Below are 72,089 nucleotides of genomic sequence, written 5' to 3' on the forward strand. Positions count from 1 at the left end.
AAATTCTTAGGAACCAAGTGCTTGAGACAGATAAGATACTTTAAAGTTCAAGTGCTTGGCTTTGGGTATTAAAATCCAAGGTCCTGAAGGTGATAAGGCATGGAGATTATGCCAAAATCAAAGAATGTATGATGATGTAAGAGTTAATGAGAGAGACTCAAATCCTGCTCTGTATTCCCTTACTCCCACACCCTAAGCAGAAGGAAATTGGTACATCACTTCCCAGGGTTCCAAGATGTAACCAGGGAGACTGGAATACTGTTAGAAGCCCCTTGGGGGCTTCCCTGGTTGTCCAGTGGTTAAGAATCCACCTTGCAATGCAAGGGACACCAGTTCAATCCCTGGTCTTGGAAGAGCCCATGTGCCACAGAGCAACTAAGCCTGTGTGCCATAATTACCGAGCCTACACATTACAGCTACCGAAGCTTGCGCACCCTAGAGCCTGTACTGTACAACAAGAGAAGCTTGTGCACTGCAATGAGGAGTAGCCCCCACTGGCTACAACTAGAGAAAGCCTGTGTGCAGCAGTGAAGACCCAGCACAGCCTAAAAATAAAGAGAAACCCCTTGTTTATCATGAGGCTGAAGTAGCAGACCAGCCATGGGCTGATGAAGAGCCTTATGTAATATCTCTGAGGATCTCCTCTGAGTCTTGTGTACCCCAAGAGTGAGAGAAAGGATCCAGTGGAGGTGCAGAGATCCAATGGACTTGAAAGAACTTGGACATGAAAGGAAGACGTGGAGTGTGTATGTGTTTGTATGTGTTTGCTAGAGGCCGTTTCACACTAGCACCTGCCAGCCCATGACAGTAAACACCTGTTGAAGAGATTTATAGCCCAGCAGCTCCCAGACACTGAAATAGTTACTTTTTCTTGGTAGGATTGGTGTAAATTCCCAGTTGTGGGTGAGTAATTTGAATAGTTAATTTTGGCAGACACTCTTTTTTTCTTTAATGACTCCTTCTTTAGAACAGAAGGAGTCTTGCAGTCTTCAAGTAAATGGACAGCGTGGTAATACTCAGCTGATTGCAGCACTACCCCACTGTAAGCTCAGTGGATTTAAGAGAATCTAGTGACCATTTCCTGTTGATGGCCCTTCCAACAGCATGAGTCTATTCAGTGTTTCCCAACCAACTTAGCCAGCTCCTCCCCAAGAAACCATTGCACAAGCTTTTGTGGAGGCCAGCAGAAGTATCCCTCTCTCGGAGACCTGCTGCTTCGTTAGGACTTGCAGCCCTCAGTAACATCAACCTTCTTATCACTGTAATCTGGGAAAGCACATGTTGTTCTCAACAATCTTGGCAACAGGCTTTATGAGAAAATTTTGTGGAAGTTGTCTTTTCCGGTTATAGTTAAACCACCAGGGTCAGTTTCTACTTTGCACTCATGATCCAATGATGAATATAGTTGCAAAGTCTGTAATATCCAGAGGTAAAATGCTCTAAATGCTGAATCATGTGCAACTCAGAAGAGAAGCACTATAGGGGAAGTGGTATAGGGGAGTAATTCTAAGAGGGAGTATTACCAGATTATCTAGTTTCTTGAACCTAGCTCCAAGTTACCAGCTCTGAGGTCCAGAAAGATATTTTACTTCTCTGTTCTTCAGTTTTGTGTTCTAGAAGATAGACAAAAAAGCACTTTCTCTGGATTTGGGTTTAAATGTCAAGTGGCTACAATGCACAGTGACTGGCTTTTTGTGAGCTCTCAATGAATGTCAGCCACTATTATCATACGTATTATTTCTAGCATTTCTGATGGTATCAGAAAATGTTGGTTGCTTAGCTATAGTCACATCCTGCTTCTCTATCTTCCTTTTAACCTGAGTATTGATTTTGTGTATTTATCTGGGAGCCATGTGCTGATAAATCTTGATTGAAAACCTTCTCACTAATACTTCCCCTCTATTTCTGATGGCACTTCCCTACCTGCTTGAAGGTAGGCACAGCCATATGACTTGCTGTGGCAAAAGAAATGAGAGATGATGCTTGTTACCTCAGTCAGTGGCATTCCAGAAAGTTCCAGCTGAGAAAAATGGATACAGAAACCCCTGCCAAAATGTAAGATACTTAGCATGCATGAAAAATAAACTTTTCAGTTTCACACCACTGAAGTAACTGGAATGTATTTGTCATCTGTTACCATAGCTTTCCTTGGTCTACCCCGACTAGTATAGACAAGCAGATTCCATAAAACCTATTTCACTCTTAGATAACTGTTTTGTATTGCATACTGAGGTCACTTAAAAAGTTCATTTTTTAAAGAAATCAATGGTTGATATATTTTCACAATCAACTATTTTTTTGTATTCAGTTCAGTTCAGTCGCTCAGTCGTGTCCGACTCTTTGTGACCCCATGAATTGCAGCACGCCAGGCCTCCCTGTCCATCACCATCTCCTGGGATTCACTCAAACTCACGTCCATCGAGTCGGTGATGCCATCCAGCCATCTCATCCTCCGTGGTCCCCTTTTCCTCCTGCCCCCAATCCCTCCCAGCATCAGAGTCTTTTCCAATGAGTCAACTCTTCGCATGAGGTGGCCAAAGTACTGGAGTTTCAGCTTTAGCATCATTCCTTCCAATGAACACCCAGGGCTGATCTCCTTTAGAATGGACTGGTTGGATCTCCTTGCAGTCCAAGGGACTCTCAAGAGTTTTATCCAACACCACAGTTCAAAAGCATCAATTCTTCGGTGCTCAGCTTTCTTCACAGTCCAGCTCTCACATCCATACATGACCACAGGAAAAACCATAGCCTTGACTAAACGAACCTTTTTTTGTGTAAATTCCCATAAATTATTAATTCATAATTGTTTTGTTCATATCATATCACACTGATTTTAGCTTTTGCTTTGAGAGTTTTGTGGCCATTATTTCTAACAACCTCAGTTTGAGTGTGTCAAAATTTGCAGATATGAATTCCAGTAGGAAGATGTGAATATTCCTTAATATTTTAATCAATAATAAAGGAAGTAGTACATAGAAAGGGAGCAGTACATAAAACAAACTCAGGTACTTGATGGATGGATTCCAAAACTGCCTCTGTCACTAGTGGCTGTGTTACTTGGGATAAGTTTCTTAACTTTCTCTGTTTTACTGCTCTCATCTATTAAAAAAGTGTGGGGGAAGGGTAATATTAGTACCTAACTCATGCTGCTGCTGCTGCTGCTAAGTCACTTCAGTCGGGTCCGACTCTGTGCGACCCCATTGACGGCAGCCCACAAGGCACCCCCGTCCCTGGGATTCTCCAGGCAAGAACACTGGAGTGGGTTGCCATTTCCTTCTCCAATGCATGGAAGTGAAAAGTGAAAGTGAAGTCGCTCAGTCGTGTCTAACTCTTAGCGACCCCATGGACTGCAGCCCACCAGGCTCCTCCATCCATGGGATTTTCCAGGCAAGAGTAAAGGAGTGGGCTGCCATCGCCTTCTCTGACCTAATTCATAGGCTGTTTTATAATGGCCTATGATAATTCTGTGATTAATTCTATGATAATTAATAGTTCATCTTATTGCATTTTGCTTTATTGCACTTTGCGGATACTACTTCTGTTACAAATGGAAGATTTGTGGCAATTTTGTGTCGATCAAGTTTATCAATACCATTTTTTCAACAGCATTTGCTCACTTCGTGTCTCTGTATTACATTTTGCTAATTCTTGCAATATTTCAAATGTTATCATTATTATATTTGTCATGGTGATCTGTCATCAGTGATCTTTGATGTCACTATTATAATCTTGGCATTTTTTAGCATTAAAGTATTTTAAAATTAAGGTATGTACATTTTTTAAGGCATAATGCTACTGCATACTTAATAGTTTACAGTATAGTATACACATAATTTTTGCAATATATATATTGGGAAATCAAAAACATTGTGTGACTCACTTTATTGCAATATTCATTTTATTGCAGTGGTCTGGCACCGAACTCAAAATATCTCTGAGGTATGCCTGTAAGACACAGGAGATGTGGGTTCAATCCCTGGGTCAGGACAATCCCTTGGAGGGGGAAATGGCAACCCACTGCAGTATTGTTGACTGAAAAATTCCTTGGTCAGAGGAGCCTGGAAGACTACAGTCCATGGGATCACAGAGAGCTGGACGCAACTGAGCGACTGAGCACAAAAACATGCCTGTAAACTATGTTTTTGTTAAAGCTTTCAGAGTAGTGGCTGGAACTATATAAAAAAAAGCTATTAAGTATTTTTAAGTGAAAAAAATACAGAGACTTAAGACTGTTAACTTAAATTTTTTATTATTTATTTGTATAAAGTACAATTGTTACTTTCTCTGCTCTTGTAGCTATTGTTGTTGTTCAGTTGTTCAGTCGTGTCTGACTCTGCTACCCTGTGGACTGCAGCACACCAGGCTTCCCTGTCCTTCACCATCTCCTGGAGTTTGCTTAAACTCATGTCCATTGAGTCGGTGATGTCATCCAACCATCTCATCCTCTGTCGTCCCCTTCTCCTCCTGCCTTCAGTCTTTCCCAGAATCAGGGTCTTTTCCAATGAGTCAGCTCTTCACATCAGGTGGCCAAAGTATTGGAGTTTCAGCTTTAGCATCAGTCCTTCCAATGAATATTTAGGATTGACTTCCTTTAGGATTGACTGGTTTGATCTCCTTGCAGTCCAAGGGACTCTCCAGAGTCTTCTTCAACACCACCATTTGAAAGCATCAATTCTTCGGCGCTCAGCCTTTTTTATGGTCCAAATCTCACATCCATACATGACTATTGCTCCTTGTAGCTATAAGTTCTGTTAATAAATTTAGTCAGTTTTTAACCTATAAAAGGGCTTCCCAAGTGGCTCAGTGATAAATAATCTGCCTGCCAATGCAGAAGATGCCAGAGAGGTGATTTCAATCCATCAGGAAGATCCTCTGGAAGAGGGAATGGCAACCCACTCCAGTACAATGCTGGGAAAATCCCATGGACAGAAGAGCCTAGTGGGCTACAGTGCATGGAGTTGTAAAGGGTCAGACACCACTGAGCAACTGAGCACACAACCTGTAAAAATTGTATAGTGTATAAAATACATTGATTTCTAGTAGTAATATTTATTATAAATTATTTAAAATGTTGTACATAAATTTTAGCTTAATTGTGAGAAAGCTGATAATTTCCCACAAATGGTTTAGTATTATTCTATGTCCTGGGTTGCTGTGCTTAGTCTCTCAGTCATGTCTGACTCTTTGTGACCCCCATGGACGGTAGCCTGCCAGACTTCTGTGTCCATGGGGATTCTCCAGGAAATAATACTGGAGTGCGTTGCCCTCCTCCAGGGGATCTTCCCAACTGAGGGATTGAACCCAGGTCTCCCGAATTGTAGGCAGGTTCTTTACCATCTGAGCCACCAGGGAAGCCCGTGTCCAGGATTGCCTTACTATAAATAAATATAACTTTCTGTATACTTTAAATCACTTTGCAGCCTGTGTCCTTTTGAAACACAAAACAAGCAGCAGAGTCAGAATGTCAGATCAAATAGCACTGGGATCAAAAAGGCAGGCTAGAAAGAGATAGAATCAAAATTTCCTTCCCCCCCGTATATGTATACATCTTCTGCACATTCATTCAATCATTATTTAGTTGTCCAACAGATGGTCATTCAGTGTCTCTCTGCTATATGCCAGCCATTATTCTAAGCATTGGAGATAAACATCAATGAACGAAAGACAAAGCCTTTGTCTCAGGGAGCTTCACTTATTTTACCATTTAAAATTTTATTTATTTATTTATTTTTCTAATTTTATTTTTAAACTTTACATAATTGTATTAGTTTTGCCAAATATCAAAATGAATCCGCCACAGGTATACATGTGTTCCCCATCCCGAACCCTCCTCCCTCCTCCCTCCCCATACCATCCCTCTGGGCCGTCCCAGTGCACCAGCCCCAAGCATCCAGCATCGTGCATCGAACCTGGACTGGCAACTCGTTACCTACGTGATATTTTACATGTTTCATTGCCATTCTCCCAAATCTTCCCACCCTCTCCCTCTCCCACAGAGTCCCTAAGACTGTTCTATACATCAGTGTCTCTTTTGCTGTCTCGTACACCGGGTTATTGTTACCATCTTTCTAAATTCCATATGTATGCGTTAGTATACTGTATTTATGTTTTTCCTTCTGGCTTACTTCACTCTGTATAATAGGCTCCAGTTTCATCCACCTCATTAGAACTGATTCAAATGTATTCTTTTTAATGGCTGAGTAATACTCCATTGTGTATATGTACCACAGCTTTCTTATCCATTCATCTGCTGATGGACATCTAGGTTGCTTCCATGTCTTGGCTATTATAAACAGTGCTGCGATGAACATTGGGGTACACGTGTCTCTTTCCCTTCTGGTTTCCTCAGTGTGTATGCCCAGCAGTGGGGTTGCTGGATCATAAGGCAGTTCTATTTCCAGTTTTTTAAGGAATCTCCACACTGTTCTCCATAGTGGCTGTACTAGTTTGCATTCCCACCAACAGTGTAAGAGGGTTCCCTTTTCTCCACACCCTCTCCAGCATTTATTATTTGTAGACTTTTGGATCGCAGCCATTCTGACTGGTGTGAAATGGTACCTCATAGTGGTTTTGATTTGCATTTCTCTGATAATGAGTGATGTTGAGCATCTTTTCATATGTTTGTTAGCCATCTGTATGTCTTCTTTGGAGAAATGTCTATTTAGTTCTTTGGCCCATTTTTTGATTGGGTCATTTATTTTTCTGGAGTTGAGCTGTAGGAGTTGCTTGTATATTTTTGAGATTAGTTGTTTGTCGGTTGCTTCATTTGCTATTATTTTCTCCCATTCTGAAGGCTGTCTTTTCACCTTGCTAATAGTTTCCTTTGATGTGCAGAAGCTTTTAAGGTTAATTAGGTCCCATTTGTTTATTTTTGCTTTTATTTCCAATATTCTGGGAGGTGGGTCATAGAGGATCCTGCTGTGATGTATGTCGGAGAGTGTTTTGCCTATGTTCTCCTCTAGGAATTTTATAGTTTCTGGTCTTACATTTAGATCTTTAATCCATTTTGAGTTTATTTTTGTGTATGGTGTTAGAAAGTGGTCCAGTTTCATTCTTTTACAAGTGGTTGACCAGATTTCCCAGCACCACTTGTTAAAGAGATTGTCTTTAATCCATTGTATATTCTTGCCTCCTTTGTCAAAGATAAGGTGTCCATATGTGCGTGGATTTATCTCTGGGCTTTCTATTTTATTCCATTGATCAATATTTCTGTCTTTGTGCCAGTACCATACTGTCTTGATAACTGTGGCTTTGTAGTAGAGCCTGAAGTCAGGTAGGTTGATTCCTCCAGTTCCATTCTTCTTTCTCAAGATAGCTTTGGCTATTCGAGGTTTTTTGTATTTCCATACAAATTGTGAAATTATTTGTTCTAGCTCTGTGAAGAATACTGTTGGTAGCTTGATAGGGATTGCATTGAATCTATAAATTGCTTTGGGTAGTATACTGATTTTCACTATATTGATTCTTCCAATCCATGAACATGGTATATTTCTCCATCTATTAGTGTCCTCTTTGATTTCTTTCTCCAGTGTTTTATAGTTTTCTATATATAGGTCTTTAGTTTCTTTAGGTAGATATATTCCTAAGTATTTTATTCTTTCCGTTGCAATGGTAAATGGAATTGTTTCCTTAATTTCTCTGTTTTCTCATTATTAATGTATAGGAATGCAAGGGATTTCTGTGTGTTGATTTTATATCCTGCAACTTTACTATAGTCATTGATTATTTCTAGTAATTTTCTGGTGGAATCTTTAGGGTTTTCTATGTAGAGGATCATGTCATCTGCAAATAGTGAGAGTTTTACTTCTTCTTTTCCAATTGAAAACTACAGGCCAATATCACTGATGAACATAGATGCAAAAATCCTTAACAAAATTCTAGCAATCAGAATCCAACAACACATTAAAAAGATCATACACCATGATTAAGTGGGCTTTATCCCAGGGATGCAAGGATTCTTCAATATCCGCAAATCAATCAATGTAATACACCACATTAACAAATTGAAAAATAAAAACCATATGATTATCTCAATAGATGCAGAGAAAGCCTTTGACAAAATTCAACATCCATTTATGATAAAAACTCTCCAGAAAGCAGGAATAGAAGGAACATACCTCAACATAATAAAAGCTATATATGACAAACCCACAGCAAACATTATCCTCAATGGTGAAAAATTGAAAACATTTCCTCTAAAATTTTATTATTGGTGTATAATTTCTTTACAGTGTCATGTTATTTTCTGTGGTACAACAAAGTGAATCAGCTACATGTGTACATATGCATACCCTTTGAGCCTCCTTCCCACCCCAACTGGCATTCTACTTAGGTCATCACAGAGCACTGAGCTGGGTAGCTTGTATTTTGAATGGTGGGGAAATAAAAGCAAAAAATACATATTTAGGCAGCAATTAAGTGATCTGAAGAAAAGTAAAGCAGAATAGCAAAGATGGGCAAAGTCTGGGTGTGAAGCTGGGAAAGGCAGGAGAGCAAGCCAATCATTAAATAGAAGAAGAATGCTTCAGATGGAGGAACAACTCCAAGATCCTGACATGGGAGGCTACTTGGTTCATTTAAAGTAGACCAGAGACATGTAGGACCTAGTAAGGCATTTATGTAGTATGGGAAGATAATGGATGTTTTCAAGTAGGGGAATGACATTATCTGAGTGAATGGGCTAGGAGCTAGACTGCCTCCATTGAATTTTGCTTCCCTGAGGTTAGCGGTGACGTTGGGCAAGTTAATTTTTTTTTTCTGTGTCTGTTAAATGGGATGACCATGGCACATGTAGCATGAGATTAGAATGAAGATCAAAGTAATTTATATCTTTAAAGTACATTGAATAGCTCCTGGTACATACTAAGTGCTATGGAAATGTTTACTACATTAGTGATATTTTGAAAACTATCACTCTGACTGTAATGTAAATAATTTATTGTGTGTATGACTATTACATGGAAGACACTCTGTGGCTGATATTCAACTCCAGTGATTTTAAAATATGGACTGCATCTGATTCTGAAGTATCGAAGACATAATTAAGGAAACAAGGAATACTGGAAAAAATAATGAAATTGGAACTGAAAGACCTAAACTCTCGATGTTACTTTTTAATTGAGGTTCTAATTTATCCAAAGTCATGTAGTTGGCCTATGATTGGTGTGGAGAAATTAACAAGATGGCACCAGTCAGGCTTTCTCGCCCTATGTTCTGTAAACAATAACTGCACAGTTATGTAACTGCTGAGATCACTTGTAGCACTGTGCATGCATGTCACGGGCTACTGTGAGTGGTATGCCTGTATGAGCTTCACCATGGAAGCCCTGGCTGCTGCTGCACTGAGGTTATGTTATGGCTCCATTATGGTTATGTTGTGGCTGCTGCTATGGCTGCTGTGTCAGCTAGGAGAGAGAATGTGTTATGGCTGCTGTGCCAGCCAGGAGAGAATAAACATGTCTGCAGTTCCTACAGCTCCTCGAGTTTCCTTCCAGCCTTTCAGCTCCAGCCTTTCTTACCCTGGGTTCAGCGAACAGTGTGAACAGCAAGACGGTTGGCATCACTGACAGGATCAGCAATACAGTTGGCTTCTGTGGTTTTCATATTTAGAACTTTGGATAATATAAGATTTTTTTTTTTTTTTTTTTCAGTAAGTGATTTGAAATGGAGCAAAGAGCAATGTCTTTGCTTTTTTCTTTGTTGAGGAATATTGTGGCAGTGGACATGATGAGGTGGAGTGCTGTAATTATATCCAGATGGATAGGGGAAATCTGGGGAGATGTGTGGCCTGGTGGCCTGCTTCCTTGGCAAGGCATCTAGGGTATTCTATACATTTAAACTCCAGAGTTACACATCCTGATTCAGAGCCAAAATGCAGGATTAGCAAAGGGAGATTTCTAGATATACAAAACTGAGGTAAAGTTTTCTGGTTCCTCATAGTGTACCCTGGCATGCAAGGGATTCAGAGGGAATGAGAATATAAGAGAATTCTCATTATATGTGTGGGTGTATACCTTGTATAACTATTCTTTTAGGCCAGAAAAGAAATTTAATATGTTTAATTGATTTTTTTCCTCTTGATATATAGCAGTGTATGACTTGAGAACAAGATCAAATCAGTTACAGAATAAAGTGAATCTCCTTTTATTTGTATATGTCCTTGTAAAAGTTTGCAGGCCCTCTCCAATTACTGTTGTTGTTCAGTCACTAAGTCCTGTCCGACTCTTTGCAACCCCATGAACAGCAGCATGCCAGGCTTTCCAGTCCTTCACTATTACCTAGAGTTTGCTCAAACTCATGTCCATAGATGCCATCCAATCACCTCATCCTCTGTCGTCCCCTTCTCCTCTTGCTCTCAGTCTTTCCCAGCATCAGGGTCTTTTCCAGTGAGTTGGCACTTTGAATCAGGTGGACAAAATATTGGAGCTTCAGCTTCAGCATCAGTCCTTCCAGTGAATATTCAGGGTTGATTTCCTTTAGGATTGACTGGCTTGATCTTGCAGTCCAAGGGACTTTCCAGAGTCTTCTCTAGCACCACAGTTTGAAAACACCAGTTCTTTGGAGCTTAGCCTTCTTTATGGTCCAACTCTCACATCCGTATATGACTACTGGAAAAACCATGGCTTTGACTAGATGGACCTTTGTCAGTAAAGTAATGTCTCGGCTTTTTAATATGCTGTCTATGTTTGTCATACCTTTTCTCCCAAGAAGCAAGCATCTTTTAATTTCCTGGCTGCAGTGATCCATAGTGATTTTGGAGCCCAAGAAAAAGAAATCTGTCACTGTTTCCACCTTTTCCCCATCTACTTGTCATGAAGTGATATAGCTACTTTAATGTCTTTCTTGTTCTAATAGTTACTATACAGCTGTGTTTTCTTGTTTGTTTTTGTGAAAGTGAGCTAGATATTAGTTTATTTGAAAATCTCTAAAAATGCTTTAAATAACTCCATAGCTTGATATAAATAACATATTTAAAAAGTCATATATCTAGAGTTAGAGCTACGTTATTATCCATCTACTTACCTACTTGTATATATTTTTTCCCAAGCATTTTACTTATAATTCTTCTAAAATGTATCTATCTTAGAAACTATTGACTCCTAGGATTTTGGAGTCATTCAACTTTTGAGAATCTGATAAAAGCTAAGGACCCTGTTTCTAGAACATACTCACCAAATCATGCATACATTTTTAGTGATCCTCTGAACTGCAGTTACATACACATTTACCCTACTAGTTGATACCCTACTAGCAACCACAAAAAAAATTTTAATTCCCTGTTGGTTTGTATACATTTTGACAGTACATTAGCTGACTCATATTTCTGTCTGTTTTGCTACAACTTTAAGTGTCAGGGATATACTTTTCAATAATGTTGAGGAATGTTAATTTTTTTAGGAAGGTCATTGGGTCCCTTTGCTTGACACTTTATCACCCTTTATTCTACTTGCCAATTCAGATGTCTGCCTCCTCTCTTTTAAATCATAAACCTCTCAAGGCCAGAGGCAGTGTCTGGTTTTAACAGATGTCTCTAGCTCTGAAGATTATGCCTGGCCTTATGCTCCAGTCCTTCCTGAATGAGCAAATCAGCAAAGTATTATTCTCATAAAACACTCAAAAAGCTGAACTTGTTTGAAGTACAGTAATTTGCCCAAAGTCATATAGCTAATAGGTGGCATAGTTAATATGACACCCAAAGACTGCTTACTCCCTGTCTAAGGATTTTTCCAAATCTTTACTTGCCAGGGATAAAAAGATGAACTGCAGAGTAAGTTACTGCCATTGTGTGACTCCTTATCAGAATTAAGGTCTCAGCAGCTTGGCTCTGACCATAAGGATGGCATATAACTGTGCAAAGTTCCTTAATATATGTTCTAAAGGGGAAAGGCAAAGGAAGCTTGAGATCAAGAGGGGCTTTTAGAGAGTAAGATAATACATGTGTTAGGAAACTGTCATATTCCTCAAAACAGTGGCACATCTAGGATATATAGAATATTGAATCAAAAAGTAGTTTGATCTCCTTAAAAATTAAAAGTATTTAAGAATGTGAGATACTTAAGTGTTTTACTCTTTAATTATTTTAAACATCTCAGACATCAGATTCCAAGTCCAGTTTACTGGTTAACTAGCTGACCCCAGTTAAATTCTCCTATTGTCTCATGTCTTTCACCCACATCCGACATCCAGTTTCTAGAGGAGATCTCTTTAATGACTTTTGTTCATGATGTATTTGTGTTTCTATAATTTTTGTGAAGTCATGGACATGTTATTCCTTGTTTTATAAATGAGAATTTTGAATGTGAATACAGAAGATGAACTTTATTGATGCCTTAGTCTTTATTAGCTTAATCAACTTAATTGACACAAATGGTCTCTTTGTGGTGAGTGGCACGGAAGACCCAAAATACCTTGTTTTAACAGTGGAAACAACCCTTCAAGTCACTGATTGTTTTTCTTAATTTAATTCCATCTAAATTTCTATAAGATAGGCTTCTTGAAATTTACCACTTTGCTTAAAATAGAAAACAAGCCAATAGCGAATGTTTCTCAGAAAAGCCAGCCACTAATGTAAGCAATCTTGGTTTGTACATATTACTGTAAATTTACTTCAAAGGGTGATCTCATACTTAGCATGAAAAACTTCTAAATGGAAAAGGTTGAAGGAATGCTGTGCAAAGAATAAATATTAGAGGAATTTCAATCATTTCCTGTTTTGGAGATACACAGATAGGCAGGAAAGTTGTGCTTTTGTTGACTTTGGTTAAAAGTGTGATTTCATCTCTTCCTTTCTCTGTTTAGCTTAATTTCATAATCTTTAGGTAATCATCTTTTGACAGTGAACATTCACCTCCCCAAAGTAACAGCAATAGTTGTGAAATAACTCTTTACATATAAGCATGTTTCTAGAATAGAATCAGACTTAATTTGTTTTAGGATTGGACTTAGCAATACATGGTGTGAACTTCTGTGGGCACAAAAATGTTGTACAATTTCTCATTGAGAAGCCCATCTCACGCAAGTGAGATGCCTGAAATTGCCATCACTGATTTTTTAAGTAATTTCCACTTCTTATTAATAGATATGGAGATCTGTGAAGTGCTGCATACATACACATTTTTTAAAAAATACATATTTATTTATCTGTGGCTGTGTTGAGTCTCATTTGGGTCATCATTTCTTGCAGCACGTGGTTCCAGCACACAGGACAGTAAATTAAGGTAAATTTAAAATGCTAAGAAGAATAACCTTATAAACATAATTGTTAAGACACCTACAGGATAAAATTAAGTCTTATCCAACACTTAAAAGTCGTATCTAGGTTCTGTAGTTGGTCTAAAATATAACATTTTTTGTTATTTAGAAGGGCAAAATATTAGACCATTGGTTCCTATTAGCTCAATAGCAAAATTGCTTTGTAAGATTAGCTGGCCAATGCAAGGGCACTGAGAGAAAAAGAACATGGAACATACAAGTTTAGTTATCTTTCTCTGTTGCAGTCCCAGAGAAGCTGGAGGAGAAAGAGTATCTGTGACAGTCTAGATTTTGTCAGAGAGGGGATTAATGGCTGGGATGAGGAGCCTAGAGTGGAAATTTCAAGAGGGGAGCATGCATGTGTGCTAAGTCGCTTCATTTGTGTCCGACTCTTTGTGAACCTATGGACTGTAGCCTGCCAGGCTCCTCTGTCCCTGGGATTCTCCAGGCAGGAATACCAGAGTGGGTCACCATGCTCTTCTCCAGGGGATCTTCCTGACCCAGGGATCCAACCCTAGTCTCTTATGTCTCTTGCATTGGCAGGTGGGTTCTTTACCACTTGCATCACTTGGGAACGTGTTCTCAGGTGGAAAGAGTGGAAATTTCAAGAGGAAAGCAGGCAATGCCAGTCAGCATTGTGGCCTTCTTTAACACTGCGCTGAGCTCCAAGCTATAGAGAAGGTACACCTCAAAGGAACAAATGAGACTTGAATATATTATCAGGAGTCACTAGAACTGTGTGAAGCCACAGCAACATCACTGCCACTTTCTCTTTGTTTGCCAGGCAGGTAGAAAGGCACTGAAAAGAGCAATTTGAACAAAAATAAAAAGGAGGGATGGTGATGGACTGAGAAAAAGAGGGCTTTCCAGATAGATGAGAGAGGACACTTAAGAATGGGGTCTTTGTAATAGTCAAAGGGAGTCTTAAAATGTGTGAAGCACTTCTGTAAGTGTTTTTCTCATGATATCCTTTAGATAAACCATATGAGACAGATCATATTTTTATTTCCATGTTATAGAAGAAAACATTGACAATTAAAGATACTAAGTAACTTTTCCAGGGTCTTTAATGTTTTTAGACTTATAAAGCTAGAATGACAAAGCTGGCAAGTAGCAGAGCTAGGATTAAAATATAATGAAGAGCAAGGCAATTTTCACTAAAATTTCGAAGGAGGAACATAACTTAAAAGGGAGTTTAAAAAATATTTGTAGCCCTGGAGGGTAGAAGAGGTACAGATAGGAATGAAAGGGAAATTAGACAAAAAAGTATATTTCAGTGCATCATAAGGAAAGGTTTTCTAAAATTTGAATTAATACTAGTAAAAGGAGTCTTTGTGAAGCTAAGCTTCCTATTATAATACTAGACATGTTAAAGTGAGCATTCGAGATGGCCATATGTTAGAGAAGCTGTAGAGGAATTTCAGGTATGAGTGGGGATGGCAGACTAGGTGAACTTCACTCCTTGAGATTGAAAATTATCACCCTTGAGAGCTCCTAAATGCCAGAGTTCATATGCATTTTGGGGCCTAGAAAGTAAGAGTTTAAAGTCAAGTCTAATCCTGATTTTCCTGAGAGAAAAAACAAAAAGGGCAAATGCATTCTTAAGTTGATAAACAGAAATTTAGTTTATCAATGCAAGTGAACCTTTTCTTCACCCTAAAACATCTATTTCTGCTTTATTGACTATGCCAAAGCCTTTGACTGTGTGGATCACAACAAATTGTGGAAAAATTCTTAAAGAGATGGGAATACCAGACCATCTGACCTGCCTCTTGAGAAATCTGCATTCAGGCCAAGAAGCAACAGTTAGAACTGGACATGGAACAACAGACTGGTTCCACATTGGGAAAGGAGTACGTCAAGGCTATATACTGTCACCCTGCTTATTTAATTTATATGCAGAGTACATCATGAGAAATGCTGGGCTAGATGAAGCACAAGCTGGAATCAAGATTGCTGGGAGAAATATCAATAACCTCAGATATGCAGATGACTCCATTCTTATGACAGAAACCAAAGAAGAACTGAAGAGCTTCTTGATGACAGTGAAAAAGGAGAGTGAAAAGCTGGCTTAAAATTCAACATTCAGAAAGCTAAGATCATGGCATCTGGTCCCATCACTTCATGGCAAATAGATGGGGAAACAATGGAAACAGTGAGAGACTTTATATTTTTGGGCTCCAAAATCACTGCAGATGGTGACTGCAGCCATGAAATTAAAAGACACTTGCTCCTTGGAAGAAAAGTTATGACCAACCTAGATAGCATATTAAAAAGCAGAGACAAAGGTCCATCTAGTCAAAGCTATGGTTTTTCCAGTAGTCATGTATGGATGTGAGATTTGGACTACAAAAAAAGCTGAATGCCGAAGAATTGATGCTTTTGAGCTGTCGTGTTAGAGAAGACTCTTGAGAGTCCCTTGGACTGAAAGGAGATCCAACCAGTCTATCCTAAAGGAAATCAGTCCTGAATATTCATTGGAAGGACTGATGCTGAAGCTCCAATACTTTGGCCACCTGATGTGATGAACTGACTCATTTGAAAAGACCCTGATGCTGGGAATGATTGAAGACAGGAGGAGAAGGGTACGACAGAGGATGCTATGGTTGAATGGCATCACCGACTAGATGGACATGAGTTTGAGTAAGCTCTGAGAGTTGGCGATGGACAGGGAAACCTGGTGTGCTGCAGTCCACGGGTCGCAAAGATTCGGACACGACTGAACTGAATCTCAGAGGGCAGTTGAATGTGAAGTGTCTTAATCAATGAAAGAAGTATGGAATAACAGCGATTTTTAAATTATTTTAAATTATAAATGTTGTCAGCCTTGTTTGCATTTGTATCCTTGTGTCATTGATCACCATTTTTGATTGACATCTAGGGCCCAATTTCTGACACATGCTTATTCAGTATGTCTCAGGGCCTGAGAAACATATTCTTTAAAAATCATATATTTATCAAATATTTACAAGTTAAATAAATTGACTCAAATAAATGATGTCTCATTAGCACTATCTGTATAACTTTAACAACAAAGTGATACTCATTATCAGAGAAATGCAAATCGAAACCACAATGACATACCATTTCATGTCAGTCAGAATGGCTGCTATCCAAAAGTCTACAAGCAATGAATGCTGGAGAGGGTGTGGAGAAAAGGGAACCCTCTTACACTGTTGGTGGGAATGCAAACTAGGATGCCACTATGGAGAACAATGTGGAGATTCCTTAAAAAACTGGAAATAGAACTGCCATATGACCCAGCAGTCCCATTGCTGGGCATACACACCAAGGAAACCAGAATTGAAAGAGACATGTGTACCCCAGTGTTCATCGCAGCACTGTTTATAATAGCCAGGACATGGAAGCAACCTAGATGTCCATCAGCAGATGAATGGATAAGAAAGCTGTGGTACATATACACAATGGAACGTTACTCAGCCATTAAAAAGAATACATTTGAATCTGTTCTAATGAAGTGGATGAAACTTGAGCCTATTATACAGAGTGAAGTAAGCCAGAAAGAAAAACACCAATACAGTATACTAATGCATAAATATGGAATTTAGAAAGGTGGTAATGATAACCCTGTATGCAAGACAGCAAAAGAGACACAGATGTATAGAACAGTCTTATGGACTCTGTGGGAGAGGGCGAGGTCGGGATGATATGGGAGAATGGCACTGAAACATGTAAATTATCATATGTGAAATGAATCGCCAGTCCAGGTTTGATGCATGATACAGGGTGCTTGGGGCTGGTGCACTAGGATGAACCAGAGGAATGGGATGGGGAGGGAGGTGGGAGGAGGGTTCAGGATGGGGAACACATGTACATGAATGGCATATTCAAGTCAATGTATGGCAAAAACAGTACAATATTGTAAAGTAAATAAAGGAAACAACAACAACAACAACAAAGTGATAATATGAATGACTAGTGCTCAGCTCAGTTGAGCTCTTGAGCTCTTTAAAATCCATAGTGGCATAGTAGTCACAGCAGGTGAAAGATTGAAGGTGCTTCCTGTCCCATAATTGTTCGTGAGCTGAATCTGGTCCTTTTTAAATAAGAAAATACTTTGTTGCCCACTCTCTTTGAAAGACTTATTTATTTGCAGTGAAAATGTCAGAGGAATGAGATCTATATAATCAGGGATAGACTGACTTTATAGTTAGTCTATAGGCAAGAAGGAATTATATTTAACACTGCTTGGTTGAACAAAATAAAATAGTGAGCATATATCTTATGGGTTATACATTTTATAGCAATTGCCTGTTATTCAGCTAATGGAGAAATCAAATGAAATGTGATATAGATAAGACTAGAAACATAGTTATTTATTCTATTTTTTTGCCAATTCAATAGTAAAGAAAAAATTCCTTGATAATGTTCCTAAGGAATAAGGAAGGTTTTTAACCACAAAAAATAGTACATATTTTTTGAGAGTAAGGCCTACTAATTTAGTTCAACTAAAAAAATTAAAAATATTCTGCATGAAATCCTCATTTTTACCCTATGTGAAGGAAAGTGAAGTCGCTCAGTCGTGTCTGAGTCTTTGAGACCCCATGGACTAAAGCCTACCAGGTTCCACCATCCATGGGACTTGCCAGGCAAGAATACTTACTGGAGTGGGTTGCCATTTCCTTCTCCAGGAGATCTTCCTGACCCAGGGATTGAACCTGGGTCTCCCTCATTGTAAGCAGATGCTTTACCATCTGAGCCACCAGGGAAGTCATTTTGACCCTAAAGAAGATGTAAAATCAAACATAATACCCCAGAGCTTCACGAAGTTTACAATCTAGTACAGGATCAATCAAATGAACCAATAGGGGTGTAAACAAAGTTCAGTGAGATTCAAAGAGAATACTCATTTCTATTTGGGGTAGGTAAAAGATATATGTCTTCATGGAAGAAATGACATTTGAAAAACAGATGGGATGTTTACAGGTGAAAAAAGGGATAGAGGGCATACCAAGGAGACAAAGGATTAAAAGCAAGATGACAGGCAAGTGTGAGTTGTTTCTGGGAAAATGTGCTAACTAGAGTGGTGCATAGGTATGTAAAAAGGTAGGAAATAGGAAATAATACAGAAGATGCAGGCTGATGCCAAGTATGATGAGCTTCCTGTACTAAGCTGACAGGTGTGCGTTTATTTTCACAGGTGATGGAGTTGTTAAAATGTATAGAGTTGAGGAACACTAGGGTCATAGGGCTGCCCAGTGTTGTACGCAGATTTTCCACTGAAAATCTTAGAGGGTGCCATTCACATGGAAACTCTTTACATTTCTATATTTTTTGTGACCGTGTTTCAGTCATTGTAAATATGTTATGATAAGTTTCCTGACAGATAAGTCAAATGTATTGAAGGTAGGATGTCTTTTCTGATTTATACAAAAGCATCAAATGGGCTAGTAGTAGCTTGGGACAGGTGTGCTGAAGGGGGATGCATCTTATAGCAGATTATAGGACCAGTTGCTTCAAGGAGGGACTGAAGGCTTTAACAATAGTAGACACAAAAATAGGAGCTTAGCTTGGTAAAGACAGGCTGATGTAGCATCTACATGGATGAAGGACCCATACTATGATTTCAAAGATGGGGGACAGATAATAATGGCAAATAGGAAACAGAAAAGTAAGAAGGGATGGGACTTCCCTGGTGATCCAGTGGTTATGACTTTGCCTTCCAATGTAGTGGATGCAGGTTTGATCATTGGGGAGCTAAGATTCCACATTTCTAGCATATCTACTTTTTTGATTGGTTATTACAATAGATCAAAAGAATGTCTCAAGGTTGTAAAGATCTTACTAGACCCACTCCTGTCACTTCATGGGAAATAGATGGGGAAACAGTGGAAACAGTGTCAGACTTTATTTTTTTGGGCTCCAGAATCAGTGCAGATGGTGATTGAAGCCATGAAATTAAAAGACGCTTACTTCTTGGAAGGAAGGTTATGACGAAACAGGATAGTATATTGAAAAACAGAGATATTACTTTGCCAACAAAGGTCTGTCTAGTCAAGGCTATGGTTTTTCCAGTGGTCATGTATGGATGTGAGCGTTGGACTGTGAAGAAAGCTGAGTGCTGAAGAATTGATGCTTTTGAACTGTGGTGTTGGAGAAGACCCTTGAGAGTCTCTTGGACTGCAAGGAGATCCAACCAGTCCATTCTAAAGGAGATCAGTCCTGGGTGTTTATTGGAAGGACTGATGCTGAAGCTGAAACTCCAGTACTTTGGCCACCTCATGCGAAGAGTTGACTCATTGGAAAAGACCCTGATGCTGGGAGGGACTCGGGGCAGGAGGAGAAGGGGACGAAAGAGGATGAGATGGCTGGATAGCATCACGGAATCGATGGACATGAGTTTGGGTGAACTCCGGGAGTTGGTGATGGACAGGGAGGCCTGGCGTGCTGTGATTCATGGGGTTGCAAAGAGTCAGACAGGACTGAGCGACTGTACTGAACTGAGACCCACTCCCATAATTTACATTTTAAGATAACAGAATTAGCCAGAAGGCTTTCAGGAAGGAGAAACTGTCCTCAAGCAGGATACATTGTTGTGGTATAATCCTTAGTACAGAGTTTAAGTTGTTGTGTAATCATCAGTTCCAGGCTTAAAGAAAAAAAAAAAAAAAGTTTTATGTGACTAAGACGAAGGAATGTAGAGAGAAAAAAAAAGTTTATCTTTTCCTCCTCCTCGAGAACCCCAGACCCCTCTCTCTTTAGGGGCCCCTGGACTTCTTATCAACCTGCCTAGGAATTGACTCTGTCAAAGGGAAGGATAAATTAGCAGTTTGGGATTAAAATATGCACATGAATATATATAAAGTAGATAACCAAAAAGGACCTACTGTATATCATAGGGAAATATATTCACTATCTTATAATAACTTATAATGGAAGAAAATGTAAGAAAAGAATATATATAATGTACATTTATAACTAAATCACTTTGCTGTACACCTGAAATTAACATAGCATTGCAAATTAACTATATTTCAATAAAAAGTAAAAAGAAAATGGTACTACAATTAATTTGTTCCATTAGGCTGAAAAATTAATGGTAAAGGATAGTCCAGAAGTGCACTGGGTTGCAGATAATTAGGAGATGAGAATGTTTGCCTTATGTAAGTCTTATGTAGAGAGTGAAGGCTTATTCTAAATGGCTGTCACAGACTTGTCTTCTCATGTTTTTTGACTGTCTGGAAGGAATATTGCTTGGTATTCATGCTCTCATAGTTACTTTGTTAGGATGATCTCAGAAGCCAAGAAGACATCAGTGCTCTGACAGTTAGATGGAAGTTAATATTTAAATATGATCTATTGTCAACTCATCCTATCCCCTGTTTTATGCTAATTACTTAATTATTTTTTATTTTTGGCTGTGCTGGGTCTTTGCTGCTACAAGCTGGCTTTCCCTAGTGTGGCAAGCAGCGACTACTCTCGTGGTTCATGGACTTCTCATTGCCTCATGCGGTGGCTTCTCCTGTTGCGGAGCACAGGATCTAGGGTGTTCAGTTTTCAGTAGTTGCAGCAAAGTTGGGCTCAGTAGTTGTGGCTTGCAAGCTCTAGAGTGAAGGCTTAGTAGTTATGGCACATGAGCTTAGTTGCCCTGCAGCACGTGGAATCTTCTTGGACCAGGGATTGAACCCATGTCCACCACATTGCAAGGTGTATCTTAGCTACTGTACCACCAGGGAAGCCCTTTATTGCTATATTAATGTACACCAGGGTCCAGTCTAATCCAGGAGTTACAAAAAATTGGTTTTTCTGTGTCTTCAAAGAAATTTAAAAAAAGGGGAGCAGTATATAAATCATCATCACTATTTCTTTGATGTTAATATTTTAAATACTAACATGATGTTGCTTTGTTTCTTGAACTTTTCAGGGAAGTAGAAGAGTATTTTGTGTCTATATATCTAGGTTTATAGAGGAAATTTTAATATATCAGTCTATTTAAAATTTAACATTTAGTCACTGCATTTGAATGTTGTATGCCTGCTTTTGGTACTCAGTATTCTAGCTGATATTCCTATTGAACTAGAATGACTTTTTTTCTTCAGTAAGCTGTATGTAAGAATATTATTAGTGTAGTAGAGAGATTAAATCGGAGAAGGCAATGGCACCCCACTCCAGCACTCTTGCCTGGAAAATCCCATGGACGGAGGAGCCTGGTAGACTGCAGTCCATGGGGTCGCTAAGAGTCAGACACGACTGAGCGACTTCGCTTTCACTTTTCACTTTCATGTATTGGAGAAGGAAATGGCAACCCACTCCAGGGTTCTTGCTTGGAGAATCCCAGGGATGGCGGAGCCTGGTGGACTGCCATCTATGGGGTCACACAGAGTCGGACACGACTGACGTGACTTAGCAGCAGCAGCAGTAGCAGAAAGATTAAATATTTAATCATCATTCTAACCTACAAACAGAAATACGTTACTTTTAAAATAATGTTTCATGTAGATCAATATTTGTAAGATAATCAAGGGGAAAAACTTGGGCCTTTGTAAACAGTATTTGGCGTGTAAAGTTCATGAATTTGCTTCTACATTTAAAAATACGATAGTTGGGAACATCAAATATGTGTGAACAGAGATGTGCTTATTAAATGGTAAACTGGTCTCAAATTATGTTTAAAGTTGAGCAATCTTATTTTCTCATCCATTTAGAAATTGTTCTGAATTATTGTCTTGTATTTTTCTATTTTATGGATTTAAAAATGTGCCGAATCTCATATTATTGAAAAGGGAATATATTTGGTACATCAGTTCAGTTCAGTCTCTCAGTTGTGTCCAACTCTTTGCTGCCCCATGGACTGCAGCACGCCAGGCCTCCCTGTCCATCACCAACTGCCAGAGTTTACTCAAAGTCATGTCCATTGAGTCAGGGATGCCATTCAACCATCTCATCCTCTGTTGTCCCCTTCTCCTCCCGCCTTCAGTCTTTCCCAGCATCAGGGTCTTTTCAAGTGAGTCAGTTCTTCGCATCAGGTGGCCAAAGTATTGGAGTTTCAGCTTCAGCATCAATTCTTCCAGTGAATATTCAGGATTGATTTCCTTTAGGATGGACTGGTTGGATCTCCTTGCTGTCCAAGGTACTCTCAAGAGTCTTCTCCAACACCACAGTTCAAAAGCATCAATTTTTCAGCGCTCAATTTTCTTTATAGTCCAACTCTCACATCCATACATGACCACTGGAGAAACCGTAGCCTTGACTAGATGGAAAAGTAATGTCTCTGCTACATAGCTCTTCATAAATTATAGAAATTTATGAATTGGGTTGTTTTCCTTAATTCTGTCAAATTCCATTAACAGAAACTAAACCAACAAATAAACACATTTATTTAGGCTCTTAACTTAAAAATAGCTCTTGTGCTGTCTTTTGTTAAGAATATATGTGTATGTTATGCACAATTAATGCAGCTGGCCTTCATAAATATTTACTGAATGTTAGTGATACTGAGAAAATTAGTGTGTTCAAGCATATAATTTTCTTAAGAATTTAAATCAGTTAAAAATTCAGAAGAGAAAATAAATGGCTATTGAGTGTATTACAGAAGTGACTATAAAATGAACAAGGAAAAGAGAAAACATACCTGGTTTCCAGGGGTCAAAATTAAGTCACCTTTTAATTTACAATATTAAAATAAAAACTTCTGAAATAGTCCTACAGTTTTTTAAAAATTTCTTTTAAAAATACTTAGGGATGTCCCAGTCCAGGGTAAGTCTGGAGGCCAGAATATTAAAACCTTTTGAAGAAAAGTTTTGCTCTCAGACTTCCCCAAGGAAATGTTGTGAAATCTCTTGGGAACAATCTTGAAGAATTATAGAGATGTTCTTCCAAACTTTCACTTGGCCCTGACAGCCTGGTTTTTGATGTTTTTATTTTCCCTGCTACTGAGTAAAATATAGAATAGTTAACCAATCATCCAACTAACCAACCAAACAAAAAAAAGCTACATCTGTAGAAATGTATAATTTGTGAAATCATAAGTGGCTGGTGATGCTGAGAACATGAAAGAATTACATTCTCTTATTTTCCCTCAGTTCAGTCATGTCTGACTCTTTGTGACCCCATGGACTGCAGCACACCAGGCTTCCCTGTCCATCATCAACTCCCAGAGCTTGTTCAAACTCTTGTCCATTGAGTTTATTATCCCTGGCTGATAGCATATGACCTGAACCATTCACCCATAAGTTCTGTTTTTCTTTAGCAAAAGCCACATGTACAATTAACTAAGACATTAAACAGTGTGATTGTTATGGACTGAATTGTGTTCCTTCTATATTTGTATGTTGAAGCCTTAAACCCTGTTACCTTAAAGACTATTACTGTGTTTGGAGATAGGGCTTTTAAAGAGTTAATTATGATTAAGTGAGGCTATTATGGTGAGCCGTAATCCAATCTGACTGGTATCCTTATAAGAAAAGATTAGGACAGATAGAGAACCACATCAGGGAGGCATGTGCACTGAGAAAAGTCCGCCTGGAAGCCAAGGAGAGAGAACTGAGGAGAAAGCAGACCTGTTGCATCTTGATCTTGGGCTTTCAGCCTTAAGAATTGTAAGAAAAAAATCTGTGTTTTTTTGTTATGGCTATCTTAGCAACTGATACAGTGATAATAATGAAGTAGGTCCTAATCTTTAAAGAAAATTACTTCCATTTAAATCTCTTATAAAGGTACATATCCTGACATTTGAACTACAGGCTACTGTGTATATTGGTGCTTATATAACAGTTCTGGTTTCTTACCATGTTATTATCATTTAACACATATTACTATCAATACTTGTTCATCTCACCACTTCATTCCACCTGGATTGCTTACTGTTTGTTCCTTTCAATCTCCTCCAGGTACATGTTTCAGTAAAAACATCTTAAAAAATCTAGATACGTGTTCTCTCTTCACTTCTTAAAAATTGTTATAAAAAACACATGATGTAAAATTCATCATCTTAACCATTTTTAAATGTATAGTTCAGTAGTGTTAGGTGTATTCACATTATTGTGCAATGGATCTGCAGAAATTTTAATATATGGCCAAATTGCCAACATCCACTGGATCATGGAAAAAGCAAGAGAGTTCCAGAAAAACATCTATTCCTGCTTTATTGACCATGCCAAAGCCTTTGACTGTGTGGATCACAATAAACTGTGGAAAATTCTGGTAGAGATGGGAATACCAGACCACCTGACCTGCCTCTTGAGAAATCTGTATGCAGGTCAGGAAGCAACAGTTAGAACTGGACATGGAACAACAGACTGGTTCCAAATAGGAAAAGGAGTATGTCAAGGCTGTATATTGTCACCCTGCTTATTTAACTTACATGCAGAGTACATCATGAGAAACGTTGGACTGGAAGAAACACAAACTGGAATCAAGATTGCTGGGAGAAATATCAAGAACCTCAGATATGCAGATGACATGACCCTTATGGCAGAAAGTGAAGAGGAACTCAAAAGCCTCTTGATGAAAGTGAAAGTGGAGAGTGAAAAAGTTGGCTTAAAGCTCAACATTCAGAAAACGAAGATCATGGCATCCGGTCCCACCATTTCATGGGAAATAGATGGGGAAACAGTGGAAACAGTGTCAGACTTTGTTTTTTTGGGCTCCAAAATCACTACAGATGGTGACTGCAGCCATGAAATTAAAAGACGCTTACTCTTTGGAAGGAAAGTTATGACCAACCTAGATAGCATATTCAAAAGCAGAGACATTACTTTGCCAACAAAGGTTCGTCTAGTCAAGGCTATGGTTTTACCTGTGGTCATGCATGGAAGTGAGAGTTGGACTGTGAAGAAGGCTGAGTGCCAAAGAATTGATGCTTTTGAACTGTGGTGTTGGAGAAGACTCTTGAGAGTCCCTTGGACTGCAAGGAGATCCAACCAGTCCATTCTGAAGGAGATCAGCCCTGGGATTTCTTTGGAAGGAATGATGCTAAAGCTGAAACTCCAGTACTTTGGCCACCTCATGGGAAGAGTTGACTCATTGGAAAAGATTCTGATGCTGGGAGGGATCAGGGGCAGGAGGAGAAGGGGACGACAGAGGATGAGATGGCTGGATGGCGTTGCTGACTCGATGGATGTGAGTCTAAGTGAACCCCGGGAGTTGGTGATGGACAGGGAGGCCTGGCATGCTGCAATTCATGGGGTCGCAAAGAGTCGGACACGACTGAGTGACTAAACTGAACTGAACTTAGTTATTTTGATATCATTTCCCTCTATTTCTAAGTTTGTTGAGTTTTTTAATTGTGAAAAGGTGTTGAATTTTGTCAAATTCTTTTTCTGCATCAATTGAGATAATTTTTTGCCCTTCATTTTGTCTTGTGGTGATTACATTTGATTGATTTTTGTATGTTGAACTATCTTTGCATTGTAAGAATAAATAAACCAGATTCCACTTGGTGGTAATGATGTATAAGTTTTTTAATGCATCATTGAATTTGGTTTGCTAGTGTTTTGTTGAGGATTTTTGCATCAGTATTAACTGGAGATCATGATTTTTAGGGTTTTTTTTTGGTAGTGTGTTTTCTGGCTTTGGTATCAAGGGTTATTCTGACATAAAATGAGTTTAGAAGTGTTCCTTCTTTTTTGGAAGAGTTTAAATAGGGTTGATATTAATTCTTTAAATGTTTGGTAGAATTCACCTGTGAAGCTCTGGCCCTTGGTTCTTCTCTTATTGGGAGATTTTTAAATTACTGATTCATCCTCCTTCAGATCAGATCAGGTCAGTCGCTCAGTCATGTCCGACTCTTTGCGACCCCATGAATCGCAGCATGCCAGGCCTCCCTGTCCATCACCAACTCCCGGAGTTCACCCAGACTCAGGTCCATCGAGTCAGTGATGCCATCCAGCCATCTCATCCTCTGTCGTCCCCTTTTCCTCCTGCCCCCAATCCCTCCCAGCATCAGAGTCTTTTCCAATGAGTCAACTCTTCGCATGAGGTGGCCAAAGTACTGGAGTTTCAGCTTTAGCATCATTCCTTCCAAAGAAATCCCAGGGCTGATCTCCTTCAGAATGGACTGGTTGGATCTCCTTGCAGTCCAAGGGACTCTCAAGAGTCTTCTCCAACACCACAGTTCAAAAGCATCAATTCTTTGGCACTCAGCCTTCTTCACAGTCCAACTCTCACATCCATACATGACCACAGGAAAAACCATAGTCTTGACTAGACGAACCTTTGTTGGCAAAGTAATGTCTCTGCTTTCAATATGCTATCTAGGTTGGTCATAACTTTCCTTCCAAGGAGTAAGCGTCTTTTAATTTCATGGCTGCAGTCACCATCTGTAGTGATTTTGGAGCCCAGAAAAATAAAGTCTGACATTGTTTCCACTGTTTCCCCATCTATTTGCCATGAAGTGATGGGACCAGATGCCATGATCTTCGTTTTCTGAATGTTGAGCTTTAAGCCAACTTTTTCACTCTCCACTTTCACTTTCATCAAGAGGCTTTTGAGTTCCTCTTCACTCTCTGCCATAAGGGTGGTGTCATCTGCATATCTGAGGTTATTGATATTTCTCCTGGCAATCTTGATTCCAGTTTGTGTTTCTTCCTGTCATCCTCCTTACTAGTTATAAATCTGTTCATATTTTCTGTTTCTTCATATTCAGTCTTGGTACTTTGTATGTTTTTAGAAATTACCTATTTATCCTGGATTGTGCAGTTTTTAGGTACAATTGTTCATAATAGTCCCCTGTGACCTTTTTTTATTTCTGTGGTATTAGTTATAATATCTTCTGTTTCATTTCTGATTTTAGTTGTCTTCTCTCTTTTTATCTTAATCTTGTCTTGTGTTTATCACTTTAATTTCTATTTAAGCACACCCATTTTTAATAGTTGGGAAACATACTACCTAAGGGCTTCCCCGGTGGCTCAACCGTAAAGAATCTGCTTGCAGTGCAGTAGATGCGTGGGATGTGGGTTCAATCCCTGGGTCAGGAAGATCCCCTTGAGGAGGGCATGGCAACCCACTTCAGTATTCTTGCCAGGAAAAGCCCATGAAGAGGAGAGCCTGGCAGTTTATCATCCATAGAGTTGCAGAGTTGGACACAACTGAAGCTACTGAGCATGCATACATGCATGTCACTTAAACTGTGGAAGTTTTCATCTGTTCACCTTAAAATGAGCATATCATTACTGTGTCAATTTGTTGTTTCCTACTTACATTAAACTCTTTACTGTCACATTCCTGGTGCTTAATAAATGGGCTTCCCTGGTAGCTCAGAGGGTAAAGTGTCTGCCTGCAATGGGGGAGACTTGGCTATTATTTTAAATTATTTAAGTAAAAGAGGGATTCCTCTCCTCCTATAGATCACAAATCCCTTTCTCATTCTTTTTCAAAAGAATCATGAACTGTAAGTTCACATGTATCATTAGTATTCACTGCTTAGTAATTTAAATCTTTCTGCTTTTTGTCTTTTATCATTCCTATATAATTCTCCTTTTAATTTTAAGGCCCTTCTGTGCACATGTTTAACTCCATGAAGATAGACTGCTTCTAGAAGGTTTTCATTTTGCATTTACTTATGCATAACCATGGGTTGATACCTTACTGGTAGAATTTTTTCTCAGAGTTAAGTGTTTTTCCAACTGTATTTTCTATTAAATAGAGTAGTTCCATGGTCATTCCATATAATATGGGACCTATTTTCATATATAACTCTCCTGTAAATTTAAAGAACTTGAGTAAAGTGAAAGCTTATTCATTCCCTGTGTACCCGTTTTTAGTAGTTGTGGTTTCAGTTTTTAGAATGAAAATGAACATAGCTTTTTTTATTATTATTTCTGGATTGCTTTTCATGCCTGTTGGTTGGGAAAGCTCTTGTTTGAGTTACAGCTTGATTAAATATAGCTGAGTTTTAATTTTGACATAATTAGCTGTCTGAAAATAATTATAGGCATGGATAAAGCATACTAGATTTTTTCTTATTAAATCTCAACTCAAAAGCAGAATTTGGCTTCATGAACAAAGGGAAAATCACTTGATTCTCATGACTAAACACTATATAGTGAATTTTATTGACACTGATGTTAACCACTGATTGTCCCTATGAATCATGGCGGGTAAAGCATTTACCTTTGGAGAGTGAAGAAAGGAAATTGGTTATAGAGTGAGGAAACATAGCATTATTGTACTTTTTCAAAGTTATACAGACGTATTGCAAGACTATTAGTGGCTTTAACAATTCCTACCTTTAAGTTTATTTTCTAATCCAAAGCTATTCAAGGGTAATATTGCAGGGATATGATTTAGAGTCAAATCAGTGTAGATTTGATTTACAGTTTCAGCTTCTGCTATGTCAACAAGTAACCCCCAAAAACCTGAGGCTTACAACAGTAAACATTTATTTCTTGTTCATGTTTACATGAGGCCTGTGGGTTGGTTGTTGGCTTTGTTGGTATCAGGTGGACTTCATGTCTCTTCTAATGTCTGGCCGTTCTCTTCTCATGATGAAGAGAGATCAAGGGAGTAAACCATGTAAGTACATTGGACCCTCATAATCCATTGACCAAAGCAGGGCATGTCACCTAGCCCCAAATCATAGGGGCAGAGAAGTGAACTCAGCCTCCAGGAAAGCACAGTAAGGATGTGGAGGTAGTGACATGAATAATAATTCAGCCTATCATAAGAACTTCTCTTGGAATTACTGTGGATTCTTTCTGTGCAATCCCATAATAAGCTCAACTTGTTGATTCAGACTACAAATTTTTGAAATATTTGAAACAGAAAATATTTGAAACACAAAAGAATTTTAAAGTAACAAATTCTTTAATTCAAAGTAATATTGTATTTTGAGGCTCAAAAGTAAACTGATTGAAGTGGGAGTGGAGGACCCAATGTCCTTCTTGCTGAGTGCTTCCTGATCTTCACCTACATTTTGCAGAGCATAGTTTGAAAACCACCAGTGCAGCATTTCTCAATACAGGTTCCATAGATGTTTAGGGATGTTAGGTCATAAAAAATAGTCTGTATAGGTTGAACACAATTAAACAGAGCTGCAGGAATCCTCAGGAACTTTACTGTGTTAACGCTCCTTGTGGATTTCCAAGCGAGCTATATAGTCTATTATATAGTCTCTCTCTCTATATATATATAGTCTTGCCCAAACTTTTTGTGAAGCATTTTAGTGCTTTGGAATATATCTTATGAACTTCTGCACTAGACAACTGTTTTTTTATTAAAAAATTATATCTGAGGCAGAGACTTGAGGTGGAAAATCAGCTGAGTTTTTCCTCATCTATTTAGTAGCAGAAATCAGATTAAAATTAAGGTTTCCCCATTCCCTTCCCTGGAGTTATGTTGCTGAGTTTGTTCCTATGACTGGGACATACTTTAAAAATGATGTAGTGGTTCATGGGGTATTTTAACCTTTGAAAACAAAAGGCCTGGTGAATGCCTCTGTTAGAGTCCAATAAGAAAGAAAATGAAATTGAGTGACCATGAGTAACTGGTTTCACAAAGTGAATGAAGGATTGTATGATCTGATGTGAAGCAACTGTTGGAATAAACCACAGCATTAGCAAGTGTTCAGGGATTTTTTTTCTCCAGTGAATTTAAGGTTTCATTTGTTAAGAAAATCACAGATATGGAAAATTGTAATTTTTCACTGAATTCAAACTGCTCTTTTCTTTCCTTTTGTCATTTGCTCACAAATAAATGACTGTCATGAGTCTGTATAACATATCCTAGGTTTTTGTCTGACCAGTTCTCTAAGAGTAAATGATGTAGAACTCTCTAAGAGTAATGATACAGAAGTACAAGTACAATATACAAATTGACCCCAATTCTCTTTAAGAGCTTTATTGCTATTATATATGTAGAGGGGATAATTGTTATCAATTGTATGTTATCTAAGAAAAATCCATGAGGATAGAATGGAAGAGAACCTTATCCTTGTATAATTACTTGCGATTTAGAAATCCAACATTTCAAGTGGATATCAGTATAAAAAATATAATATATTTTTATAGTAAATGGGAAATACCCAGAAGAATTAGGATGAACATTTGGAAGAAGTTGTTTCATGTCTGAAAGTATCTAAAATACAAAGAGTAGAGAAAAGCACAGCAAAATGAGTCTCCAAAGAGAAATATTTTTACTGTAGCTTAGATTATTTCATAACTATTAAGTACAACTTCAGATTTTTCTCCATTGTTCTTATAGAGTAAGCATCCTGCTCCTTTTATTTTTTGCTTGATAGATGAAAGATGCAAACACATTGTTTATAGTTTTATGAGCACTTGCCTTAGGCATTGATTGAAATTGCAAAAGAGCAAATATAAAACTTTCCAGGTGTGTGTAAATTAAGACCATATGTGAAGATAAAGTTATGATTAAAATACAGATTAAAGGATGACACTGATTTTCAAAATCTGCAGTTAAGGTGAAATTTTATTTTAGGTAAACACAATGATTTCTGATTTTATTGGCTTTCATGTACTTCTTGAAAATCCTCCTATTATTTAAAATAAGTAGCATGCTTGGGAATGGCTTCCTAACTGATTCACAATTCTGTAAAAGCTGCTCTAAATTTTCCTTTTAAAATATTGTTCTCTTGTGTCCCATAAAAGTATATCTGAATTTTCCTGGACTTGATTTTTTTCTTCTCAAACTAAAAAATGCCAAACAAATTTTAATTGGCATTTTCATATTATATACCAACAAAAAAGTTTCTGCAAATTATAAGCATATACTTGATGAAAATTTCACACATTTAAGACACCATATAAAATATACCCCTGGAGGACCCCTTCATATTTCCTACTATATGCTCACAAACTTTTGTATATAAAAGCAAAATTTGTAGGCCCATTAATCTCCAGTTGAGTCATTCAAAGTTTAGAATTTTTACCCTCCTTTGGAAATTGATAGCATTGCGAATTTGATTGTACAATTTGCCCCAATAAGTTTGTCTGCTTATTCTATAAATACTGCTTGAAATTACTCTGATATTTTTCCTAGAACTAGGTGTACCCACTAGTGCTCAAGATTCTTCTATCAACTTGGAAGCCTCTGATCTTGAACGCAGATACCCATTTGAGTTTGCTTGTTTGCCCAAATTTCAGCTGTTATATTTAGATTGCATAAATAATAACCAAGATTAAATAATTCTGTTTTAGAAGTAGATATACCTATATATAACTAGTATATGGGATATGCTCTTCTCTCTTCATCTTCTGGTCTCTCATGAAAGGTTAAACTCTTCTCTTACCTGAAAGGACAGGTCGTTAAGAATCCAGCAGTAATGTTATATTTCATAGTAAAACCAGTCTTTTGAAAGTTGATTTTAGTTGTTTGCCATTAATCATTGGACAATAATCCCTCTATAGTAATATATCTGTATATATTATTATATATCACTATATAATATCACATGTATAATGATATTAAAGTTTAAATTTATTTAAACTGTTAGAAAAGAATTTGTTTCTCTGTTGCTTGTTCTTGGAACATACCTTCCTTAGAAAGATCATTTTTGATCTCTTAACTCAAAAAGTAGTTGGCCACTTGGCTCTATTGTTCTTTCTTAGAACAAGCCTTGTGTTCTTTTCCCATATGATACTTACTGAAATATGTAAGAAAAGATTTGAGTTTGTTACTTAATGTCAGTAATATTTTAAAGAGCAGACCGTATGTATTTTTTTCATGGTGTATCTGTAGTGCTTAACATTATGCTCCTCCTATAGTACAGATTCAGTAAATACTTGTTTCATGAATGAATGTTTGAACAATATGAGTATATCCTTTAAATAAAGGACACTATAGGTACTGTATCTTCTACTTGCATGGCAAGAGCCATCTGCTTTCTATTCAGAGCTCAGCCACAACCCTAGGTACCTTCCTGACCTGAGTTTGGGCTTCACGTTCCTCTTATTTTCTTCCTTCTGGCTTTGCCCGTGGGTATGATTCAGAGAACCAGTCTTTAGTCTCTTCTCCCCACTGGATTGTCCCTTCTGGTATGTGGAAATGAAGGATTACAGAAGTGCTGAGTGCCCAGAGCCTCTTCTGTGAGCACTTGCATCCATTTTCTTTGTAAACCTAGAAGCAAGGAGGGTAAAATGCACTGTACTAGTGTTTCTTGTCGTAATACACTTTCAATACCCCAGTAACTCTAGTACTGAATTGTTGTGCTACTTTTCATAGCCATGGACTCAGAGACTGGAATTTAATCTTGAGCCATGGCTAGGTGACTGAGTTGCTACTCTATGCTGATGGATTTCTCCAGTTTTAGCTGTCAGCCTCTCTACCTAAGCTGCTTCCTATGACTGCTCACCTTGCCTTGTGGTTGATTAATGAATTGAGGTCAGATTCCCAGATGCGAACTGTTTACAAACTGTGGTGCCGTACTCCCTTGGATGCCATGCCTTGGCTGCCAAATAAAATCATTGTTTCTTTCACAGCTTGGTCTTTCCCTCTCTAAGCAATTCCAGATTCAAACTGTGACTTCTTGTGTGTACCTATGTGGCAGCAGGGCTGAACTATGTGATGTTTAGAGAAATGATATTCATGTCATTCATGAATTGTATTCTTCACCCCTGCACCTCATTCATCATCTGTCATAAAAAGAAAGCACTCCAAACTCATTTACACTAATGTGGAGGTGATTGATACATTTAAAAGATCAATATTTCCAGTAGTACCTGTTTTTTGCCATGGTTCGTTTTATCTATTGAAACTAATATGAAACTATAATAGTGGATATACAAGCCTTTGCTTGTAAATGGGCTCTTGTTTTTCTAGGCAAGGCAATGGCACCCCACTTTAGTACTCTTGCCTGGAAAATCCCATGGATGGAGGAGCCTGGTAGGCTTCAGTCCATGGGGTCGCTAAGAGTTGGACACGACTGAGCGACTTCACTTTCACTTTTCACTTTCCTGCATTGGAGAAGGAAATGGCAACCCACTCCAGTGTTCTTGCCTGGAGAATCCCAGGGACGGGGGAGCCTGATGGGCTGCCGTCTATGGGGTCGCACAGAGTCGGACACGACTGAAGCGACTTAGCAGCAGCAGCAGGCTTTCTTGTTATTTTTGAAATGCACTCTAAAGTGACTTGTCGAGGGGAGAGGCGGCGGGCAAGGTTGCAAAAAAAAAAAAAGTGACTTGTCTCCATGGCCCAGGTTAAGATGCTCTGTGATTATGGCGTTTGACCTTTATTTTAATTTGAGTCACCCAAAAGGGCATGAGTTTCCAGATCTCAGTTTCAGAGGAAATGTATTGGCCCAGTATTACTTATTTGCATATAGAAGCACATCCTCCAGAAGATGGCAATAAAGATTTAAGCATGTGTAAGCTAGCAGAACCAATGTGCAAAGTATAGAGTCAGGTTTTGCAACTTCAGACAGGACATCTTACCTCCCTGGACTAATTACAGAGTAATTGTTTAAAGGAAGCATTGTGTTTAAATTGCACAATTTGATATTTTAGTTATTAAAAATATAATTTTAGTAAATTGATTAAATAAAATAATTGGATATATTTGATCTTTTATTCCTTAGGGTGATCCCATGATATGTCCCCTCTGTTGTTCTGATGACTGTGCCAGGTTTTACAGAAGGCATATTAATCACCTTTTGTGAAAAACACATGTTATCATGTACTGTTGAGATCAGAGTGAGGGAGGCTTATGGGGTTTGATGAAGTAAGCAACCCTAGGACAAATATAAATGTACACTATGTAGAGTAAAAATAAAATATTTTTATGGGGATTTATTAACATTACTAACATACTTTTTATAGTTATTCAAAGGAAATTATGTGGCAGGTACTGTTAATTATTTTTTCTAACAGCCATTTCCCTTGCTCTCTCCCTTGGGTACTTTCTTGAAGCTAAGCATCTATTTCCAATTATTTTTGATATTGAACTGCATGAGCTGTTTGTATATTTTGGAGATTAATACCTTGTCAGTTGCTTCATTTGCCAGTATTTTCTCCCATTCTGAGTATTGTGTTTTCATATTGTTATGGTTTCCTTTGCTGTGCAAAAGCTTTGAAGTTTGCTTAGGTCTAATTTGTTTATTTTGGTTTTTATTTGCATTGTTCTAGGAGGTGAGTTAAACAAGATCTTGCTGTGATTTATGTCAAAGAATAGTCTGCCTGTGTTTTCTTCTTAGGTTTATATAGTGTTTGGCCTTATATTTAGGTCTTTAATCCACTTTCAATTTATCTTTGTGTATGGTGTTAGGGAGTGTTTCAATTTCATTCTTTTATATGTAGCTGTCCAATTTTCTCAGCACCACTTATCAAGGAGACTGTCTTTTCTCCATTGTATATTCTTGCCTTCTTTGTCATAGATTAGGTGACCATACGTGTCTGGCTTTATTTCTGGACTTCTGTTCTATTCCATTGATCTGTATTTGTGCCAGTACCATGCTGTTTTGATGATGGTGGCTTTGGTATAGTCTGAAGTTAGGGAGCCTGATTGCTCCAGTTCCATTTTTCTTTCTCAGGATCACTTTGGCTATTTGAGGTCTTTTGTGTTTCCATACAAATTGTGAATTTTTTTACTCTAATTCTGTGAAAAATGCCATTAGGAATTTGATAGAGATTGCATATTTTCAGTTAATGAAACCTGGGGGTGAGGCTGGCTAGAAAACATTAATGTGATGATCAGATCTAAGGAAGCCGTCTTGTAACCATGAGTTTATTATCATAAGAAAAAGGCTATGAGTCTAATAGAGATGTGACCCTCATAGTGTTGAGTCATTGAGCACATGTGTGCAGGTGCCCACCTTCAGCAACTTGGTATATGAGTTCAAGATGTTGCTACTCTAGAAGTCTGGTACTTGGAGCCCAAAGCATGGTTAAATATTATATGCTGTGAAAGTTATACACATTCTATTAAATTTCACTCTTACCATGTGATGAGCTAACTGCTGCTGCTGCTGCTGCTTAGTCACTTCAATTGTGTCTGACTCTGTGCGACCCTATGGACTGTAGCCCACCAGGCTCTTCTGTCCATGGAATTCTCCAGGCAAGAGGACTGGAGTGGGTTGCCATGCCCTCCTGCAGGGGATCTTCCCAGCTATTATGTATGAATGAAGTAAAGAGATGAGGAGAGGTTAATTCATTTGCTCTTCTGTGATCGTTCCTGCATTGAAGTGAGTGAAGTCGCTTAGTCATGTCCGACTCTTTGCGACCCCATGGACTGTAGCCTACCAGGCTCCTCTGTCCATGGGATTTTCCAGGCAAGGGTACTGGACTGGGTTGCCATTTCCTTCTCCAAGGGATCTTCCCCTCATGTATTGTGTTGGAATTCAAAATCAAGTTGTCAGATTCTAGCATATAATGCTGATAAATACCCTCATGGAATTCATACAAACATTGTATGTTTTGGAGTCTAGATGCAGTAGAACTCCCTTCATTGGATTTTCGTCCCTAAATGGTTCCACGACAAAGCTACCCACATTTATGAAATATATACTTTGGTCAGAGCAGCTTAAGAAAGCATGGTAAGCAGACAACTCAACTTGTTTTATTTATATTGTTTGCTTATAAGCCCCTCTAGTTGTAGTGAAGCGAACCCCTACCCCAAGTGCTTCTTCCTGACTCAGGTTTGAAAAGCAGAAGGAAGAGGTGGGTATTTGAAACCCAAGGAGATGAATCTAAGAAAATGTGGTACTTATAGTTTATTTGGCTTGTTCAGATCAGATGAGTCGCTCAGTCGTGTTCGACTCTTTGCGACCCCATGAATCGCAGCATGCCAGGCCTCTCTGTCCATCACCAACTCCCAGATTTCACTCTGACTCACGTCCATCGAGTCAGTGATGCCATCCAGCCATCTCATCCTCTGTTGTCCCTTTCTGCTCCTGCCCCCAATCCCTCCCAGCATCAGAGTCTTTTCCAATGAGTCAACTCTTCGCATGAGGTGGCCAAAGTACTGGAGTTTCAGCTTTAGCATCATTCCTTCCAAAGAAATCCCAGGGCTGATCTCCTTCAGAATGGACTGGTTGGATCTCCTTGCAGTCCAAGGGACTCTCAAGAGTCTTCTCCAACACCACAGTTCAAAAGCATCAATTCTTTGGCACTCAGCCTTCTTCACAGTCCAACTCTCACATCCATACATGACCACAGGAAAAACCATAGCCTTGACTAGACGGACCTTTGTTGGCAAAGTAATGTCTCTGCTTTTGAATATGCTATCTAGGTTGGTCATAACTTTCCTTCCAAGGAGTAAGCGTCTTTTAATTTCATGGCTGCAGTCACCATCTGTAGTGATTTTGGAGCCCAGAAAAATAAAGTCTGACACTGTTTCCACTGTTTGCACTGTTGCCCCATCTATTTGCCATGAAGTGGTGGGACCGGATGCCATGATCTTCGTTTTCTGAATGTTGAGCTTTAAGCCAACTTTTTCACTCTCCACTTTCACTTTCATCAAGAGGCTTTTGAGTTCCTCTTCACTTTCTGCCATAAGGGTGGTGTCATCTGCATATCTGAGGTTATTGATATTTCTCCCAGCAATCTTGATTCCAGCTTGTGTTTCTTCCAGTCCAGCATTTCTCATGATGTACTCTGCATGTAAGTTAAATAAACAGGGTGACAATATACAGCCTTGACGAACTCCTTTTCCTATTTGGAACCAGTCTGTTGTTCCATGTCCAGTTCTAACTGTTGCTTCCTGACCTGCATACAAATTTCTCAAGAGGCAGATCAGGTGTCTGGTATTCCCATCTTTTTCAGAATTTCCCACAGTTTATTGTGATCCACACAGTTAAAGGCTTTGGCATAGTCAATAAAGCAGGAATAGATGTTTTTCTGGAACTCTCTTGCTTTTTCCATGATCCACCGGATGTTGGCAATTTGATCTCTGGTTCCTCTGCCTTTTCTAAAACCAGCTTGAACATCAGGAAGTTCACGGTTCACATATTGCTGAAGCCTGGCTTGGAGAATTTTGAGCATGACTTTACTAGCGTGTGAGATGAGTATAATTGTGTGGTAGTTTGAGCATTCTTTGGCATTGCCTTTCTTTGGGATTGGAATGAAAACTGACCTTTTCCAGTCCTGTGGCCACTGCTGAGTTTTCCAAATTTGCTGGCATATTGAGTGCAGCACTTTCACAGCATCATCTTTCAGGATTTGGAATAGCTCAACTGGAATTCCATCACCTCCACTAGCTTTGTTCGTAGTGATGCTTTCTAAGGCCCACTTGACTTCACATTCCAGGATGTCTGGCTCTAGGTCAGTGATCACACCACCGTGATTATCTGGGTCGTGAAGATCTTTTTTGTACAGTTCTTCTGTGTATTCTTGCCATCTTTTCTTAATATCTTCTGCTTCTGTTAGGTCCATACCATTTCTGTCCTTTATCAAGCTCATCTTTGCAGGAAATGTTCCTTTGGTATCTCTGATTTTCTTGAAGAGATCCCTAGTCTTTCCCATTTTGTTGTTTTCCTCTATTTCTTTGCATTGATCACTGAAGAAGGCTTTCTTATCTCTTCTTTGGAACTCTTCCAGAGAATAGTTCCAAAGGCTATTCTTTGGAACTCTGCATTCAGATGTTTATATCTTTCCTTTTCTCCTTTGCTTTTGCTTCTCTTCTTTTCACAGATATTTGTAAGGCCTCCCCAGACAGCCATTTTGCTTTTTTGCATTTCTTTTCTATGGGAATGGTCTTGATCCCTGTCTCCTGTACAATGTCACGAACCTCATTCCATAGTTCATCAGGCACTCTATCTATCAGATCTAGGCCCTTAAATCTATTTCTCACTTCCACTGTAAAATCATAAGGGATTTGATTGAGGTCATACCTGAATGGTCTAGTGGTTTTCCCTACTTTCTTCAATTTAAGTCTGAATTTGGCAATAAGGAGTTCATGGTCTGAGCCACAGTCAGCTCCTGGTCTTGTTTTTGCTGACTGTATAGAGCTTCTCCATCTTTGACTGCAAAGAATATAATCATTCTGATTTCGGTGTTGACCATCTGGTGATGTCCATGTATAGAGTCTTCTCTTGTGTTGTTGGAAGAGGGTGTTTGTTATGACCAGTGCATTTTCTTGGCAAAACTCTATTAGTCTTTGCCCTGCTTCATTCCGTATTCCAAGGCCAAATTTGCCTGTTACTCCAGGTGTTTCTTGACTTCCTACTTTTGCATTCCAGTCCCCTATAATGAAAAGGACATCTTTTTTGGGTGTTAGTTCTAAAAGGTCTTGTAGGTCTTCATAGAACCATTCAACTTCAGCTTCTTCAGCATTACTGGTTGGGGCATAGACTTGTATTACTGTGATATTGAATGGTTTGCCTTGGAAACGAACAGAGATCATTCTGTCGTTTTTGAGATTGCATCCAAGTATTGCATTTCAGACTCTTTTGTTGACCATGATGGCCACTCCATTTCTTCTGAGGGATTCCTGCCCACAGTAGTAGATATAATGGACATCTGAGTTAAATTCACCCATTCCAGTCCATTTCAGTTCGCTGATTCCTAGAATGTCGACATTCACTCTTGCCATCTCTTGTTTGACCACTTCCAATTTGCCTTGATTCATGGACCTGACATTCCAGGTTCCTATGCAATATTGCTCTTTACAGCATTAGACCTTGCTTCTATCACCAGTCACATCTACAGCTGGGTATTGTTTTTGCTTTGGCTCCATCCCGGTGCCCTCAGTTTTTGCTCCAAGTAAATAGCTACCAAATAAATGTTAAAGGTAGCCACTCCCTTCTTTGGAGATGTAGTAAAGCTTTTAAAAACAGCACAGAAAGTCAAGGCTGTCTCTAACTCTTCTTGGAGAATTTAATGATTTCTATTTTGGATGAAAAATAAAAAAAATTCTTCATCAGTGCCTAGCAGCTGTTACCATGTTTTCACATTCCCTATTCCAAGGAACTTTGATTTTTTTTTTTTTTACCCCTAGTTGGCCATTCTTTTCAAAATTTTGATTTGGGGATTAAATATTACAATTTAAAGATGTGAATTAGTTGGATGATTTATGCAGGGAGGGTGTCAGATGGACTGTCGGGGGTGGCATGGCTCCAAGAATATTGTACTCGGGGTTGTTAGTAATAGCATCAGCAGACAATACATTTTAAAAGAATTTTTCAAATTAAAACCTAATTATCCTTAAAAATGAAGCTAAAAATGAATTTATGTAAAGTGAGGAAGTAATTTCTTCTTTCACATTATTCATGTGAACATGGTGCACAAATGAGATATCAAATTTGATTTTGTTTGAACTTTTTTTTTGTCTTGCTTTATTTGTTTCCTTTTCTGTAAGCTGAACATTATAATTGAATTATCTGCCAAGCACCCTTAAGTTTTTATTTTTATCTGTAATTTAGCTAAATTTACTTTTGTTAAACACAAAATATTTTCAATTATATATAATATATATTTTCAATTATATAATATATATTCAATATATATTTTCAATTATATATATATAATTTAATTGCACAAAATAGAAGACTTGCTTACAGAGGCACACTGAGGGGATTGAAATGATTATGAATATTGTTTACAAAATTTCCAACTAGCAGTTTTTAAACATGGTCTCTAAATGAAAAAAACAAGAAGCAAAACCCTAAGTAATTGTTAAAACTTTTCTTATTATGTTAAATAACCCTGAAATACATAATTTCCTTTTAAAAGGAGAGCAAGGCATATCTTTAAAAATTACTCTTTTAAACTTTGAATTGACAGAAAAGTTTATATACATTTTAGTTCTAAAGTACAGAAGCAGTTATGGTAAAAATTCCTTCTGTGTGTGTGTGTTAGTCATTCAGTCATGCCTCACTCTTTGTGACCTGTGGGAAAATTAACAAGATGGCAGCAATCAGGCTCTCTTGTCCCATGCTCTCACACTTCTAGCCCCATGTTCTGTAAACAGTGACTTAGCAAGATAATGTAACAACTCTGATCACTTACAGCACTGTGCATGTATGTCACAAGGTACTTGCGTGGTCATGGGCTACTGTGTATGGTAAGCCTGTATGAACTTCACCATGGAAGCCCTGGCTGCTGCTGCATTGGGGCTACATTGGAGCGACATCACGAGAATGTTATATGAGGTTATGTTATGGCTCCATTATGGCTATATTATGGTTTTGTTGTGGCTGCTGCTGAGGCTGCTCTGTCAGTCAGGAGAGAGGTTGTGTTATGGCTGCCGTGCCAGCCAGGAGAGAATAAACATGTCTGCAGTTCCTACAGCTCCTGGAGTCTTCTTCCAGCCTGTTAGCTCATGCCTTGCCTACCCTTGGTTCAGTGAACAGTGGGAAGAGTGTGAACAGCAAGACAATTGGCATCACGAATAGGATCAGTGATACACAACTGCATGGACTATAGCACACCCCATGGTCTGTAGCCCACCAGAATGTCTCTGGAGTTCTCCAGGCAAGAATACTGGAGTGGGTTGCCAGTCCCTTCTTCAGGGGATCTTCCTAACCCAGGGATGGAACCCAGTCGCCTGCATTGCAGGCAGATTCTTTACCATTTGAGCCTTCAGGGAAAGTGAAGTCGCTCAGTCGTGTCCAACTCTTTGTGACCGCATGGATTGTAGCCTACCAAGTTTCTCCATCCATGGGATTTTCCAGGCAAGAATACTGGAGTGGGTTGCCATTTCCTTCTCTAAGGGATCTTCCCGACCCAGGGATCGAACCTGGGTCTCGCACACTGTAGGCAGACACTTTTACCATCTGAGCCACCAGGGAAGTCGAGCCTTCAGGGAAGCCCCCCTAATTCCTTGGGTAGATGTAAATGCCCATTGAGCATAAATTCTTTATTAGTTTTCTTAAAAATACTTGAGAGCTCGTTGTGTATAAAGCATATTAAGCTACACAGCATATATACTGTACAATACAGTTGTGATACAGTCAGTAGAATACGACTCAATTACTTTTCTTTATTAACATTTAAGAGAGTCTGTTGCAGATACAGAGAAATTTGTTATTGGGGTGGCTGGAATTCTGAAAGTTTAAACAGAAAAAGATTTTATTTAGGTAAATAAGTAAGAGAGCTGAGATTTCCACTCATATTTACCTCTTACAGGCCTGTGCCTCCTTACAGTACTGTGGTACATTAAGTTAATCTTCATTCTAGTATTATTTGTTAGACTATAATGCTCTAGCTTTAATAAGAGTGTTCATTAAATGAGGTGTTTATGCATTTACAAAGTCAAATATTGACTATCTTTTACTGAAAACTGCTCGAATTTCCTATCTCACTGGTCTGTTCAGGGAGGTGTCCCTGATGTCTTCATCTTGTATAGTTGTCCTGGAATTAGCCTTAACAGATTCCCTGGTGGCTCAGATGGTAAAGCCTCTGCCTGCAATGTGGGAGACCTGGGTTCAATCCCTGGGTTGGGAAGATCCCCGGGAGAAGGAAATGGCAACCCACTCCAGTACTAATGCCTGGAAAATCCCATGGATGGAGAAGCCTGGTGGGCTACAGTCCATGGGGTCGCAAAGAGTCAGACACGACTGAGTGACTTCACTTCACTTCACTTTAGTACTTTTATCTTTAGGGACATCTTCCAAGGTTTCCTGAGCAGTGTGTACAGTGATGTAAAGGATATTGTTTTTTTTTTTTTTTTTTTTAATGGATTGCTCCAGCAGTCCCCTTATTGATTGAATTATTAATCCCATTTCTCTCATATTGATAATTTCATTGTAAACTGTCATGGTATGAAGGTTAGGTTTTACTTTAAGCCCTAAGAATGCCTCAGCAGAAGGGAATCTTCTTTTCCCACAAATACTGAACTCAAACTTTGAAAAAACACTTGTTCTTTAGCCTTTGCTGTCTTATTGGAAGATCTTCACACTGTTAAACTTGTAAAATGGCAGTAGGCGAATTAACTTTATGAATCTGTGAGATCAGGATTCTACAGACTGTAAATGTGTTTGAATTCTATTTTTCTTCCATTATTATCATATAATAAAAGAGTTGCTGGTGCTGCTAAGTTGCTTCAGTCGTGTCCGACTCTGTGTGACCCCATAGATGGCAGCCCACCAGGCTCCCCCATCCCTGGGATTCTCCAGGCAAGAATACTGGAGTGGGTTGCCATTTCCTTCTCCAATGCATGAAAGTGAAAAGTGAAAGTGAAGACGCTCAGTTGTGTCCGACTCTTAGCGACCCCATGGACTGCAGTTCTCCGGGCTCCTCTGTCTATGGGATTTTCCAGGCAAGAGTACTGGAGTGGGGTGCCAGTTGATTAAATGTTAATTCTCTTATTTGTATATTCTCCTAGTTGCCCATTTCTAGTAGGTAGCTAGGCTATGTTACCATAGTTCAATATATATATTTTTCTATGTAGACAGCAGAAGACATTCTGTTATGTTTGTTCATAGTTATAAATATATGTTAGTACCTATGCCTTCTGGGAAAAAAATGGCTTTTTACAACTTCTGGTTATCCGTTGTATTTTAATGAAGATAGAATGTCCAATTTATTTGTGAAGACTACTTGTTGCATTGATGTGGCTAAATAATTGGTGAATTTTGAATATGGACTGTGGATTAAATAACAGCATCATTGTTCATTTCTTAAAATTTTTCATTATACTGGAACTTTGTAAGAGAATGTCCTTTTCTCAACAGATGACACTGAAATGCTAAAGGAATAATGAAGTACAGTGTCTAAGATTTCCTCTCAATTTGTTTTGGAAATTTTTTTATGTGTATGTAAAGATACATATATATAGAAAGTGTGTGAGAGAGAGAGAGTGCTAGTGAGGCCAAAAATTAACAGTCGATGAATCTGAGTGAAGGGTACAGGCTCCTTTGTATAATTCTTGCAACATTTCTGTAAGTTTGAAATTATTTCAGAAAAAAAGATAAAATGTGCCTTCAAATTAAGAGTTAAGCAAAAGTGAATACATATTTCTGGCCACCATACTCCCTTCTTTTTAATTGGTATATTTTATTTTTGTATTTTTAAAATAATGAGAAAGCATATCTATGACTTTTTAGGACATCTGAAAGCAAGGAAGAGTGAGAGACTTATTATGGCTGTGGAGACTGATAATAGCAACTGCAGGAAATGGATTCTCTGAGTGCTTCCTTCCTGTCAGGACCGAAAACAAGTGCCCTTGGAGAACTGCCTCTTCCACTCTGCATGGGGGGGAAAAGGTAGGAGTTTTATTTATTTCTAGTTTCTTCCTTTTAATAAGAAATCAATTATGTGATGTGCTAATCAAATTTATTCACACAGAGTTATAATTTTAAGGAATAAATAAGTTGAACACCTTAAACATGAAATATTAATACAAAAGTATTGCATTACATTAAGATTTTGTATTACATTAAGATGCTGTCACACACCTTTGGTTGGTTACACATCAATTATTTGACTTCAAATATAAGATTAACCTTGTGATTAAATCTTGATTGTTACTTAAAAAAAAAAAAAAGATAACATTAACTGTGTTTAACTGTCTCAGTTTTTCCTAGTCTTTATTTCACGTTTTTCAACAAAACAACTTCTTACATGCTTTCATAAACATATTTAATTCTTATGCCATTCAAGACTATCAAAAATTAGGAAAAAAATCCCTTTCAGAGTGTAAGTCAGAAAATAGGATCATTGTGTTGTTGTATGCATGCTCGCTAAGTTGTAGGCACCTGGGGAAGCTGCAGTTGTGTTGTTAGCTTGTATGAATTGTGCCAGGTAAAATGAGGGTTGGTAATATTCATTAGAAAAATTGGCTAAAATGATGGGCAGAGGACTGAAATAACTTCAGCAAAGTAAACTAATTTCTACTTGAGTTTACCCTATCACTTCAAGCAGTAGAATTCCTTTTAAGGTTTACAAGATCTCTTAATTATAGTGACTATATTATAACTAGACCTTATATAGACATCCTTGGTCATTCCCTCCATTTGTGTTTTCTAAATTGCATTTTAAAAGACCCAATATTTTTTCCAATTGAAAACTCCGATATACAAGCTGCTCTCTAATTGCCAATGACAATACTTGAGCTTTAATAATATTGTGATTTTATATGATTTGCATAATATTATAGTTTAATATACGACATTTTGGTTGTTATGATATAAGTTATGTTTTTCACACTATGGTTCTGAGTGTTTTTCCATTTAGAATGCTTTTAAAAATTGTCACTTTGAATATTGATTCATTTCTAAAATCGAAGTATGATACATACCTATTACTGGTACTCTCAACTTGTACTGCAAGAAACCTCAAAAGACCTACTTTGTGTGCTAAGAAAAGAGTTGTATCTCTCTGGATGCAGGTTTTTTGGGTTCAGTTTTTGCCCATATCTCTGTGATTATTTCCTTTACATTGGCCACCCCAACCTTCTGAATGTTGAAATCTAAAGTTCCTATTCTGTGTCGTCAGAGTAGCCATTGTATTTAACTCTGTTTCTGCTCATTCTTTATGTTTCATTCTTATTATTTAAAAAATCTATTTATTTATTTATTTTTCATTGTGCTGCATCTGTTGCTGTGCAGGCTTTTCTCTAGCTGTGGCACGTGGGGACTACTCTCTAGTTGCAGTGCAGGGGTTCTCATTGCCGTGGCTTCTCTTGTTGTGGAGCATGGGCCCTAGGGCACATGGGCTCCAGTAGTTGCATCATGTGGGCCCAGTGTTGTGGTTCCTGGGATTTAGAGCGCAGGCTCAATGCAGCACATGGTATCCTTCTGAACCGGGGATCGAACCCATTTCTTCTGCATTAGCAGGCAGATTCTTTAGCACCGAGCCACCAGGGAAGCCCTCATCCTTCTTTTTAAATGGGATTTTCATTTTTAAGGGAAGCCACAACTCACTCTGGATATATTCTCTATTATTTCTCCATAATGACAGGTCATGCAGAATTAGGAATTAGGATATACAGTTTATATAATGAAAAAGAATAACAAAGAAAAGGTTCCATGGTGCCTTAGGCCAGTGTCAATGAAGCATGCATATTTTATTTTATCTGCCTCTTTATCCCCTTCCTGGTTAATGATCTTTATAACATTCCCATCATTAATGTTTTGAGCAATGATGTAGTCAGAATCAGTGCCAAAGTGGGACCTTAGACAGTGCCCATTTAGCCTCTTAATGTCAGCTTTTTTTAAGAATTATAAAAAGAGGCACATTTTATTTAAATAATTATTAAATACAAGCAGTGTTAGCTAGCTAGGTAACTTTTGCTATTTGTGGTAGATGTTGAATCTTGTTTAAAATTCAAATTTGTGTGTATGTGTGTGTGGTTTTACAGTTTGATACATATGTGATACATATATGATACATAGGGCTTTCCTGGTAGCTCAGCTGGTAAAGAATCCACCTGCCCTGCAGGAGACCCTGGTTTGATTCCTGGGTCAGGAAGATCTGCTAGAGAAGGGATAGGCTTCCCACTCCAGTATTCTTGGGCTTCCCTGGTGGTTCAGGTGGTTAAAGAATCCACCTGCAATGTGGAAGACCTGGGTTTGATCCTTGGGTTGGGAAGTTCCCCTGAAGAAGGAACAGCTACCCACGCCAGTATTCTGACCTGGAGAATTCCATTGACTGTATAGTCCATGGGGTCACAAGGAGTCAGACACGACTGAGCGAGTTTCACTTTCTTTGGGCTTCCCTGGTGGCTCAGTTGGCAAAGAATCCACCTGAATGCTGGAGACCTGGATTTGAGCCCTGGGTTGAGAAGATACCCTGGAGGAGGGCAGGGCAACCTACTCCAGTATTTTTTTGGCTTCCCTGTTGGCTCAGCTGGTATAGAATCTGCCTGCAATGTAGGAGACCTGGGTTTATCCCTGGGTTGGGAAGATCCCCTGGAGAAGGGAATGGCTAACCATTCCAGTATTCTTCAGGCCAGAGCCTGGAGAATTCCATGGACTGGATAGTCCATGGGGTCGCAAAGCGTTGGACATGACTGAGTGGCTTTCACTTGCACTTTCACATATGTATTATATAACTTATAAATACCATATATTCCTCTAATTATGTTGTCTTTCATTTTCTCCTTGCTGATCTCTTCAAGGAGCCTTGGGCATCGTCTGATGGCTCAGGCAGTAAAGAATCTGCAATTCAGGAGACCTGGGTTGAATCCATTGATCGGGAAGATCCTCTGGAAAAGGGAATGGCTATTCACTCCAATATTCTTGCCTGGAGAATTCCATGGACAGAGTATCCTGGTGGGCTACAGTCCATGGGGTTGCAAAGAGTCCCACACGACTGAGCGACTAACACACATTTTCACTTTGGGCATTGTTCATCTTCAATTCCTTGTAAACACCTCTGTTGCCTAGTGTATGACCTAGTGGACTGTATGAAATCAGTTGGCTCAGTAAGGTGTGTGGTTAAGCACAAATGTTCAGATGTCACACTAAGTGAACGTAGAGTATAATTGGAGTTGGAGATGGCTGTAAATCCTGGCTTTATATGTTAACCTAAACTAAGATACATTGAGTAGCCAGCCTGTACTTGGTGAAATGTATTGTACACTGAGATATCCACAGAGAGGGAGAGGTGGATTTTGCACTTTAAGTAGCTGTTCTGGATAGCTCTACTGAAATTAGCTGTGAAGGAGGTCTCATAAGAAGTGCAAGGAAAGACCCTTTGGACCAGTGGTCAAGTGCTTGAAGAAGAAACTGACCCTTGAGGTTTGCCAGTGGGAGATAATGGGACTCTATGGAAAGCTGGGAATATCTGAGAAGCCAGCTGGAGAACTTCTGCTTGAAGAGCCAGTCTTTGGGTCATATTTTTATCACAGGTGTAATGAAGTAAAACTATGTTATCACTGTCATTACTATTACCAACTTAATAAATAACAATAACTAATTGAAATTACCATCGGATGATTTTAGAACATGTTAGGTCCTTGAATCAAGGCAAATTGACAGTGGTCAAACAGGAGATGGAAAGAGTGAATGTTGACATTTGAGGAATCAGCAAATTAAAATGGACTGGAATGGGTGAATTTAACTCAGATGTCCATTATATCTACTACTGAGGGCAGGAATCCCTTAGAAGAAATGGAGTAGCCATCGTAGTCAACAAAAGAGTCCAAAATGCAGTACTTGGATGCAATCTCAAAAACAGCAGCATGATCTCTGTTTGTTTTCAAAGACAACCATTCGATATCACGGTAATCAAGTCTATGCCCGGACCAGTAATGCTAAAGAATCTGAAGTTGAAAGGTTCTGTGAAGACCTACAAGACCTTTTAGGACTAACACCCCAAAAAGATGTCCTTTTCATTATAGGGGACTGGAATGCAAAAGTAGGAAGTCAAGAAACATCTGGAGTAACAGGCAAATTTGGCCTTGAAGTAGAGAATGAAGCAGGGCAAAGGCTAATAGAATTTTGCCAAGAGAATGCACTGGTCATAGCAAACACCCTCTTCCAACAACACAAGAGAAGACTCTACACATGGACATCACCAGATGGCTAACACCGAAATCAGATTGTTTATGTTCTTTGCAGCCAAAGATGGAGAAGCTCTATACAGTCAGCAAAAACATGACCAGGAGCTGACTGTGGCTCATACCATGAACTTCTTATTGCCAAATTCAGACTTAAATTGAAGAAAGTAGGGAAAACAACTAGACCATTCAGGTATCACCTAAATCAAATCCCTAACAATTATACGGTGGAAGTGAGAAATAGATTTAAGGGCCTAGATCTGATAGACAGAATGCCTGAAGGACTATGGTCAGAGGTTTGTGACATTGTACAGGAGACAGGGATCAAGACCATCCCCAAGAAAAAGAAATGAAAAAAAGCAAAATGGCTGTCTGAGGAGGCCTTACAAATAGCTGTGAAAAGAAGAGAGGCAAAAAGCAAAGGAGGAAAGAAAAGATACACCCATTTGAATGCAGAGTTCCAAAGAATAGCAAGGAGAGATAAGAAAGCCTTCCTCAGTGATCAATGCAAAGAACTAGAGGAAAACAATAGAATGGGAAAGACTAGAGATCTCTTCAAGAAAATTAGAGATATCAAGGGAACATTTCATGCAAAGATGGGCTCAATAAAAAACAGAAATGGTATGGACCTAACAGAAGAAGAAGATACTAAGAAGAGGTGACAAGAATACACAGAAGAACTATACAAAAAATATCTTTGAAACCCAGATAATCACGATGGTGTGACCAGTCATCTAGAGCCAGACATCCTGGAATGTGAAGTCAAGTGGGCTTTAGGAAGTATCACTATGAACAAAGCTAGTGGAGGTGATGGAATTCCAGTTGAGTTATTCCAAATCCTGAAAGACGATGCTGTGAAAGTGCTGCACTCAGTATGCCAGCAAAACTGGAAAACTCAGGAGTGGCCACAGGACTGGAGAGGGTCAGTTTTCATTCCAATCCCAAAGAAAGGCAATGCCAAAGAATGCTCAAACTACCGCACAATTGTATTCATCTCACATGCTAGTAAAGTAATATTCAAAATTCTCCAAGCCAGGGTTCAGCAATACATGAACCGTGAACGTCCAGATGTTCAAGCTGGTTTTAGAAAAGGCAGAGGAACCAGAGATCAAATTGCCAACATCCGCTGGATCATGGAAAAAGCAAGAGAGTTCCAGAAAAACATTTATTTCTGCTTTATTGACTATACCAAAGCCTTTGACTGTGTGGATCACAATAAACTGTGGAAAATTCTGATAGAGATGGGTACCAGACCACCTGACCTGCGTCTTGAGAAACCTGTATACAGGTCTGGAAGCAACAGTTAGAAGTGGACATGGGACAACAGACTGGTTCAAAATAGGAAAAGGAGTATGTCAAGGCTGTGTATTGTCACCGTGCTTATCTAACTTCTATGCAGAGTACATCATGAGAAACACTGGGCTGGATGAAGCACAAGCTGGAATCGAGATTGCTGGGAGAAACATCAATAACCTCAGATATGCAGATGACACCACCCTTAAGGCAGAAATTGAAGAAGAACTAAAGAGCCTCTTGATGAAAGTGAAAGTGGAGAGTGAAAAAGTTGGCTTAAAGCTCAACATTCAGAAAACGAAGATCATGGCATCTGGTCCCATCACTTCATGGCAAATTGATGGGGAAACAGTGGCTGATTTTATTTTTTGGGCTCCAGTATCACTGCAGATGGTGACTGCAGCCATGAAATTAAAAGATGCTTACTCCTTGGAAGGAAAGTTATGACCAACCTAGACAGCATATTAAAAAGCAGAGACATCACTTTGCCAACAAAGGTCCGTCTAGTCAAGGCTATGGTTTTTCCAGTAGTCGTGTATGGATGTGAGAGTTGGACTTTAAAGAAAGCTGAGCGCTGAAGGATTGATGCTTTTGAACTATGGTGTTGGAGAAGACTCTTGAGAGTCCCTTGGACTGGAAGGAGATCCAACCAGTCCATTCTAAAGGAGATCATCCCTGAGTTTTCTTTGAAAGGAGTGATGCTAAAGCTGAAACTCCAATACTTTGGCCACCTGATGCAAAGAGCTGACTCATTTGAAAATACTCTGATGCTTGGAACGATTGAGGGCAGGAGGAGATGGGGGCAACAGAGGATGAGATGGTTGGATGGCATCACCGACTCAATGGACATGAGTTTGGGTAAACTCTGGAAGTTTGGGATGGATAGAGAAGCCTGGCATTCTGTGGTTCATGGGGTCGCAAATAGTAGGATATGACTGAGCAACTGAACTGAACTGAACAGGTTGTTCTAAAAGTTGTTGTCTATTCATAATATGAGATTAAATATCATAGAAATGCTTGGCATGGAATCCTATGATATTCAATGCAGCAGGTCTAGCTTCAATTTTGGACATTTTTTTCAGAAAAAAATTTGAGACGTTCAGGGACCAGTTGAAGAAAGAACAGCATTTGTCAGCTTTTAAAGAAAGTTCAGTTAAATCAATATTATTTTAATCTAGAGATAAAAATTTAAAATCCATTAAGTAGTTATCTCCCATTATAGCAATCAGTAATATTGGCATGGTCTTTATAATTTGGGGACACATTAGCAGGTACATTCCCAAGCAGCGTACAGCCTCATCGTCTCTTCATAATGTGCACACCAAAACCACTGTGGAATTGGAGACTGAAGTTTTGCTTTAGAGTGTAGAATTTATATTTAGGGTATTGGTTTCCTGTAGAATATAATGTATTTATTTTATTTACATTTTTTTGGAGTATAGTTGATTTACAATGTTCTGTTAGTTTCTGCTGTACAGCAAGGTGAATCAGTTATACATATACATGTGCTGTGCTGTGCTGCCCTTAGTCGGTCAGTCATGTCTGACTCTTTGTGACTGCATGGACTGTAGACCGACAGGCTCCTCTGTTCATGGAGGTTCTCCAGGCAAGAATACTGGAGTGGGTTGCCATGCCCTCCTCCAGGGCATCCTCCCAACCCAGGAATGGAACCTAGATCTCCTGCATTTCAGTTGGATTCTTTGTCAGCTGATCCACCAGGGAAGCCAAAGAATACTGGAGTGGGTAGACTATCCCTTCTCCAGGGGATCTTCCTGACCCAGGAATCAAACTGGGGTCTCCCACATTGTTGACAGATTCTTTACCAGGTGAAGTACCAGGGAAAGCGCATACATATACATATATCCACTCTTTTTTAAATCATTTACCCATATAGGCCATTACAGAGTATTGAGTAGAGTTCACTGTAGTATACAAAAGGTTCTTACTAGTTATCTTTTGTGTGTATGTGTGTATATACATATATGTTTTATATATATATATATATGCATATCACACACACACACACACACACACACACACATAGTAGTATGTATATGTTACTCCCAGGCTCCCATTCTATTCCCTCTCCTTTCTCACCTGGTAACCATAAGTTTGTTTTCTACATCTGTGACTCTATTTCTGTTTTGTAGATAGGTTCATTTGTAACTTTTTTTTTTACATTCCACATGTAAGTGATATCATACGATATTTGTCTTTCTCTGACTTACTTTATGCAGTATGACTATCTCTAGGCCCATCCATGTCTGTGAAAATGGTGTTATTTCATTCTTTTTATGACTGAGTAATGGCACCCCACTCCAGTACTCTTGCCTGGAAAATCCCATGGATGGAGGAGCCTGGTAGGCTGCAGTCCATGGGGTCGCTAAGAGTCAGACACGACTGAGCGACTTCACTTTCACTTTTCACTTTCATGCATTGGAGAAGGAAATGGCAACCCGCTCCAGTGTTCTTGCCTGGAGAATCCCAGGGATGGGGGAGCCTGGTGGGCTACCGTCTATCGGGTCGCACAGAGTCGGACACGACTGAAGTGACTTAGCATAGCATAGCATAGCATAATATTCCTTTGTGGCTTACCTGGTGGCTTAGCGGTAATCTGCCTGCAATGCAGGAGCCACAGGAGATGCAGGTATGATCCCTGGGTCGGGAAGATACCCTGGGGGAGGGCACAGCAACCCATTTCAGTACTGAAAATACTCCAGTATTCTTGCCTGGAGAATCCCATGGACAGAGGAGCCTGGCGGGCTATAGTTCACAGGGTCACAGAGTTGGACACAACTGAAGCGACTTAGCACACAATAGTCCATTGTATGTATGGACCATATCTTCTTTATCCATTCCTCTGTTGATGGACATTTAGGTTGCTTCTACATCTTGGCTATTTTAAATCATGCTGCAGTGAACATTGGGATATGTGTATCTTATAAGATACTGATAAAAGAAATGAAAGGTGACACAAGCAGATGGAGAGATATACCATGTTCTTATATTGGAAAACTCAGTCTTGTCAAAATGACTGTACTATCTAAAGCAACCTAGATTCAATGTAATCCCTATCAAGATACCAATAGTGTTTTTCACAGAATTAGAGCAAAAAAATTTTGCAATTTGTATGGATGCACAGAACACTCAAATAGCCAAAGCAATCTTGAGAAAGAAAAATGGAGCTGGAGGAATCAGGCTCCCTGACTTCAGACTATACTCCAAAGCTAGGGTCATCAATACAATATGGTGCTCACAAACAAAAAAAGAAATATAGATCAGTGGAACAGGATCGGAAGATCAGAGATAAGCTCACATACCTGTGGTCACCTAATCTATGACCAAGGAGGCAAGAATATACAATGGAGAAAAGACAGTGTCTTTGATAAGTGGTGCTGGGAAAATTGGACAGTGCCATGTAAAAGAATGAAATTAGAACACTCCCTAACACCATATACAAAGATAAACTCAACGTGTATTAAAGATCTAAATCAAACATCAAAACTGTAAAACTCTTAAAGGAACACAAGTAATGCACTCTCTGACATAAATTACAGAAGAACTTTTGGGGTCCACCTCCTAGAGGGTAATGAAAATAAAAACAAAAATAAACAAATGGGACCTAATTAAACGTCAAAGCTTTTGCACTGCAAAGGAAAATGTAAACAAAATGAAAAGATAGCCCACAGAACGGGAGAAAATATTTGCAAACAAATAAACCAATCTTCAATATTCATTGGAAGGACTGATGCTGGACAATACTTTGGCTACCTGATGCAAAGAATTGACTCATTGGAAAAGACCCTACTCGTTGGAAAAGACCTGATGTTTGGAAAGATTGAGTGGAAGGAGAGAAGGGAGCAACAGAGGATGAGATGATTAGATGGCATTACTAACTGAGTGGACATGAGTTTGAGCAAACGCCAGGAGATGATGAAGGACAGGGAAGCCTGGCGTGCTGCAGTTCATGGGGTCAAAAAAAGTCAGATACAACTTAGTGACTAAACAACAATAATGGACAGCAACCAACAAGGGATTAATCTCCAAAATATATAAACAGTTTATGCAACTCAACATACAAAACCCAAACAAAAAATGGGAGAAAGACTTAAAGAGATATTTCTTCAAAGAGGACATACAGATGACCAAGATGCACATGAAAAAATGCTCAACATCACTAATTATTAGAAAAATGCAAATCAAAACTCCAATGAGGTATCACATCACACCAACCAGAATGATCATAATAAAAAAATCTACAAACAGTAAATGCTGGAGAGGATGTGGAGAATAGGGGACTCCTAAACTGTTGGTGGGAATGTAAATTGATACAATCACTATGGATAACAGTATGGAAGTTCCTTAAAAAACTAAGAATAGAGCTACCATATAATCTTGCAATCCTATTCCTGGACAGATATTCAGAGAAAACCATAATTTATGCATTTATTTTAAAGTTGCCTTTCCTAATGTATTTTCAGGGATATTAGGACTCTCCTAGAACTCTATTAAAATCTGAGAGAAAGAGAGAGACTGTTTAATGTGGAAGATGGATCTGGGCAGGAAACAATTGCTTTTGACCTGTTGGGTTTCAGCATCTGGCCCTTTGATCACTGGGATGACCTGTGTAGCCTTCTCAAGTTCCCTGGCTTCCACCCTTGCTCTGGTTCTCTAGTTCTTAACCTGCTTTTGTCCTTTGTTCAGTTTTTTCCTTGATGGTGATTTGTCCTAGTTAGACATACCTGAACATTCTGACATGAGTTTGGAAACAGAAATATCAATTAAGAAGTAGTCTTCCTATTGGTAAAAAGATAATTCCCACTATTTATACAGATTTTTATTTATTGTAACAAATGCTTTCTTATCATATAGATAGTATATACATTGCTAGAAATTTTAGAAAATATATTTAATTTCAATGCAAATAAACTGCTGAAATTTTATGTCACATTGAGATAAATGCTGGTGAATAAAACTAAAAACTTTTCTGATGCATAAGCACATTTTTTTCCAACTAAAATAGAATCAGTCACCTTACTTTTTTCCACTTGAGATCAAATGCCAGTTCTCCACCTCATTATATTTTCTTACATATAATTTTTCAATGACTGCAGAATAATGTACTGTGAATGTATGTCCTTCATCAGCTCCTTACTTTAGAAAAATATAGATTTTAAATATTTTTTATATTTTAATAATATTGAATGGACATCTTTGTGTATACAGATTTGGTAGACTCATGGTATTTCCATAAGATATATTCCTAAAATTTAGTATTTTTGAGGTATGCATTCAGAGGTGAACACGAAGTATTATTTCCAAAGTGGGGCTATTTTCATATTTAAGAGTAAACAAGGATTTTGAATCTTTTGTGAGCAAGACTGCTCTGTTTTGATAAGCGTTAATTATAATCAGAATGAGCAGAAAGCTTATTTTTTTTATTTTTAGGTAATGTTTATTTTCATTTTTTAAATAACAACTTTAATGATTTCTTTTTCCAGTTTACATGCAAATCATGGTTCTGATTTTCATTGTTTTATGCCTTCTTCTTTGGTTTGGTCTTTGTTTACTTTTGGATTTTTATTTGTGGTCCAAGAAATAAAAATTCTTGGAGGCAGGATCTTTTCCTTTGCCAAAATCTCGTGCAAAATTGATGATGTATGAAACAGTAGAGCACGTGAAATATCATGTCATTCTTATATGGAAAATGTTTCCAGTTTGTTTCATTTGATCATTTTTCTGTAAAAAGTTTACTAAAACCTTCTCAAGCATATCTGGAATTGAAACAAAAACAGAAATCTCAGCACTTAAAGTACATATAATAGCCTTGTTCAGCTCCCCCATAAAGGTGCCAGATAAAATCCAGCTTGTAAAACAAGGTTAACAGTTAAAATTATTCCATAGCAAATATACTGTGCCAGCTCTTGGTGCTAACTTATAAATATTTCCATCCACATACACTTTCCAAAGCATAGTTTTCCAGTTGCAATTAAACTTCAAGCTGTTGCATATCTCGGGGCTTCAGTAATTTTGCCTATGCACAATTAAAATTTTGAAAATTGTATCCTTAGTTTATTATAGTTATAATAATAAATTAAATAAATGTGCTTTCAAATCCTAGGTATCACTGTATAGTAGACTATATTCTCTATCTGTAGACCTCCACATTAATGAAGAGGTAGGTATGCTGCAGAGAGTTTCAGACACAATGATTATAGTAATAAGCACTAATTAATTCATTAAAACCAAAGATTAATTGTGATGACCCAATCTTAAAATAGCAAAAGCTCAAACTTTCGGTTCTAAAGAAATACATACATTTAGACTTCCTAAGTTTCCTTTGGCAATTAAATTTTTTTTATTCTAGTCCTCAAACAAGTAGATATTGTGTGAAAATGCTCTGCCTGTCTTCTTTTGTAGTTTTAATTGGTCTTCATTTTAATTTATTTTTAAATATCCAGAGTATGTTAAAAATTCTTATTTGTTGATTGCCTACTATGTTTCAGCATTGGTTATAGATGCTTAATTTAATCCTCACAATGACTCTATAGCAAATTAATGTTATTTCTGTGTTACACATAAGAAAATGAAGGATCAAAGAAGCTGAGTAACATTACCAATGGCACACAGCTTAAAAGCAGCAGAGCCAGTTTTTAAGCAGCACAGCTTAAAAACAGCCAGATTTAGTACTGGATGAAATAAGTATTGAGAATTAGACTCCTGATAGTAGTTTATTGTCTGAAAGAAATAAGCTACAAATAAAGTACTAATAAATATAATTGTATCTCATTTTTGTTTCCAAATGTTTATTTTTTTATCTTTAGAACTATAAGTGAAAGATGATCAAAACAAATCCTATACCAAACCTACAGTGAGGATACTGTTTTGTATTTTCTGTTGGCACTGGTGAAATCTAAATTTGGAAACAAGAATCAGAGCTATAAAGTTAACTGAAAGGTTAAAAATCCTTTCTGGCTATGCCAGTAGTCATTTCAAATAAGTATTTCATATTCCTTCAATAATGTTTTAATGACTATACCATTCTGTTCTTTCTTAACCTTTACTACCATTTACTTTTTATTAGAAAATCATTTTAAATTAAGAACTTCTCTAAGATAAAATGTCCATAGACTGTGAGAAGTTAAAAATGAGAGAATATTCATATTTCACCAACCTGAACCTGCAATTTATATCAAAGATCTATATACATGAAGATTGAAGTATCAATTACCCAATTTTTTACACGACTTTTCTGTCCTCTTCCATAGCACAGCTATTATATAGTGTAAAGAATGTATTCTTTTAACGTCTTCCAAGCCACTTATGTCTCCTGAAGTGTGTCCAATAATAGAAGGTAATTTATGTCTATTTAGCCAGAGTAAAAGCTGGACAGGCCATGATGACTGAAGCTATCTGCCAGCCATATTCACAAGGAAACCAGAAAAGTAATAGGTCTCTGACAAAATTCAGGTGAATTCCTACTGCCTGGAACATAGTACCTTATAAATGGGTTTTTTTTTTTTTTTTCAAGTTTTGAATTTCCATCATCATTTTATTTTCTCCAAATAAATGGCATTATTGTCCACAGAAGGCTCGAAATGTCAAAACAAACTGGTGCCAGTGGAAAATTCATCTAGTGATGACTAGAAGATTAATCATCGAGGAAATGAATAGTAGCCTTGGTTTAATGCATAGGAATTTAAAAAGACAGGCAGCATTTTTGGGCTGTAGCGGTTCTAGCAGGCAGCATTTTGCTCTTAGTCACATTTGTGGAGAAGAAAGAAAGGAAGGTTGGGAATATGAAGATTTGAGCTTTAAAAGGGGAGAGTGAATGACAAGGAACAAATGTTTTTTTAGGACTTTGGTGAGCAATAGGCACTGGGTTAAGGGCTTTTACATTTTATCTTATTAAATCTTCCCAAAACTGGGGCTCATAGAGTTTAAGAGATTTGTCATAGTTCAGAGATAGAAAGCTGCAGAAGTAGAACATAACCACAGGTTAATCTAAACCTGGAGCTCATCTTCCTGCCCCTCTTATTTAAATATGATTATAATCATATTTAGTTTATCTTGGAGAAGGATAACATCCAGTCCTTTTGTCATCTGAACACCACCTGCATCAGAATCATTTGGGAAAAAAAGGAATTATTTGGAAATCCCCAGTTTCATTCCAGACCTACAGAGCCAGAATCTTGGAGGAGGGTCTGGGATATGGCAATTATAACAAGTCCCATAACACACTTTATTATGTACATTAAAATTTGAGAGCTGCTGCTTTAGAAGAGGGTATTGAAAGCTGGAAAAACATAACTTGAAAATGATACATGCACCATTTCAGCTTTTAAAGTTATTCGAAACCATACGTAACACACAAGTTCCTGAAAATGAGAAACTAAATCAACAGCCCCAACCCCATAAAGGAAGCCTAAGGGATACATGGATATTCACTGGTAGGTACAGACAGCCAAAAGCAGGAAAAAGGAGTCTCTAATCCAAGGTTAACAGAATTCTTGTGTTTTATTCTAAAGTCTAAAAGAAGTGTATGTTTTTGTAATAGTATATTGTCAAGTGTATTTTTCACAGCCTGGAGTATAGACATACCTATTTGAATTTGGTTTTTTTTTTTGAGGTTATGAATTTTATTTTATTTTATTTTTAATTTTATTTTATTTTTAAACTTTACATAATTGTATTAGTTTTGCCAAATATCAAAATGAATCTATCACAGGTATACATGTGCTCCCCATCCTGAACCCTCCTCCCTCCTTCCTCCCCATACCATCACTCTGGGTCGTCCCAGTGCACTAGCCCCAAGCATCCAGTATCGTGCATTGAACCTGGACTGGCATCTCATTTCATACATGATATTTTACATGTTTCAATGCCATTCTCCCAAATCTTCCCACCCTCTCCCTCTCCCACAGAGTCCATAAGACTGTTCCATACATCAGTGTCTCTTTTGCTGTCTCGTACACAGGGTTATTGTTATCATCTTTCTAAATTCCATATATATGCGTTAGTATACTGTATTGGTGTTTTTCCTTCTGGCTTACTTCACTCTGTATAATAGGCTCCAGTTTCATCCACCTCATTAGAACTGATTCAAATGAATTCTTTTTAATGGCTAAGTAATACTCCATGAATTTGGTTTTATAACTGACTGATCAACAGGGAAATGCAAATTAAATCATGAAATGGAGGAAAGATTCCGGACCCTTGAGAACTACAAATTAGGGATTGTTTCTTGGGTAGATGATCTAACTAAACTTCTGTAGTCTCAGATGTGATTTCTTTAAAATGAAATAACAATAACAACTAATGCTTTGTTATGTTATCATGAGAATTAGAGATAAAACATGGTAAGTACATGACACAAAGCCTGGTATAAAGAAAATAGTTAATGGTAACATATGTCATCATTTTTATTAGTGACATTCATTAAATAGAGAGTGAATAGAAGTGAAATGTGCCATAACAGGGCTTCCCAGTGGCTTAGTAGGTAATGGATCCACCTGCAATGCAGGAGCCCAAGGGGATATGGGTTCAATCCCTGGGTAAGGATGATCCCCTGGAGGAGGGCAGGGTAACCCACTCCAGTATTCTTGGCTGGAGAATCCCACAGACAGAGGAGCCTGGTGGGCTACAGTCCATAGGGAGCACGCACATAGGCATGCTCATAACATGTATGCTATTTAACAGAATCAGCTCAAAAAAAAAAAAAAAAAGGAGAATCAGCTCTAGTGTATATGATGGTAAAGCATTGAAAAGAGAGACTTTGATTTTGACAGCGGTCCAGAGGAAACCAACACATTCTATAAATAACTTTATCATCATATGTCTTGAAACATTACTGAGAATTTTACATAGTAACAATATTTTTGAAACTTTTCTTAGCTTTTTATTCCTGATAATACTTCGAGTTTCTGATACATGTATAGAACAAAAATCCTACCATGTTCTGTGGCTACAGTTTTAGCATCGAGATTTTTGAGTTTTGTTCTAAATGCCAAAAGACAATTTAGATTCCAGAAATGTCAATTTGGTACCTAAACTTGTACATATGTACCAGAAATATGATTGACATATTTTAGCCAACTACTTTTTTTCTAAAAATAAATTGGAAGTTGTATTTATATAACATAGAAAATAGTGCATTTTAATTTCATGGTATTCCTCACTATCTTCACTCAAGTATTAGTGCTGCACAACCTTTTTCTGTATGTAACATACCATTTTTACCAGGGAAAATACATTTTAAGCTGGTCAATAAAATATCTATCACATCTAAGCAATTATTATGTCAACTAGTGCCCCATGAAACAAAAATATGGTTTTGTTTTTGCTTGTTGAAGTTCTGATGTTGTTTCTGGGAAGCCTGTTAAAATAGATGTATTTAAACTTTGACTGGATTTAGGTGGGGAAAGGAAAATCTTAGGAAAGAATTTATTTATAAAGCTTTATTTACTCAGACTCTTCCTATCTGAATATCTTTTTGATTGAAATAATTTTTGTTGGGAGAGTGACCTCAAAAATCGGAAACTCTGACACTTCTCCCATGGAAATAGATACGGAGAATTATGTTTATAAGAATAGTTAAAAAAGTTTAGCTTTGTTAGCTTTTACTTATAGGACCATGCATAGCAATATCCAATTTCAGCAATATCCAATTTCTTGTGTATATCTGAGTAATCTTTCCTATTGGCTATAATTTATTCTTACTTGTGTTTTGGTACTGCTGCTTATAAGCCCAGCAGTCCTTGAGAAACTGCAAAGTTCTAATATACTTATTTGTGAAAAATTTTATTGTGTTATAGGTAGTATTTGCAGCCTTATATTTTAGATTTCTCAAAAATGGATAAAAATATGTGGAAATATTTTAAAAATTTCTATTATGATTTCTCCTTTGACCAAGGAGTTAGTTTCTAAATATGTAAGCTTAAAACTTCTTTTTGTTATTAATTGCTAAGTTACATTCTATTCAAAGAATGAGATTTTGTGTGACAATTTTTTCAATTTTAGGAAGTATTTTATGGCATTATACAAGATTGATTTTGTAAATATTCCATGTGTTTCATAAAAATATATACTCTTAATATTTGGGACCATTCATTCCATATTATTTAGTAATGTTGAGATTTTCTTTAGTAAGCTGATTCTTTACTGAGGCTTGATTTGTCAATAGTTGGAAGAGATATGTTCAAATCGCTCATTATGCTGGTGAAGTGGTCTAATACTTCCATTAATATTTTTTTCTGTGTTGTCAGGTTTTATCAATTTGCCTTATTATTAACTATTTTTGCTGTATTATCAATTTTAAAATAGTCTTCTAGAAATACAATCCATGTATCATACAATTGTATCATACATAAAGTGAAGTGAAATCGCTCAGTCGTGTCCGACTGTTTATCAACCCCATGCACCGGGCTCCTCCATCCATGGGGTTCTCCAGGCAAGAGTACCAGAGTGGGTTGCCATTTCCTTCTCCAGGAAACCATACATAAAATCATATAATTCACCCACTTAAAGTGTAAAATTTAATTTAATGGTTTTTAGTATATTCACTGGAGAAGGAAATGGCAACCCACTCCAGTGTTCTTGCATGGAGAATCCCAGGGACCGGGGAGCCTGGTGGGCTGTTGTTTCTGGGGTCGCATAGAGTCGGACATGACTGAAGCGACTTAGCAGCAGCAGCAGCAGCAGCAGCAGCAGTATATTCACAGATATATGTGACCATTGTTACTCTCATTTTAGAACATTTTCATCATCTCACAAAGATACCCTGTACTGTTTGATTGTCACCTGACCATCATTCAACTCTTCCTTCTTGTCCTAATAGCTGCTAATTTATTTTCTATTTCTATGAAATTCCCTTCTGAACTTTCATATGAATGAAATCATATAATTTGTGCATTTTTATAACTAGCTTCTTTCACTTAGAATAATGTTTTCAAGGTTTATTTGTATTGTAACATGTACTAGTATTCATTCCTTCTTATGGACAAATAGTATTCTGTTGACTGAATTTACCACATTTTATAAACTTATTTTTTTATTGAAGGATAATTACTTTACAGAATTTTGTTGTATTCTGTCAAACCTCAACAAGAATCAGCCATAGGTATACATATATCCCCTCCCTTTTGAAACTCCTTCCCATCTGCCACCCCATGCTACCCCTCTAGATTGATACAGAGCCCCTGTTTGAGTTTCCTGAGCCATATAGCAAATTCCCGTTGGCTATCTATTTTACATATGGTAATGTAAGTTTCCATGTTACTCTTTCCATACATCTCACCCTCTCCTCCCCTCTCCCCATGTCCATAAGTCTGTTCTCTATGTTTCTGCATTGCAGCCCTGTAAGTAAATTCTTCAATACCTTTTTTCTAGAGTCCATATATATGCATTAGAATACAATATTTCTCTTTCTCTTTCTGACTCGCTTCACTCTGTGCAATAGGTTCTGTATTCATCCACCTCATCAGAACTGACTCAAATGCATTCCTTTTTATGGCTGAGTAATGTTCCATTGTGTATATGTACCACAACTTCTTTATCCATTCATCTGTTGATGGACATCTAGGTTGCTTCCATGTTCTAACTATTGTAAATAGTGCTGCAGTGAACAATGAGATACATGTGTCTTTTTAAATTTTGGTTTCCTCAGGGTATATGCCTAGAAGGGGGATTGCTGGGTCATGTGGTGGTTTTATTCCTAGTTTTTTAAGGAATCTCCATACAGTCTTCCATAGAAGACTTCCATAGTCTTCCAAGTATCAATTTACATTACCACCAATGGTGCAAGAGCATTCCCTTTTCTCCACACCCTCTCCAGCATTTATTGTTTGTAGACTTTTTGATGATGGCCATTCTGACTGGTGTGAGGTGATATTTCACTGTAGTTTTGATTTGCATTTCTCCAATAATGAGTGATGTTGAGCATCTTTTCATGTGTTTGTTAGCCATCTGTATTTCTTCTTTGGAGAAATGTTTGTTTAAATCTTTACCCCACTTTTTGACTGTGTTGTTTGTTTTTCTGGTATTGAGTTGTATAAGCTGCTTGTATATTTGGAAATTAATCCTTTATCAGTTGTTTCATTTGCTGTTGTTCTCCCATTCTGAGGGTTATCTTTTCACCTTGCTTATAGTTTCCTTTGCTGTGCAAAAGCTTTTAAGTTTAATCAGGTCCCACTTGTTTACTTTGGTTTTTATTTCCATTACTCTAGGAGGTGGGTATTAAGAGGATCTTGCTTTGATTTATGTCATCGAGTGTTCTGCCTATGTTTTCCTCTAAGAGTTTTATAGTTTCTGGTCTTACATTTAGGTCTTTAATCCATTTTAAGTTTATCTTTGTGTGTAGTGTTAGGAAGTGTTCTAATTTCAGTCTTTTACATGTAGCTGTCTAGTTTTCCCAGGACCATTTATTGAAGAGGCTGTCTTTGCCCCATTGTATATTCTTGCCTCCTTTGTCAAAAATAAGGTACCCATAAGTTCATGGGTTTATTCTGGGCTTTATACCTTGTTCCACTGGTCTATATTTCTGTTTTTTAGCCAGTACCATACTATCTTGATGACCATAGCTTTGTAGTATAATCTGAAGTCAGGAAGGTTGATTCCTCCAGCTCCATTCTTCTTTCTCAAGACTGCTTTGGCTGTTCGGGACTTTTTGTGTTTCCATATGAATTCTGAAATTTTTTGTTCTAGTTCTGTGAAAAATGACATTGGTAATTTGATAGGGATCACTTTGAATCTGTAGATTGCATTTGGTAATATAGTCATTTTCACAATATTGATTCTTCCTAGCCAGGAACATAGAATATCTCTTCATCTGTTTATGTCATCTTTGATTTCTTTCGTCAGTGCCTTATGATTTTCTGTGTACAGTTCTTTTGTCTCCTTAGGTAAGTTTATTCCTAGATATTTAATTCTTTTTGTTGCAGTGGTGAAAGGAATTGCTTTCTGAGCAATTAATTGGTCTTTCTGATTTTTCATTGTTAGTATATAGAAATGCAAGTGATTTCTGTGTATTGATGTTTTGTCCTGCAACTTTGCTAAATTCACTGATGAGCTCTAGTAATTTTCTGATACAATCTTTAGGGAATCATGTCATTTGCAGACAGTGAGAGCTTTACTTTTTCTTTTCTGATCTGGATTCCTTTTATTTCTTTTTCTTTTCTGATTGCTGAAGCTAGGACTTTCAGAACTATGTTGAATAATAGTGGCGAAAGTGGACACCCTTGTCTTGTTCCTGATCTTAGGGAGAATGCTTTCAGTTTTTCACCATTGAGAATAATGTTTGCTGTAGGCTTAACATATATGGTCTTTACTATGTTGAGGTAGCTTCCTTCTGTGCCCATTGTTTTAAGAGTTGTAATCATAAATGGGTGCTGAATTCTGTCAAGGCTTTTTCTGCATCTATTGAGATGATCGTATGGTTTTAATTTTCAATTCATTATTATAGTGTATCACATTGATTTGTGTATATTGAAGACTTGATCATGGTGTATGAGATTTTTGATGTGTTACTGAATTCTGATGCTAAAGTTTTGTTGAGGATTTTTTGCATCTATGTTCATCAATGATATTGGCCTGTAGTTTTCTTTTTTGTGTTGTCTTTGTCTGGTTTTGGTATCAGGGTGATGGTGGCTTTGTAGAATGAGTTTGGAAGTATTCCTTCCTCTACAGTTTTTTGAAAGAGTTTTAGAAGGATAGGCTGTAACTCTTGTCTAATGTTTGATAGAACTCTCCTGTGAAGCCATCTGGTCCTGGGCTTTTGTTTTTTGGGAGATTTTTTGATCACAGCTTCAATATCAGTGCCTATAATTGGTTTGTTCATAATTTCTATTTCTTCCTGGTTCAGTCTTGGAAGATTGAACTTTTCTAAGTATCTGTCCATTTCTTCCAGGTTATCCGTTTTATTGCCCTACAGTTGTTCATAATCAGATCAGATCAGATCAGATCAGTTGCTCAGTCGTGTCCGACTCTTTGCGACCCCATGAATCGAAGCACGCCAGGCCTCCCTGTCCATCACCAACTCCCGGAGTTCACTCAGACTCACATCCATCGGGTCAGTGATGCCATCCCGCCATCTCATCCTCTGTCATCCCCTTCTCCTCCTGCCCTCAATCCCTCCCAGCATCAGAGTCTTTTCCAGGGAGTCAACTCTTCGCATGAGGTGGCCAAAGTACTGGAGGTTCAGCTTTAGCATCATTCCTTCCAAAGAAATCCCAGGGCTGATCTCCTTCAGAATGAACTGGTTGGATCTCCTTGCAGTCCAAGGGACTCTCAAGAGTCTTCTCCAACACCACAGTTCAAAAGCATCAATTCTTTGGCACTCAGCCTTCTTCACAGTCCAACTCTCACATGCATACATGACCACAGGAAAAACCATAGCCTTGACTAGACGAACCTTTGTTGGCAAAGTAATGTCTCTGCTTTTGAATATGCTATCTAGGTTGGTCATAACTTTCCTTCCAAGGAGTAAGCGTCTTTTAATTTCATGGCTGCAGTCACCATCTGTAGTGATTTTGGAGCCCAGAAAAATAAAGTCTGACACTGTTTCCACTGTTTCCCCATCTATCTGCCATGAAGTGGTGGGACCGGATGCCATGATCTTCGTTTTCTGAATGTTGAGTTTTAAGCCAACTTTTTCACTCTCCACTTTCACTTTCATCAAGAGGCTTTTGAGTTCCTCTTCACTTCCTTTGTATTTCTGCATTGTCTGTTGTAACCTCTCCTTTTTCATTTCTAATTTTGTTGGTTTGATATTCTTCCCTCTTTTTTCCTTGATGAATCTGACTAAAGGTTTGTCAATTTTATCATCTCAAATAACCAGCTTTTAGTTTTATTAATCTTTTCTATTGTTTCTTTCATTGCTTTTTCATTTATTTCTGCTCAGATCTTTATGATTTCTTTTTCTACTAATTTTTTTTTTGTTCTTTATCTAGTTGTTTTAGGTATAAAGTTAGATTGTCTATTCAGTGTTTTTCTTGTTTCTTAAGGTAGGATTTTATTGCTATAAACTTCCCTCCTAGAACTGCTTTTGTTGCATCCCATAGGTTTTGAGTTGTTTTGTTTTAATTGTCATTTGTTTATAGAGATTTTTTGATTTCCCTTTTGTTTTCATCAGTAACCTGTTGCTTATTTAGAAACATGTTGTTGAATCTCCATGAGTTTCGTTTCTTACAGTTTTTTTTTCCTTGTAATTGTTATCTAGTCTCATAGTGTTGTGGTCGTAAAAGATGGTTGATACGATTTCAATTTTCTTAAATTTCCTGAGGTTTGATTTGTGACCCAAGATGTGGTCTATCCTCGAGAATGTTCCATGTGCCCTTGAGAAAAAGGTGTATTCTTGTCCATTTGGATGGAATGTCCTGAAGATATCAGTAAGATCCATCTCATCTAATGGATCATTTAAGACTTGTGTTTGCTTATTAATTTTCTGTTTTGATGATCTGTCCATTGGTGTGAGTGGGGTGTTAAAGTCTCCTACTATTCTTGTGTTACTGTCAATTTCTCTTTTTATGTGTGTTAATGTTTTTCCTAGGTATTGAGGTGCTCCTCTGTTGGGTGCATAGATATTTACAATTGTTAGGTATTCCTCTTGGATTGATCCCTTGATCATTATGTAGTGTCCTTCCTTATCTCTTGTAATCTTTATTTTAAGGTCTATTTTTTCTGATATGAGGATTGCTACTCCAGCTTTCTTTTGCTTCCCATTTGCATTTTTCCATTCTCTCCCTTTCAGTCTATATGTGTCTTGAGGTCTGAAGTGGGCTTCTTGTAGATAGCATATATATGGGTCTTGTTTTTGTATCCATTCAGCCAGTCTGTGTCTTTTGGTTGGAGCAGTTAATCCATTTACATTTAAAGTAACTATTGATATACATATTCCTATTGCCATTTTCAAATTGTTTGGGGTTGATTTTGTAGATCTTTTTTCTTCTGTTGTATTTCTTGACTATATAAGTCCCTATAACATTTGTAGTAAGGCTGGTTTGGTGGTACTGAATTCTCTTAACTTTTGCTTGACTGAAAAGCTTTTTATTTCTCCATCAATTTTGAATGAGATCCTTGCTGGGCACAGTAATCTTGATTGTAGATTTTTTTCCATTTCAATACTTTAATTATATCCTGCCATTTCCTTCTGGCCTGCAGAGTTTCTTCTGAAACTCTGTTAAGCATATGGTGTTTCCCTTGCATGTTACTTGTTGTTTCTCCCTTGCTGCTTTTAATATTCTTTCATTTGTTTAGTCTTTGTTAGTTGGATTAGTATGTGTCTTGGCGTGTTTCTCCTTGGGTTTATCCTGTATGGGACTCTTTGTGTCTCTTGGACATGATGGACTATTTCCTTCTCTATGTTGGGGAAATTTTTAACTATAATCTCTTCTAAAATTTTCTCATACCCTTTCTTTTTCTCCTCTTCTTCTGGGTCCCCTATTCTTCTTTTTTTTTTTAATTTAAATTTATTTATTTTAATTGGAGGCTAATTACTTTACAATATTGTATTGGTTTTGCCATACATCAACATGAATCCGCCACGGGTGTACATGTGTTCCCCATCCTGAAACCCCCTCCCACCTCCCTGTACCATCCCTCTGGGTCATCCCAGTGCACCAACCCCAAGCATCTTATATCCTGCAACGAACCTGGACTGGCGATTCGTTTCTTATATGATATTATACATGTTTCAATGCCATTCTCCCAAATCATCCCACCCTCTCCCTCTCCCACAGAGTCCAAAAGACTGTTCTATACATCTGTGTCTCTTTTGCTGTCTCGCATACAGGGTTATCGTTACCATCTTTCTAAATTCCATATATATGCGTTAGTATACTGTATTGGTGTTTTTCTTGCTGGCTTACTTCACTCTGTATAATAGGCTCCAGTTTCATCCACCTCATTAGAACTGATTCAAATGTATTCTTTTTAATGGCTGAGTAATACTCCATTGTGTATATGTACCACAGCTTTCTTATCCATTCGTCTGCTGATGGACATCTAGGTTGCTTCCATGTCCTGGCTATTATAAACAGTGCTGCAATGAACACTGGGGTATACGTGTCTTCTTTCAATTCTGGTTTCCTCGGTGTGTATGCCCAGCAGTGGGATTGCTGGGTCATAAGGCAGTTCCATTTCCAGTTTTTAAAGGAATCTCCACAGTGTTCTCCGTAGTGGCTGTACTAGTTTGCATTCCCACCAACAGTGTAAGAGGGTTCCCTTTTCTCCACACCCTCTCCAGCATTTATTGCTTGTAGACTTTTGGATCGCAGCCATTCTGACTGGCGTGAAATGGTACCTCATTGTGGTTTTGATTTGCATTTCTCTGATAATGAGTGATTTGAGCATCTTTTCATGTGTTTGTTAGCCATCTGTATGTCTTCTTTGGAGGAATGTCTGTTTAGTTCTTTGGCCCATTTTTTTGATTGGGTCATTTATTTTTTTGGAATTGAGCTGCAGGATTTACTTGTATATTTTTGAGATTAGTTCTTTGTCAGTTGCTTCATTTGCTATTATTTTCTCCCATTCTGAATGCTGTCTTTTCACCTTGCTTATAGTTTCCTTTGTTGTGCAGAAGCTTTTAAGTTTAATTAGGTCCCATTTGTTTATTTTTGCTTTTATTTCCAGTATTCTGGGAGGTGGGTTATAAAGGATCCTGCTGTGATGTATGTTGGAGAGTGTTTTGCCTATGTTCTCCTCTAGGAGTTTTATAGTTTCTGGTCTTACATTTAGATCTTTAATCCATTTTGAGTTTATTTTTGTGTATGGTGTTAGAAAGTGTTCTAGTTTCATTCCTTTAAAGGTGGTTGACCAGTTTTCCCAGCACCACTTGTTAAAGAGATTGTCTTTTCTCCATTGTATATTCTTGCCTCCTTTCTCAAAGAGAAGGTGTCCATAGGTGCATGGATTTATCTCTGGGTTTTCTATTTTGTTCCATTGATCTATATTTCTGTCTTTGTGCCAGTACCATACTGTCTTGATGACTGTGGCTTTGTAGTAGAGCCTGAAGTCAGGCGGGTTGATTCCTCCAGTTCCATTCTTCTTTCTCAAGATTGCTTTGACTATTTGAGTTTTTTTTTGTATTTCCATACAAATTGTGAAATTATTTATTCTAGCTCTGTGAAAAATACCGTTGGTAGCTTGATAGGGATTGCATTGAATCTATAGATTGCTTTGGCTAATATGCTCATTTTCATGATATTGATTCTTCTGATCCATGAACATGATATATTTCTCCATCTATTAGTGTCCTCTTTGATTTCTTTCACCAGTGTTTTATAGTTTTCCATATATAGGTCTTTAGTTTCTTTAGGTAGATATATTCCTAAGTATTTTATTTTTTTTGTTGCAATGGTGAATGGAATTGTTTCCTTCCCCTATTATTCTAATGTTGGTGTCTTTGATATTGTCCCAGAGGTCTCTAAGACTATTGTCAGATCTCTTCATTCTTTTTGCTTTGTTCTGCTCTTCAGAAGTTATTTCCACAATTTTATCTTCCAGCTTACTGGTTTGTTTTTCTGCTTCAGATATTGTGCTATTGATTCCTTCTAGAGTGTTTTTAATTTCAGTAATTGTGTTGTTTTTCTTTGTATGCTTATTCTTGATTTCTTCTAGGTCTTTGTTAATTGATTCTTGCATTTTCTCCATTTTGTTTTCAAGATTTTTGATCATCTTTACCATCATTATTCTGAATTCTTTTTCAGGTAGTTTGCCTATTTCCTCTTCATTTATTTGGACTTCTGTGTTTCTCATTTGTTCCTTCATTTGTGCAGTATTTCTCTGTCTTTCTATTATATTTTTTTAACTTATTGTGCTTGAAGTCTTCTTTTCCCAGGCTCAAAGAAAGTTGAATTCTTTCCTTGAAGAAGGTTGAATTCTTTCTTTCTTTTGGTTTCTGCCCTCCTAAGGTTGGTCCAGTTGTTTTTGTAAGACCTGTATAGGGTGAGATTGTGATGATTTTTTGTTTGTTTGTTTGTTTTTCCTCTGATGAGCAAGGCTGAGTGAGGTGGTAATCCTGTTTGCTGGTGATTGGGTTTGTATTTTTGTTTTGTTTGTTGTTTAGATAAGGTGTCATGCACAGGGTGCTACTGGTGGTTGGGTGATCCAGGTCTTGTATCCAGGTGGCTTCCTTTGGGTGAGTTCTCCCTATTTGATACTCCCTAAGGTAGTTCTCTGTAGTCTTGGGTCTTTGAGTCAGTGCTCTCACTCCAAAGGCTCAGGACTTGATCTCTCTCCAAAGGTCAGCCTATATCCAATCTACCAAGAGGAAATTCACCCAAAATGAAAGTGCCTTTACTTGAGCTTGAAAACCCAGTGCACAAGAACACAACAGAGATCTCTGACTCAACTGAAACTCAGTATTGCCTGCCATGTGGACAGGCCTCCTTGGATTGCAACAGTTGACTTGAGGGTCTGTCCTTGGTGGTGGTCAGCAGAACTGAATTTATGACATTTTGTTTATGCATTGTCCACTGATGAACACTTCAGTTCAGTTCAGTTCAATTGCTCGGTTATGTCCGACTTTTGCAACCTCATGGACTGCAGCACGCCAGACTTCCTTGTCCATCACCAACTCCCAGAGTTCACTCAAACTCATGTCCATAGAGTCCGTGATGCCATCCAACCATCTCACCTTCTTTTGTCCCCTTTGCCTTCCTCATTCAATCTTTCCCAGCATCAGATCTTTTCAAATGAGTCAGTTCTTCACATCAGGTGGCCAAAGTATTGGAGTTTCTGCTTCAGCATCAGTCCTTCCAATGAATATTCATGACTGATTTCCTTTAGGATGGACTGGTTGGATCTCTTTGCTGTCCAAGGGACTCTCAAGAGTCTTCTCCAACACCACAGTTCAAAAGCATCAATTCTTTGGCACTCAGCTTTCTTTATAGTCCAACTCTCACATCCATTCATGACTACTGGAAAAACATAACTTTGACTAGACGGACCTTTGTTGGCAAAGTAATGTCTCTGCTTGTTAATATGGTGCCTAGGTTGGTCATCAGAGAAGGCAATGGCACCCCACTCCAGTACTCTTGCCTGGAAAATCCCATGGATGGAGGAGCCTGGTAGGCGGCAGTCCATGGGGTGGCACAGAGTCGGACACGACTGAGCGACTTCACTTTCACTTTTCACTTTCATGCATTGGAGAAGGAAATGGCAACCCACTCCAGTGTTCTTGCCTGGAGAATCCCAGGGATGGGGAAGACTGGTGGGCTGCTGTCTATGGGGTCGCACAGAGTCAGACACGACTGAAGTGACTTAGCAGCAGCAGCAGGTTGGTCATAGCTTTTCTTCCAAGGAGCAAGCATCTTTTAATGTTGTAGCTGTAGTCACCATCTGCAGTGATTTTGGAGCCCCCCAAAATAGAATGTGTCACTGTTTACATTGTTTCCCCATCTATTTGCCAGGAAGTAATGGGACCAGATGCCATGATCTTAGTTTTATGAATGTTGGGTTTTAAGCCTGCTTTTTGACTCTCCTCTTTCACTTACATGAGGCTCTTTAGTTCTTCTTTGCTTTCCCTGCAAGGGTGGTATTATCTGTGTTTCTGAGGTTATTGATATTTCTCCTGGCAATCTTGATTCTAGCTTGTGCTTCAGCCAGCCCAGCATTTCTTATGATGTACTCTGCCTATTAGTTAAATAAGCATGGTGACCATATACAGCCTTGACATACTCCTCTCCTGATTTGGAACCAGTCTGTTGTTTCATGTCCAGTTATAACTGTTGCTTGTTGATCTGCATACAGTTTTCTCAGGAAGCAGATCAAGTGGTCTGGTATTCCCATCTCTGTAAGAATTTCCCACAGTTTGTTGTGATCCACACAGTGAAAGTCTTTGGCATAATGAATAAAGTAGAAGTAGATGTTTTTCTGGAACTCTCTTGCTTTTTCAGTAATCCAGCAGATGTTGGCAATTTGATCTCTGGTTCCCCTGCCTTTTCTAAATCCAGCTTGAACATCTGGAAGTTACCACTTCACATGCTGTTGAAACCTAGCAAGGTGAATTTTGAGCATTACTTTGCCAGCATGTGAGATGAGTGCAATTGTGTGGTATTTTGAGCATTCTTTGGCGTTGCCTTTCTTTGGGATTAGAATGACAACCGTCCCTTTTCAGCCCTGTGACCACTGCTGTTTTCCAAATTTTCTGGCATATTGAGTGCAGCACTTTCACAGCATCATCTTTCAGGATTTGAAATAGCTCAACTGGAATTCCATCACGTCTACTAGCTTTGTTCGTAGTGATGCTTCCTAAGGCCCACTTGACTTCACATTCCAGGATGTCTGGCTCTAGGTCAGTGATCACACCATCGTGGTTGTCTGGGTCATGAAGATCATTTTTGTGTAGGTCTTCAGTGTATTCTTGCCACCTCTTCTTAATATCTTCTGCTTCTGTTAGGTCCATACCATATCTGTCTTTATTGAGCCCATCTTTGAATGAAATGTTCTTCTGGTATCTCTAATTTTCTTGAAGAGATCTCTAGTCTTTCCCATTCTATTGTTTTCCTCTGTTTCTTTGCATTAATCACTGAAGAAGGCTTTCTTATCTCTCCTTGGTATTCTTTGGAACTCTGCATTCAAATGGATATATCTTTCCTTTTCTCCTTTGCCTTTCACTTCTCTTCTTTTCTCAGCTATTTGTAAGGCCTCCTCAGACAACCATTTTGCCTTTTTGCATTTCTTTTTCTTGGGGATTTTCTTGATCACTGCCTCCTGCACAGTGTCAAGAACCTCCATCCATAGTTCTTCAGGCACTCTGTCTATCAGATCTAATCCCTTGAATCTATTTGTCACTTCCATTGTTTTATAATCGTTAGGGATTTGATATAGGTGATACCTGAACGGTCTAGTGGTTTTCCCTACTTTCTTCAATTTAAACATGAATTTTGCAATAGGAGTTCATGATCTGAGCCACAGTCAGCTCCTGGTCTTGTTTTTGCTAACTGTATATAGCTTCTCCATCTTTAGCCACAAAGAGTATAATCAATCTGATTTCAGTTATTGACCATTTGTGACATCACCAGATGTCATCTTTTGTGTTGTTGGAAGAGGGTGCTATGACCAGTGTGTTCTCTTGGCTAAACTCTGTTAGCCTTTGCCCTGCTTTATTTTATAACTCCAAGGGCAAATTTGCTTGTTACTCCAGGTATTTCTTGACTTTTGCATTCCAGTCCCCTATGATTAAAAGGACATCCTTTTTGGGTGTTAGTTCTAGGTCTTACAGGTCTTCATAAAACTGTTCAACTTTAGCTTCTTCAGCA

Source organism: Bos grunniens, chromosome 4 (assembly GCF_055505025.1).
Source record: "Bos grunniens cultivar Pamir isolate PY7600 chromosome 4, Bosgru_T2T1.0, whole genome shotgun sequence".
NCBI lineage: Eukaryota > Metazoa > Chordata > Mammalia > Artiodactyla > Bovidae > Bos > Bos grunniens.